At 38.5% G+C, this 72,089-nt stretch overlaps 2 protein-coding genes across 2 annotated transcripts; one reads left to right on the top strand and one right to left on the bottom strand.

The window, feature by feature from the left end:
• The first annotated feature begins 38,599 nt into the window (after positions 1–38,599).
• LOC134291998 (uncharacterized) lies at positions 38,600–39,051 on the top strand. Its single transcript, XM_062860597.1, has one exon. The coding sequence runs from the start codon at positions 38,653–38,655 to the stop codon at positions 38,995–38,997; it is 345 nt and encodes a 114-aa protein (XP_062716581.1). The 5' UTR covers positions 38,600–38,652; the 3' UTR covers positions 38,998–39,051.
• On the bottom strand, positions 38,976–54,894 carry LOC109418338 (uncharacterized). The gene is made up of 3 exons (XM_062860595.1): positions 54,250–54,894; positions 39,853–40,256; positions 38,976–39,642 (listed from the first exon to the last, which is right to left on the bottom strand). Exons 1-3 carry the CDS (start codon positions 54,510–54,512, stop codon positions 39,071–39,073), a joined length of 1,239 nt encoding a protein of 412 aa, XP_062716579.1. The 5' UTR covers positions 54,513–54,894; the 3' UTR covers positions 38,976–39,070.
• Positions 54,895–72,089: the final 17,195 nt, after the last annotated feature.

The following is a 72,089-nucleotide window of genomic DNA, read 5'->3' as shown; positions in this document are numbered from 1 at the left end:
CAATGGCAGTTCTTGAAGGAGCTCTGACATTATTTTAGTGCAACTTTTTGTTTTCTGTCTTATTACTTTCATAAAAAGTCCAGGAGTGCTATGTACAAAAAGCGAGATTTTTTTTCAACGTGTTGTACAGAACACAGCAACGCGATCACTCGAGGGTTAAGAAATTCCGTAAAAAATCAACATTCTACCTATTTTATCAATGACTTCCTTTGAAATTTGCTTTATCTGTCATTTGATTTCGTCAACATATACAACCTAAGAATTAATTTTAATGAGAAGGCAATTTCAAGGAGAAACTCACGGAGAAATATCTGACTTTTTTTTTAAACAAATGTTTAAAAAAACAATGTTTAAAAAAAAAAGTCAGATATTTCGTGAGTTTCTCCTTGAAATTGCCTTCTCATTAAAATTAATTCTTAGGTTGTATATGTTGACGAAATCAAATGACAGATAAAGCAAATTTCAAAGGAAGTCATTGATAAAATAGGTAAAATGTTGGTTTTTACGGAATTTCTTAACCCTCGAGTGATCGCGCTGCTGTGTTCTGTACAACACGTTGAAAAAATCTCGCTTTTTGTACATAGCATTAGCGTAGTGTTGACGGTGGTAGCCAACCGCGCGGACTACGAAAGGTTAAAGATTGTCTGATTTGTTTCCTGGGTACATTTTTAGCTAAATTCAGAAGAAGCATTTTATTGTGTGAAATTTCCTGAAAGTAATGCAAGGAGAATTTGTGGAATAGTATCTCACGGAATCTCTGAAGCTTTTGACGAAATTCTGAAGGTAACGTTTGAGAAAAAAAATCATAAAATAAACACTATAGCAGAAAGTACTTGCAAAATTTTTGACAGACCTCATTGAGGACTTCGTGGTGGACGAAATGTAGAGTTTCAGGGTTTTTTTTTTGGAAAATTACTAAAACTTGCTCGGTGGAACTGCTGAATTCGTTTGAATCTCTTGTTGACAGTCACTAAAACTCAATACCGTAAAATGGGGTGTTAAGGGACGGAAAAATTTTCGTCCCCATTAATTCATGGGCTCTACTTCTTACTGCTTTCAAGAAAAGCAGTCCGATCATTGTCTTGTTGCCTGCTACGCATATAGATTACAAAATTTGACGAGTTTTTGGAGAAATAGATGATATTTAACAAAATGTGCGAATTTTTGGAAAACATGAAAATGGGGTGTTAAGAAACTTAAGGGAATAAATGTAAAAGTTCTTATATTTCAAAGAAAGATAAAAATTGATTAATTGTAAACAGTGATTGAAATATTTCTCGAACATCGCCGAAAAAGATTATCATAGTCCTGAAAGTATAGGAACAGTTTCATTGTCAACTACCTTTGTATATGAGTTTTTTTTTGTTAAAGCCTCGAAATCTGAAAAAAAACGTCAATTGTACCTGAATGGCTTCAATTGGCTTCTTTAGCGGTGTTGAGATAATTCCATATTCAGAATCTGCATGCAAAACTGAGCCGAAATCCAAATTTTCATGAATTTTGGTGCCCGGGAACCTATTTAAAAATCAGCTTGAAGTTTGTATGGGAGCGATTTGTCGAATCACCCCTCGTCGCATTTTGTACTGGGCGGAGCTGTCAAGCAGTTGGCCAGCTGTCAAAAGGTGATTTTAAAAAATCTCTTCGAAATCGATTTTAGCTACCAAAATGAAGTTCTAAAAATCTGAAAAAAATCATGGTGGTTCAGAAAAAGGTACTCTTTCGTATAAAATCAAAAAATCAATACATTTTTCTTAATTTAAAAACCCAATTTTTAACAAACACATTATTCTCAGTTACTATTTAGGGTAACCAAATTGAACAGTTCAGATTGACCAACAGATTGTAAACTAAGGATGTATATTGACAGTTTTTTGTTTACATAAAAACTCTTTTATATTGAAATGTTTTATATGCAAGCATCATTAGATGGCCCAATGTGTAAACTGTGTATTCAGTGCTGATTAGGTTGTCCCAAAATTGAACATAGTCAAAAAGCTTGGGGGCTCACGCTGCAAATGATAGCTAAGGGTGTTAGAAACAAACTTTTGTATGACGGCAACTTTCAGAAATGATGTTTAGAGGTCGCCCCGAGAAGATTTTTGAAAAATGGCCATTTTTCGTAATAAATTTCAAACAAAAATTTTTTACCGTACAAAAATTGTCAAAACCCACCATTTTTATATTTTTTACAGCTTGATATAGATCCAAACTACTTGGGAAAAGTTATTAACGACATGTTTTGCAGGTAACTTTTTGATACTGAATTTTTGAATTTACTAAAATTTGTCATTTTTTTACATACTTTGCATTTTACCCATCATAAAAAGTATCTCACCCTAATGCTAATTTAAAACAATTTACATAGAAAGATAGGAAATTTTATGAGGAAAAACTTTACCGAAGACAGCATGGCGTTTTTTTTATCCGTTTTAGAGTTATTCACGATTTACTTTTTGATGAAATTTGAATTTTTAGGTATATTTTTAAAAATGTCACATAAGAACTGCCCAAAAACACATACAAAGTAAAAAATCACGTAAGCTCAACAAGTTTTGTCTTGATTGTGTTAAGGAATTATGGTGATATCATTTATTGAATGTGTGCTTCCGTTGACAAATCCATTTTCTTTGATATAGAAAGGTACCTACTAGAGAGTAACTTTATCATTAGGGACCATTCCTATTTTTCTATGGAAATTGTTTTAAATTATCATTAGGATGAGATACTTTTTATGATGGGTAAAATGCAAAGTATGTCAAAATATGACAAATTTTAGTAAATTCAAAAATTCAGTATCAAAAAGTTACCTGCAAAACATGTCGTTAATAATTTTTGGCAAATAGTTTGGATCAATATCAAGCTGTAAAAGATATAAAAATGGTGGGTACCGTCGTGCGGGGTTACTTTTGAAATGCGGGGCTACTTTGGACACTTTCGAATATGGATTTTTTGAATTCGAAATATGGTTCAAATCTGTTTGATGTCTTTGGGACTATTACGAAGCAATAGTTTTCCCTCCATTTGGTTGAAATTATTTTTCAAACAGACCGTTTATTGCTTGGCAGGACGCGAAAATACATCGAATAAATCAATAAAATATACATAACGTATCAGAACATTTGCTCTGTAAGCATTGTTTCTACAGTTCATAAATTTCAAAGGGTTGATCAATTCATTCAAAATATATCAACGTAGCATATACAATCGAATATTTGTATCGTTATACATTATAAATGACCATTTCACCCAAATAAAGGATTGATGGTCCTTTTTTTCAGGCTATTTATATAGCAATATCACGCTGCTCATAATACTAAAGGTAGCACGGAACCATCTTCAAACGCATAAATTTATTGAAATCATGTCTGATATAGTATACTACAGTATTGGTACAAAGTAGTTTTGAGCATGAGCATGAGCATGAGCATAGATGACCGCACAATTCGTAGTTGCTACTCCGTGATTGACCAGAGCAATCGAAATTGCACAAGGAACCAATGAATAGGGCTTGGGACTAGCTTACTATTCTCAATGTACACAGTTCGAGAGCTCTCAACTTTAATAAGGTCAATAACGGCGCCGGCCACGTCCTTACGGTCATCGAGGATGGGAGGGAATGTTAGTAAGACAAACGTTGTTAAAAAGACCGCGAATCGCTGCATCTCCACGTTTGTCTCAGGAAGGAATTTTTTGTTAGTAGGGTAAGGTACATTGTCAGTCCGGGAGTCACCTATGGTTGGTGATATGATTTGGCAATGGATCAATATACACAAACCGCCGTTAACAACCGACCACTTTTCGACGCAAAAACTAGCCAAAAGGAAAATTATATCGCGCGTCTCCACTCCACTAGGGAGCAGAGACCTTTAGTCTATTCCACACAGAAATACACTGAACGCGACTCACTTGTCGGCGCCCGGATTTTTTTCTCGACCGGCGAGCCCTAACTATCATTTTCCACTCTTTTGTGTTAATGCAAAAAAAAAAAAAAATTATTATCCACTAAAAGTGTATTGGGAAGTAGCGCCGACGGAAAGCGAAAAATTCGGAACCGAGTCGAGCCTCGACGCGTCCACCGCACACTTCGTCCCGTCGTCGGAGCCCCGCAGAGAAGAAAAAAAAATCGCAAAAATCTAACAAAGCAAGCGCGCGAAGCTTTGCTGCTGCCGAACTACCACACACTACTGACTGCTTGGCATCCCGTCGTCGTCGTCGGAGCCCCGCAGAGAAGAAAAAATCGCAAAAATCTAACAAAGCAAGCGCGCGAAGCTTTGCTGCTGCCGAACTACCGCACACTACTGACTGCTTGGCGTCCCGTCGTCGTCGTCGGAGCCCCGCAGAGAAGAAAAAATCGCAAAAATCTAACAAAGCAAGCGCGCGAAGCTTTGCTGCTGCCGAACTACCGCACACTACTGACTGCTTGGCGTCCCGTCGTCGTCGTCGGAGCCCCGCAGAGAAGAAAAAATCGCAAAAATCTAACAAAGCAAGCGCGCGAAGCTTTGCTGCTGCCGAACTACCACACACTACTGACTGCTTGGCATCCCGTCGTCGTCGTCGGAGCCCCGCAGAGAAGAAAAATCGCAAAAATCTAACAAAGCAAGCGCGCGAAGCTTTGCTGCTACCGAACTACCGCACACTACTGACTGCTTGGCGTCCCGTCGTCGTCGTCGGAGCCCCGCAGAGAAGAAAAAATCGCAAAAATCTAACAAAGCAAGCGCGCGAAGCTTTGCTGCTGCCGAACTACCGCACACTACTGACTGCTTGGCGTCCCGTCGTCGTCGTCGGAGCCCCGCAAAGAAGAAAAAATCGCAAAAATCTAGCAAAGCAAGCGCGCGAAGCTTTGCTGCTGCCGAACTACCGCACACTACTGATTGCTTGGCGTCCCGTCGTCGTCGTCGGAGCCCCGCAGAGAAGAAAAAATCGCAAAAATCTAACAAAGCAAGCGCGCGAAGCTTTGCTGCTGCCGAACTACCACACACTACTGACTGCTTGGCATCCCGTCGTCGTCGTCGGAGCCCCGCAGAGAAGAAAAAAAAATCGCAAAAATCTAACAAAGCAAGCGCGCGAAGCTTTGCTGCTGCCGAACTACCGCACACTACTGACTGCTTGGCGTCCCGTCGTCGTCGTCGGAGCCCCGCAGAGAAGAAAAAATCGCAAAAATCTAACAAAGCAAGCGCGCGAAGCTTTGCTGCTGCCGAACTACCGCACACTACTGACTGCTTGGCGTCCCGTCGTCGTCGTCGGAGCCCCGCAGAGAAGAAAAAATCGCAAAAATCTAACAAAGCAAGCGCGCGAAGCTTTGCTGCTACCGAACTACCACACACTACTGACTGCTTGGCATCCCGTCGTCGTCGTCGGAGCCCCGCAGAGAAGAAAAAAAAATCGCAAAAATCTAACAAAGCAAGCGCGCGAAGCTTTGCTGCTGCCGAACTACCGCACACTACTGACTGCTTGGCGTCCCGTCGTCGTCGTCGGAGCCCCGCAGAGAAGAAAAAATCGCAAAAATCTAACAAAGCAAGCGCGCGAAGCTTTGCTGCTGCCGAACTACCGCACACTACTGACTGCTTGGCGTCCCGTCGTCGTCGTCGGAGCCCCGCAGAGAAGAAAAAATCGCAAAAATCTAACAAAGCAAGCGCGCGAAGCTTTGCTGCTACCGAACTACCACACACTACTCAGTATTGGTACAAAGTAGTTTTCTAAATAAACCTGGAATTTGAAATGCAATTTTGTTTTAGATAAAAATGTCCAAAGTAGCCCCCATCTGGTTCTATATGAGATGTGTCCGATTGGTGTATGAACAACTTTTTTGTTTATTGATTGATTTAGTTCAAATTTTGCATACATCCTACATACATACTCACAATTATTATGTGTAAAAATTGTGGAAATCCATTCACTACTCTGGGATTTATAATGTCATAAAGTTGAAAAATCATGAAAAAGTGTAAAAAGAAGCCCCGCACGACGGTATTGATAATTTCTGTACGATAAAAAATTTTTGTTTGAAATTTATTACGAAAAATGGCCATTTTTCAAAAATCTTCCCGGGGCGACCTCTAAACATCATTTCTGAGAGTTGCCGTCATACAAAAGTTTGTTTCTGACACCCATAGCTATCATTTGCAGCGTGAGCCCTCAAGCTTTTTGACTATGTTCAATTTTGGGACAACCTAGTGCTGATATTTCTACTCTGAAACAACGCTGATAGGTCATATTTTAGATGTTGAGATATTTTAGCAGCCATGCGTCATCTTCACAAATACTTGCTTTTGTAAGAGTTACTGACAGTCTGGTTTACAAAATATATGGAACAAGTGAGCATATTCCACATTTTCAAAAAGCTGTCAAGTTTGAACGCCAATAATTGATAATATTTAGACAAGAAAACAGATGGAAAATCTATTTTGTGGAATACGCCTTCGTTAAAACATAACATAACACCTAAAGAGCACAAACTTCTGTAAAGAGGGGACTACAGTGGCATTGAGTATAAACATTTGATCAATTTTTTATTATATGTATCAATCTAACACCTGTTTTTAAAGATCAATATTGTATCAGTCGAATTTATCATCCATAGCAACTGTTGGAACGCTTATGACCCAAAATGAAATCGGTAATATGTTATTCAGAAAAGTTATTGTTATACAATGAATAAATTGTCTCAATACTTCGTGATACAATTAAAAAGGTTATACGAGAAATTTCATCCCCTAACACCCCACCAGTTTATGAAACTTGACTTTTTTCTCAAAAATTGTCGGTGTTCGAAAACAACCTTAGTAACATCAAATATTTTACCCTAGTTTCGTTTGAAATTAGTTGTAGAACACCTTGCGAATACTCACAATTTTTTCCTAATAATATTTCTGACCATACAAATGAATGTTTCAAGGGTAGCGAAATTGAGAAAAACCAATGCCGTTCTATTTTTGATGTATGGTGTCCAGTAAAAAGCGTTTTTTTTTATAAGTGGTAATCCTTATAGTATACCTTTCTTTCCAACACACATTTGAAGCGAATTTGGAATTTGTGAATCAGTTTTTAAACGGTTTAGCGATTTTTCAAAATAGTATGTGAAGATGAATCCCTTAACACCCCATTATACGGTACTTGTTTACCTTACTTTGATGGCTTTTTTTTTTAATTTTAATTGTCAGAAACTTTAATGCCACTATTATTCACTTTTTCACTTTTTTCATTTGTATCGAAAAATTTACCCGAGTCACGGTCGCCATGTGGTATAGAAAGAATCCTCGCTTCAAAGTTTTTAGTTTACACAAAACCTTAAGTTTTCCATTGCTTATTCTTTTTAGGTTGCCTTAAAGCCCTCATTATGTAGCCAACTAATCTATGGGTCGCATGAATCAAAATCGCATGCGAATACATTGTTTGTCTGCACGACAATTTTTTTTACCACTTTTGACGACAGATAAAAGTTGGCTAGTTGTTTGAGACTCTGGCTGGCTTTTTTCCAGAGTTCCTTCTTAGATTTCTTAGAGAGTTTTCTCCAGGACTTTCTCCCAAGATTTCTCCGGAGCACATCTCGAAGTTTCTGCAACAACAACCGCTAATATTTCTCATGAAGTTCCTCTTGTGATTTCTACTAGAGGAATTTCCGGGGATTTTTCTCGAGGATCTTTCCAGGATTCATTCTTTTTCTGTGATTTATCTTAGCAGTTCTTCGGGAGGCCTCCTACAGTTTCTACCGGAATCTCTATTATATTTAATCTTAGAATTTGTCTAGTTCCTTCTGAGCTTTTTGCCGCAATTCTTTGTGAGACTTCGTATACAGTTAGAAAAAAACACCGACTTCGGTAATGTTTTACCGAAATCTCAACCGTTAAGTTTGTTTTACAGGAAAAATTCGGTAAAGGTAGCAACTTTTACCGAAGTTCGTTATAGTTTGACAGATAAACGATAACATTTTACCGAAACTTGTTACTTTTTTACAGAATTTCCCTAAAAATCTATTACCGAACGCTCAGCGTATGAGATTTCGGTAAACATTACCGAACGCGATTAACTGTGTACAGAAGTCCTCCCGAGATTTTGAATGGAGCTCCATTCGGGAGTGTTTCCAAAATTTCTCCCGAAACTCTTACGAACATTCTCTCGCAGTTTCTCTCGAGATACTCCGGAAAAAACTCCGCGGAAACTCCTAATATAAGAAATGAGAAAAATTTCTTTCGAAATGCCCGTGAAAATTCGTGGCGGAACAATCCTAATGTAATCACGCGTGTGGCTCTGGGCGAGTTGCCGAAAAACCTGTGATTAAATCCCGGGAGCAACTCTGGCATAATTCCTGCGATTAATCCCGGAAGGAACTCCAGCAAAAATCCCGGACAATAGTTCTGTAAGAAACCTCGAAAAGATTCCAAGAAAAAATTACGGTAGAAAGTCAAGTAGGAATCTCGGAAGGAATTCATGGAAAAATGCAAGATAGAAGTCCGAATAAATCTCTAAAAGAATATCTGTAACTCGGAAAGAACTCTAGACCCACCTTCCTCAAACTATGGGTCGCGACCCACCAGAGCCCCATTACAAATACACGCGTCGGTAATGAAGTTTGAGAAAGGCTGTCCTAGGCAATCTCTAAATGAATCTTTGAAGGAATTCCAATCCCTAGAAAAGTTGTTGTGATCACAGATTAAATTTGGAGTTCACTAATATCCATAGGAATACGCAAGATTATGTAGAAGTTGCGCTTGAAAATCTTTCAATATTTGGTAGCAGTGAAGAAAATTGTCAGACAAAAGAGGCACAAAACAAGCAACAAAGAAGGTGCGACGATTAGTCTTTATCCCTACTGGTGACAGATAATGACATGATCTCGAAATTTTTTGTTGCAGACAAAACGGAAGCTGAATTTGTTGCGTACTTTTCAACTCGTGAATAATCAATTATTACTAACCCAAAGTCGAAACTGTTTGATGATAGAGCTTCACCAGAGTTGCAGTGTTTACCGACTCGAAGTTACCGTTCGTAAATCGCAATGCAAGGCTTAAAAATCTCTAAACTCGTGGTGTACGACGTTAATCCCATTATTTTCAAGTTGGGACAAACTTATGTCGCATGGGTTGTTTTGTCGCAACAAATACAGGTTGCGAAATTGTCATTATTGTTGCGCGATGGTTGAATTTTGATTCACTGACTCTGGGTGAAATTCCGGGAAAACCTTTGTTTAAATTCCGGGCACAACTCTTGCAGTAATGCTCGAAAAGTAGAAGTGGTTAATCCCGGAAACTCCAGCAAAAATCCAGCCTCGACCTTCTAAAAAGATTCCAAGGAAAAATCGCGTTAGAAAGTCAAGTAGGAATCTCGGAAGGAATTCAAGGAAAAATGCGAGGTGGAATTCCGAAGAAATCTCTAAAAAATATCTTAAGCTTGGAGAGAACTCTGGATAGATTTCCTAGATTCACCTTTCTCAAACTATGGGTCACGACCCTTCAGAGCCCCATAAGAAATACACGCGTCGGTAATGAAGTTTGAGAAAAGCTGTCCTAGACAATCCCTAAATGAATCTCTGTAGGAATTGCAATCCCTAGAAGAATTGTTGTGATCACAGATTAAATTTCGAGTTTACTAGTATCCATAGGAATGCACAATATTATATAGAAGTTGCGCTTAAACATCTTTCAATGTTTGGTAGTGTATTTAAAAAAAATCGGTTCCGGAATTGTGTCAGATATTCCTCCAGTTAGGGGTCTCCAGTTAGCCGTGGCTATGGATCGCCAATCCGGAGACGGCAGGTTCGATTCCCGTTCCGGTCGGGGAAACTTTCTCGACTCCCTGGGCACAGTGTATCATTGTACTTGCCTCACAATATACCAATTCATGCAATGGCAGGCAAAGAAAGCTAATAACTGTGGAAATGCTCAAAGAACACCAAGTTGAAACGAGGCAGACTAAGTCCCTGTGGGAACGTAGAGCCATAAAGTAGAAGAAGCAGATTCCCATCCTCACTTCCTTTATTTCTTTGTTGAGGTGACCGATGGACATTATCACGTACTCCCATTCTATATTTTCTATATCACAGTCTATATTGTTGCAAAACAAATCATCTACATGGCGACCGTGACTCGGTACAAGAACAGGAGAAATTTTCTGAAGAATAACTAACTCAGATCCTTGTCCAATACCTTGTCTTCGTATGATACCTGACTTCGTTATGCTCCAGTTATGTGTCAGTTATTCATTCCTGCTCGGGTATAATTTATTTGATACAAGTATAAAAAACTTGTGTCAAATAACTTATTTCCAGTCTCGGTCGCCATGTAGATGACTTGTTCGTAACAACATTGACTGTGATATAGATAGAACCGACACGACGCTTTAGAGTTACTAGTTGAAACAAATGCTTCCCGTAGTTCTTTCCGCGAAGATTGAGGTTATTGCATGGATTCTCTCAGAAAATGTTCCCGAAATTCTCCCTGAAATCCTTCTGAAGGATGTTGCTACCAAAATCGTCTGTGTGATTTCAGTCGGAGTTCTTCCTGTGACATCTTGAGAAAAACTGAAAAAAAAATCCCAGAGCTTTTCTTGGGATATTTCCTAGCGGTCCTCGCGGGTTTTCTCTCAGAGTACCGGCTGATATTTCTGTCGGAGTTTCGGGGTTTCTGGGATTCCTTCCGGCATTCCTCCCTGAACCGCCCGGGACATTTTGCTGCATTTCTTCTAGAGGGTCCCCCGGGATTTCTCTTGTAGTTCCTCGCAAAATTAATACAGGAGTTGTTTTTTTTTCAGGGATTCCTTCCAGAGTTCCTCCTAAGATTTCTCAGATAGTTTTTCTGTTTTTCTTCAGGCCTTACTCCCAAGATTTATCTAGAGCACATCTCGGGATTTTTGCAATAGTTTCTTCTGAAATTTTTTTAGGGCGTTCCTCCTGAGGTTTCTGACAGAGTTTTTTCTTGGATTTCTTCTCGGGATTTACTCATCTTAGATGTTTTCTTTTTAGAGACCAATGCTCGGCTAGCCATAGTCTCCCCTATTCACTCTGCTGCAAAAAAGTTAACATCGCCGTCTGCAGATCTTTTCAAACGGTGGGGGACATGGGATATTTTCGAGAAATAAGTAGTTTAACATGGTAAAAGTTTCTGAATATACCGATTAGCAACATAGTTCTTACCTATCCTTTTTCTAAAAAAATATTAGATAAAACAAACAAAAAAGAAATGAGATCTTTCAGGAAGTTCTTAGATTTTGTCCGCCGCATTCATAGTTGAGTTCACACACAGGACTCGAATCGGAAACTGTGCTATTTACTTAGCCTGAATACTAAAACACATTTAGACTCATGCTACAGTTACAGTACTCGAACTCGACTGATGCTAAACTTGAGGAAAAATATGATTTTATTGATTTCTTCATTCCGAGTTCTGAAAACTAATTTGATCTCTTTCTCTTATCAGACGATCTAATCCTTCAGATTCAAAATAGAGAGACTCGACTGTACTCTACACTGAACTGCAACATTGTAGTTCCGCGCAGCTTGCCGGTAATGCACACACAACCAATCTACGACGTTGTAATAGTCGCCTCGCCGTGACTTTGACCTTGAATGCCACTCTCGGCGGTCTCGTCGCGGTGGTGGTAAAACGTCAATCGACAAAGTCTCACCCGAGCGTGCCGCTTCCGGTTCATCCTCCTCCTATAAAGGAACGGGACGCCAAAGATCAACCCGACGACGACACCGACCTAGGTACCGCCCACCACCCACCACCCACCACCCGTTAATTGAAAACCAATGATTGTCGGCCGAGAGTAATTCCAGCACCACTAGGTACTGCTGATTGCAAGCAGAGCCCCCTTTGTTTGTCTTTCGTCGGAATTAGATCTCGTGTCGTTTTCGTCGTTGACGCCATCTATCCAGGAGATATGGAGGACGTGACAGATTAAACAAATGAATGAATTTGTTGCAAAATGGAGCAGGACAGGAACTACTGGGAAGGGAGTCACATGATGCACACGCGTCGTTAGAAGGGAATACCTATATAGGGTATTGGTTCCCTTATTAAGCATGTGGCTCCCATTTTCATCCTACAAAAAACAAAGGATTGAAGCGCTGTTTGTTTTGTTTCTTATTTTTGTATTTTTTGTTAGAAGTGAGCACCCATGAAAACAAAAAAAGAACGGAATCAATCGGTGCCGTAATCGCTTGTTTTCGAATAGGATGAATATGGGAGCATGAGATTACTGATGGCACACATACCCTACCTGTTGGAAGTGTTCTTAAATGACGCTATCAAGAACCGGTTGGTCCGGTTGGCTCGGATGGTTACTGATAGCAGATTGAAGGCTTTGGTGATAAATTTGCGTCATTAAGTGATCTTGTGAAGGATAGAGGATTTAAATTATAACGATCGTTCTGTTTATTTTATTCACAGCTGGTTGCAATTGGGATAGGGTGATTCACTTGATAAAAGTGGCGTCAAATGGCATTTCTATAAATACGTATAAGCGTAAATAGAGCCAATAGTTCATTGCAGGTAGCTTACGTCGCCATGCGACTTTCATTATGACATTGAAAGGCACATTATCAAAAGCATCCTCATAATTCAAGAAACTACCTAAACAAAAACTACGTTTGAGCAAGTTTATTGTTGAAAACGTATAAAACGTTGCATAAAAGAGTCACTGTGTTCATCCCAAATTGAGAGGCATGTTAGTTCACATAAACAGGCATGCTAGCCAGACGAACATCACAAATGTGATAATCGACAATCCGTTTTATCATTTTTGAATCATTTTTGAGAGAACGAGGTTAACCTGATAAATTTGGGACTACTTCCTTCTTCATGCAACGTACGCACCCTTCTGAATAATACCACAGAAAAACAGACGTCTCACTCTACCCACTTTCCATCGTTTCCCTTTTTAACGCACTATTCGAATATTCGAATATTCTGCTCCTATTTGGCGTTTGCACACTACCGCCATCTACTCAGTGGATTTGCGGAACACATTGTATAATTAGCATTGGGCCAATATGCTTTTGTGACGATGGTTTTAATCGCACCTTGAAGGAAGCAGAGCATTTAAAGCCCACTAAATCGATTCTATAGCTGACAATACTCGGAGCGGAAGTTAATGTTTCGTAATTATACAATAGACCAGTTTATAGCTTTTCTCAATTTGGAAGCATGTGTACCAAAAATTTTCCACACAAATTGTTCAGAAGACCGGGTAGCTTCCTTTTATGCCTTCAGTTGACTTAAAAGCCTTCGATTCAACCGAAAGACGTCTGTTACAACTTCTGCTACATAATTTCCTGAGCTCGAACCACATTTCCACTGTCCTCACGCACCGCATAGGCCCTATGCCATAGGACAAGTTTTTTTTATTTTTTATTTCTTTTTATTCGTGAATTTTAACTTAAGCTAATTCTTCACATAACATAGGACAAGCTTCCTTTGAAGATATAGATCGTTTACCACAATGGAGGGCGTGGTTGTAACAACCCCCCATGAAACTCTCTTGGAGTGTCAACGGAAGCGAGTTATTCATGAAATGTGCGGTCGCAACCAAATTAGTGCGGTTAGGTTCCCCTGTTTGTTGCGTAGGGATGCCTAGTGAATGCGCAAAGTTTGCCAAGGAACACTGAAATGTGCAAAGTGGATCAAACGAAAACTCCCCATCAGACACATGCCAATCAGTCAACTCATGACAAATTCTGTTCAAGCAGAGTTAGGTTAGGTGCAATTCTATGTTGAGTTACACATGAACTGTACTACCTAAGTATTCCATCAAGCTAAAGCCTCTCAAACTGATGTTTGAGCGGAAAGATGGAAAAGCAATATGCACCGTTGCAATATCGACGTCATTCTGAAATATAGCAAGGCCAAGGCACGACACGCGAATTCACCACTTCATGTATGATGAATAAAGAAGCAAAACTGGGTTCACAAGGTAACCTATACAGATGTTACCCGGCGAAAATGAACTTTTCGAAGTAAAGCCCAATCACAACACAAAAAATAAACATCAACGATAACTCAAATCGCTAATAACGGCGAAAACGGATAAATATGGAACTTATTCTAAGTTTTACCAGGAGATGCTCTTTAAATTTCTCCAAGAAATATTTTTGAGATTTGCCTAGGTGTTCCTCTTGAAATTTTTATAGGTTGTCTTCAGAATTTGGTGCAGGAACTCTTCCAATATTATTTCTGGTATTCATCCAATAGCCCCTTCGAAGCTCCCTTACAAATTGTTCCTGGGATTCCTCCAAGAAATTTTCAACTATTTTATGAGAAGTCTCATCTGAGATTCTTAAAAAAAATCCAGAAAACTCATCCAATAGTTTCTTCAAGAGTTCCTTGTGGGCTTTCTGCCCGGGATTTTACCCAGAGAATGTTATGAATATTCCAGAAGTTCCTTCCCGAAATCATCCAGGTATACCTTCTGCAAATACATCAGCAGTTTCTTCTGAAAATCTTTCAGCGGTTTCTCCAGGGACTCTCAGGAGTTCCTTCTGAAGATCCTCCAGGTGTTCCTTGCGGGAATCCTTCAGAAGTCCTTACAGGGATTCTTTCTGGAAATTCTCCACAAATTCCTTGTCGGAATTCTCTATTATTTCTTGTTAGGAGGAAAACTCTAGGAGTTTTCAAGTTCCTGGAGGAATCCCTTGTTCGAATTCTTAGATCCCAGAGTAAACTCCTGCAGGATATTTTGAGAATTTCTCAGGAGAAATCCAAGGCATTTCTGAAGAAATAGAGTCCACAGGGTTTACAACATCGTGGATTTGAATAGACAAAATTTGATGATGTAGTGTTAGTGTATCCTTGTAGAAAATCGGCTACTACAACGATTTTTCCAGAAATTCCGTCATGCTTTCTTTCCGAAATTTCTTTGGAAATAACTCTTGAAATTCCTGCCAGGGTTTTTTACAAGCTTTCTTCCGTATTTTTCCACGCCTTCCGGATTCCTACCAGCATTTTTCCAAGATTCGAACATTTATTTCGAGGATTTTTCCTCGAGAATCTTCCAGGATTCCGGAATGCCAATCGATTTCTTCGGGATTTTTTCACGGATATGTTTTACCAGTATTGCTCCCAGAGTTCCCGTGGGTTCCTACCAGGATTCTGATAAATCATTTATCCCGAGATCTAAACAAGAGTTTCTCGCAGGATACACCGCACATGTTATCGCGGAATTTCTGTAAGAGTTTCTTACAGGATTCCTCTTGGAGAAGTTATTTCTGGAATTTCTACTAAAGATCCTCCACGGGGTTTAAGGAGTTTTTATCAATTTTCTGCATCAATTCCTTCCGGAATTTATTCTGAAGTTTTTCCTGTTATTTCCTCAAGAAATTCCCGATAGCATTCTTCTAAAGTTCCTCTTGAGATTTCTACAGAAGTTTCAGCTGGTATAACTTCCCAAAGGTACTCGCGGTATTTCTTTTCAGATTTCTCTCGAAGTTTCTCGCGGGACTTGTCTCAGAAGATTCCTTTCGGTGTTGATCCTGGGATGTCTCTCACAGTTTTTTTTTTCGAAATTTGTCCAGGACATTCTCCTTAGATTTTTTGGAGACTCTTCTGGGATTTGTACAGCAGCTACTGCTGGTATTTCTCATGGAGTTCGTCCCGTGAGTTTTGTTTCGGATATTTTTCATGGCTTTCCTTATAGTTGATTGCCTAATTTCTTGCAGTGATCCATCTGAGGTTATATTCTTACAGATTTTCTCGGGATTATTCTCAGAGCTCTTCCCGGAATCTCTAACAGAGATTATCCCAAGATTCTGGATGTTACTTTTTGGAATGTCTTCAAAATTTGCTCCCGGAGTTCTTGCAGGATATTTTTTGAAGAGTTTTTTTTCTCGCAATGTCTCCTAACTTACCAGATTTCTTGTATTTAAGATAGTCCAGATAGAAATATCTGAAGGAATTCCGGGCAATTTTTGCGAAAATCTCCGCAAAGACTTATTAGAGCAATCTCGGGAGAAATTTCGGAGGAAATCCTGAAAGAAACTGGGAAATCTAGGAAAAAGAGTTCTTGGACTAATCCCAGGAGGAAATATTAAGGAAATTTAAGGAGAAACCCTTAAAACCTCTAAAAGGTATCTCGGGAAAAACTATGTGCGAAATCCCGTAAGGAAATCCACTTGAAATGTCTGATAACTGTCTCTGGAAGAAATCCCTGGAAGAATTTCTGCAAAAATCTCAAAAGAAACTGTTGGAAATTTATCCCGAAACCACTAAGAGAAATTGGGTCTCCAGTTAGCCTAGTGGTTAAGGCTATGGATCTCCAATCCGGAGACGGCGGGTTCGATTCCCGTTCCGGTCACGAAAATTTTCTCGACTCTCTGGGCATAGTGTATCATTGTACTTGCATCACAATACACAAATTCATGCAATGGCAGGCAAAGAAAGCCCTTCAATTAATAACTGTGGAAGTGCTCAAAGAACAACAAGTTGAAGCAAGGCAGGCCGAGTCCCAGTGGGGACGTAGAGCCATAAAGAAGAAGAAGAAGAAGAAGAAGACTAAGAGAAATTCCTGGAATAGCTTTGGAAAACTATTGAAAAATCTCCGGGAGGAATCCAGAGAGAATCTCTGGAAGAATATGCGGGGGTGTATGCTCTAGCAGAGACCCCGTACAAAAACCTCGAAATTCTGAAATTGTGGAAAATCTCGGAAGGAGCTACTTATGGAAGCGAATACGTAAAAACCTCTGGATCTAGGTACTTGGGAAAACTGGATAAAGATACTACTACACCACTATCATAGAATACAATCATAAAAGTTCATATTTAAAACTGTGTATGGAATTGATTGGTCATGTAGTCTATGGAATTACTGATCGATTTCCTTAATTTTTTTTCTTTTCCTGATTTTTTAGAGTACATATTTGCATATTATTGTAGGTGGGAATGTGAAAGCAATTGAGGGGCCCAGAATCAAAGGGGTGTAAGTGACCATTTTGTCGATTTTGAGCTGAGCATATCATAAAATTCTTCAGATTTCAAGCTTTCAGGAACTTTTTTAGGATTGTTTCTACGATGATTGGAAAAATTACAATAAATCAGAGAAAATTAGGTTGATTTTGAAGCTCCACACATTTTGTATGGGATGAAAAATTGGTCAAAAACTTTAAACCTCATTTACTCGAATGTGAGTTTTTGTCACTTACACCCCTTTGCTTCTAACCCCCTCAATTTCTTTCAATTAACCCAAAAGAACTCTAGGAAAAAATAATCGATTTTTGTATATTCGATAATTCGATTTTTGTATATTCGAAAAAGTTTTGTTAAACAGTTCTTGAAAGAATTCAGCAATTTGGTGGAATCTCTTGAATAATGAATCATACGCATTTTTCCTTAAAATTTTTAACTTTAGTTTTGATGAAATTTCTGTATAGTTTTTGAGAAGTATATTTTTTTTCAATTTACGTTTAAAATTTCCCCTGGAAAACCTGGAAAACTCAGGAAATTTTATTTTGCCTTATGAGTAGGCACCCCGTAGAAGGAATATGTTCAGGTGGAAACAACAGAAAAAACTTCCGGAGGAATTCCAAGAGTTCAACCATTTCAACAATTTCAACCATCAGAAACCTCTGATCATTAGTTAAAAGTTCAACTAGATTTTTTATAATTGATTACTAACTGGAATCTACGTGCAAACAGCATGTAGGATCTCTAGAAGATGTTTTACCGTATTTCAAGATTAATTATTGTTACAAAAATAAAAGAATCACGATACACAGAACCTTATAAATGCACAAATTCATAGCTTGATTTTGTCTAGGAAAACTAATCCTAATCGGGCATCCTGTATCGGGGTTCGATACTTGAGCTCAATAACTTAGAAATCCGTGGCAGGGAAAGATTTACATCTCTAGTACTTGACCGCTGCCCGAAATGGCCTGAAAGTTGGTAATCAAAGTGGGATGGCATTTGATGGGCCTCTATTTTTGCAGAACCCTATAAATGTGCATTAAATTTATGGAAATGTTAAAATAAAACATACAACACAAAGAACGCACGAATAATCAAACAATTATTCTGTCTAATAATTGTAACGAATATTTATACCCGTAACATTATTTGAAAGATTCTATTATGGTATACTGTTTTCACATTATTAGTTACAATGAAACACATTGATAGCCGAGTTTATGACCCACTTTAGAAGCACGATACTGATAATGGTTTCGCCAATTAGTACCAATTCAAGTGGGTCTTCCTCACTCTATTTGAGCTTCGATAGTTCCAGGCTTTTTGGGTTACCCTTCTGATCGATTGTGCTGATTCATATTCTGTATTTCTCGTCTGTACTTATACGCTGTCTGAACATTCAATTCTGTCTCTATCTTCTTGGCGAAATGTCCCAGTGAGAAAAACTCGGCTTCTCAGCTTAGTGTTGCACTTTTTTTTTTGTTAATTTGTAACGAATACTCTATTCCCCATGGATCCAAGGATATTTTCATTACGAAAAGTTCAAATATTATTACATGAAATAAGGTATACCCTAAAGGTTACTAGCTCACGATTGTTCCCGGGTACACCCGGGTGACGATCAGAACGTGATATTGGTTTGATTGATACAAGAGATAAAAGAACTGAAAATAATATCTGAAAATGTTCCTGGAACATCTGAACATTATCAAAATTTGATATTCAAAGATCAAACGAATGGCTCGCTGCTATTGGTTAGATCTTACGAAATCTAAATGTGATCTGATGATGATGTTCCAGGACTAAATTTTAGATCTTTTATCTCTTATATATCTTATATCAATCAAACCAATATCACATTTCGATCTTAATATCAAAATAAGCTATTATTGAGCTCTTTTCTTTTACCCGGGTTTTGGTATTGAATTGCACTTTTGATAGGAATCTGGGTTTGATTCAATCAAAAATTATTGTTTACGAATTTTCAAAATACGTACTATCTTTGAGTTTTGGAGACAATGTTTCATGTTGGGTGTGAATTAAGGAATAAAAATAGCTTATCCTATAGCTTGTTGATGAGTAGTTTGCGTTCCGACCAGAATTTGCCTCAAAAATGCAATGACGCTGCGTTGCAAATCCAATTAAACCAATATGCATGCGGAAATACTATTCAAATACCTTATCGAGTAACACAATCGCGAACAACAAATCTATAAATCCGCAACCTGACTCTCGTCTCCATACCCCCTTTCGAATGCATTTGCTGCGGTTTCATTGTGGAAATTCTTTCGACGTGGCCACGACGTGCCTTGAGTACCTTCTACTACATGTAGGCGCACTTGTGCTCATCCAATCCTCCCCCTGTTACATTGTTTGACTACTACCAGAGCAGCATGTACATTGTACAGTATTATTCAATTCCGCAGGTATTTTCGAAAGTGTGAGCCGTTATTACAAAGCCACTACACTCCACCGCACAGTGGCCGGAAAGCAGAGCACTCGAAATAGAAATTCTTTCGCGTGGATTTTCCTCTCTGCTTCATCCTCCCTCCACGCGGGAAGCAATTGGCGGGGAAGCGAAAGCCAACTCACGTGTTTGGCATGATTTCCTCGCCGCAATCAGTAAGGATGGGGAATTTGAATCCTCTACTGGCCCAACAGATGGCGCTGAGCTTAGTTTGTTTTTACTTTTGATGAATCATTCATTGTTCAATGCCATACTGTAGGATGTACAATACCTGTCAATTGGGGTTACCCTGAAAAGGCTGAAACTCGGAAGACTGACATTACAGAAAGTTGGATACATAGGGCTGAGTTTCGAAAGGCTGAAAATGTCAAAAGGCTGAAATGACATAAAAGCAGTTTGAAAAAGGGGAAACCTTCTTCCGATTAAGGACAAACGTCTTGAAGTCCCGCTTCAACAGTGCATCAGAATTTCAGACGCACAAATCTCAAGCAGCAAACTTCAAACAACAGTGCATTTTATTATTCTGTTCTTGCTCACTTGTAATAAGCTTAAAATAAGAAGCTCAGGTGCGCTGGTTTTGTTTACGAAGAGATTTGTGCTTTCGAAATCGTGAGTAGGTGCCAAAGTCGGCCATTGTGGCGGCCATTTTGGGATTCTAACAAGTCTGTCCTTAAAATATAACCAGTAACATTTGTTTACTTTTGGCATATGCAGTTCTCTTTTTGACTAAACACGGTCTCATAACATATGAATTTTGAAATTTTCAGTCTTTTGTAAACTCGACCTTATGTAATGATTCCATAATTTCAACCTTTCATGCTCAGTCTTGTGCAAATTCATCTTTTTTGAGATTCATCCTTATGTTAGCATCCCGTAAATTGTTCCTTACATGTGTTAATTGTACCGTAAACCGGGGTCAAATTGATCTCCGGGTCGAAATTGATCAGACGTTTTTTAGTTAGATTAAGCATACTTCGAAGAACTTCCTGTTAAGTATCGTGCTGTTGAAATCAGATACTAAACGATATTCGCAAGGAAACTATTTGGAGTAGGCTTTATCTAAAGGAAAATCATCTGATCAATTTCGACCCGGCGATCAATTTGACCCCGGTTTACGGTACCTATCTTACAGTACTGCGCGACGCAATTTTTTTACAACAATTCTAAAGTGCAGTTTTATCGCTTGCGCGTGCAGCCGCTTTATGGGGCCGATGTACTCTAGAACATGCCTGTCCCGTCGCGATCGGTACCCAAATCACTATCTGGCTGGCTGCCTAGCGAAGGAACTATTTCTCGGAAATGACTTCATTCTATATAACGACATTTATTAGCACCCTGCGGGTGGCGGGATGAGGAAAGAAGCTGGCACCTACTGGGTACAACTAGGACATGTGCGCGAGATGCGATGTTTGAAATAAAGTCACAAAGAGCCGATCGGCTGCATTAGGGGAGGGTAGCCAATAGTCAGACAGCAGGAACAATGAGGCAGATACAACTCCACGACTGTTTAAATAGAATAAAATGTCTCAAATCTACAAGATGCATTTTACGCTAACAAAAATTAGAACGGAGAAGACGGGCGTGGCCGGCAGTTGAAGTTTTCATGACTTTTCAACCCTGTCTTGTCTTTATCTGTCAACTAGCCAAAGTAGCTGCATCCCAGTTAACCCTCGCCCCCCTAAAGTGCACTAGCCTATATACCTACTTACCACCAACGAACGAGTAAACATCTGCCGGCGACTTGCCGGCCGGCATGCGATGCATTTGCAAATATAGACCTATAAACACATGTTGATGATAGGAGTAGTGGAGGTATTAGAAGCAAAATTGAATAGCGGCTAGTGCACAATTTCCCATCACATCGCGTATATGCAAGTGGGATGGGAGAGGAAAGACACAAACGGGCGTGCGCCCTCCCTGCAATTCGCATTAGAAATGATGGCCTTGAATCGGGGCAACAGTTCAGTGACTCGGTCGTCGTCCCGCTCGTGTGTTGATTTAGATTTACTTTACAGATTGTTTTGTATAGTGGAAAGGAAGGTATAGGTATGTAGATAGAAGATGACGATGATGCGCGTAACAGGTGATGCATACGACACGACACTGGGGAGACTGGGGCTGGTGGAGTAGTTTGGGACTTGCGAGAGGTGATTTGTGACCTTAGCCTCTTTTGATTTTTTATCATAGATCGTGGATATACTCCAATGCATGGTAACGTCATAAAGATATCGCTCTCTTTCTCTCATAACAAAAATTAGAAAACAACATGACCCGCCCAGACGAATTTGACAGCTTCTGGTCCGGTTCAAGGATGGAAAATGTTACAAAAATTTCATTTTATTATTTGCTAATTTCTCTGTCCCTAGTTAGAAATCGTTATCGACGACATCATTAATTTTCCTTAAAAAATCATTACCGTCTACCCCAGTTGGTTTGACCGTATCTAATTTGAACACTTTTTTAATTTGACCCCGCTAATCTGCACATGGTTCAAACGTCATTCTGCTCATGGAACGGAGTGAAACGGGACACAGAATAAAACAAAACGAAAAGGGTTATATCAGTGCGTATTTCGATGCACACAGGGTTACCAACGGGGATATATTTAAATTTGAACTTCTTGTATCCCTGTGTGCATCGAAATACGCACTGATGAAACCTTTTTTGCCGTTTTGTTTTGATTTGTGTTCCTTTCCTTTTTAGTTTGACCGATGTGCAGACGGACGGGAATTTACACCGAAAGTGGTGGAAATTAAAAATGTCAAATTCCATGAAATCTCCTATTCCTGTTGTTTTCAAATTTGCTTAAAAAGTGAAAGAAAGGTTTTCACCGTGAAGTGATCTATAAGGTATGCAGCCATATGGAAAGAGGCTCTTATTTTGAGCACTTTCCATCAGCACGAAACGCAATTTCGACATATTTAGATTCAATCATCTGCAGCTCATTTTAGAAGCTGAACCTGAAAATATGGCATATGAAAACCTTGTGCGGCGAGAGCAGTTCTCCAGGGTGTCCACTACCTAGAAAAACCTGGAAACCCGAGAATCCTAAGGGAATTTTATCTAACAGGGAAAAACTTGGAATACTCAGGGAATATCTTGAATTCTCAGGCAAGTTTTGCACCGATAAAAAATAAAATATTGGGTCGTGTGAATGAAAGGTTGCGAACTTTACTACTTGCAGATATACTCAGAAGTAGAGTCCAAAGAGTTAGTTAACTACATTACTGGCATGAATAAAAAAGTTTTCCTGGATCTAGCTGCTTTTTCCGGCAAGTCGACGATTCCGATAAAATGCTGCAAATTTCATGTGGACGTGGATTAATCTGACTGTTAAAAATGCATCTAGAAACTCCGCTACAATTTTTTTTTCCTGAAATTCCTTTGGGGTTTCTTTGTGGAACTTCTCTAGAAATACCTCTTGGAATGCCTCCCATCAGGATTTCTCCTAAGCGTAGTTTTCACGCCATTTTACAGTATTCCTTTACAAAAAATCCTCCCAGGATTCGAATGATTTTTTTCAGGATTCTTATAAATCTTCAAGGATTCCTGAATTCCGACCGATTTCTCCTGAAGTTTTCACGGGGAGCCTACATAATTTCCTTCCAGAATTGCTTCCTGAAAATGTCCTGAAAATTTCCTCATGCGTTTCGCCAAATTCTCAACAAGAATTTCTCTAACTCTTTCGCAGATTGTTTCGCAGATGTTATCACTGAGTTTCTCTCAGGATTCCTCTTGAAGATTTTCCGCGAATCCTTCCGGTGTTCCTCATGTGACTTCCCCAGAAAATTTCTATCAGAGTTGCTAGAACATCCTTATTCATGGGATTTCCAATACCTAGAGCTCCTTCAAGGATTCCTTAAGAACTTTTTCATGAATTTCCTGCAGGGGAGAAACTCGTTTTCTTTCGAAGTGAGCTTTCTTCCAGAGTTTCTCGCTGGATTCTACTGGAGCTTCAGCTGGAACATATCTAAAAATTTCATGAGGTATTTGTTTCCAAGTGTTCCAAGAGATTTCTGTCGGAGTTTGGGGACTTCTCTCAGACGATTTCTTCCGGTGTTGGTCCTGGGATATATCTCAGTGTTTTTGCCTTTCTCGTTCACCTAAGTGAACTGAAAGGCTATATGTTCGCTCAAAAAACTAATTTTCGATAGAAGGCTCGGAGGGTCAAGTCAAATATACCAATCAACTCAGTTCGATGTATTGAGATGATGTCTGTGTGTATGTATGTGTGTGTGTATGTATGTCTGTGTACAAAAAAAGTTCACTCACTCTTAAGGCACTTCCCATTTGCCGATTTTTTGGATTATTGCTCGAATCGAACCGCATTGTTTGCTATTAAAAATGACCCGAATCGGTCAAGGCGTTCCGGAGTTATGCCCATTTCAGTGATCTGGACCAGCACCGGTAGAACTGGCCACATATAAAACTGAACCAAGCCCCATCATGCGATACATCAAACTGCGGTGATTTTTGTAACCTTTAGCATGGTTGACAAATTGTGTGCGGAAATCAACACTGGAGACCGAATATTCTACGATGTCGGCCTCAAATTCAAGATGGCGGCTCCAAATTCAAGATGGCGGCCATATAATGGAGTTTTAGGCCCTAAAACCATGCAATATGGGTATATTTTGTAAGAGGAAAATGTCTGGAGTCCAAAAGTGGCGATCTGAATATCCAAAATGGTGGTCTCAAATCCAAAATGGCGGCTCCAAATTCAAGATGGCGGCTGTATAATGGAGTTTTAGGCCCTAAACCATGCAATATGGGTATATTTTGTATGGGGAAGATGTCTGGAGTCCAAAAATGGCGACCGCAATAACCAAGATGGTGGTTCAAAATCCAAGATGGTGGCTTAAAATTCAAGACGGCTGCTGTTTAAAGCAGTTTTAGACCCCAAATTCATGCAATATGGGTAAATTTGTAATGGGGGAGATGTCTGGAGTCCAAATTGGCGACCGCAATATCCAAGATGGCGGCCCAAACACCAAGGTGGCTGGTTCCAAATTCAAGCGAGCGGCAGTTAAATGGTGTTTTAAGCTCTAAATCCATGCCATATGGCATTATTAGATATAGGGGAGAAGTCTGGACTCCAAAAATGGTGACCAGAGTATCCAAGATGGCGATTAAAAATCCAAGATGGCGGCTTCAAATTCAAGATGGTGGCTGTTTAATGGAGTTTTAGGCTCTAAAACCATGCAATATGGGTATCTGATATGGCAAGGACTTCTAATGTCCAGAAATGGCGACCAAAACATCCAAGATGGCAGACTTAAATCCAAAATTGTGGCTCAAAATTCAAGATTGCGGCTTTTTCTTAAGAGTTTGAGGCTCAAACATCAAAGCTAGATAAACGATATGATTCTTGGTGCCATGTAGAAATGGATTTTTGTTGAACGTATGAAAGTGCGATATTTATCAAGATGTCACTTGAGTTTTGTTGAAATATGTTTTCGAAGGCACGAGAATGGCGCCATCACCACTAGGGTTTTTTTTTCTGAATTCACCCTGTACTTCCAACACATACTTTCACTTTTTCTCTTCTGGATTTTTTTCCCCGGAGTGGCTTCTGGGATTTTTGCAGGAGCTATTGCTGATATTTCTCATGGAGTTCTTCTGTGATTTCTTTCAGAGTTCTTCCAGGCTCGTTGGCTCCGTAGTTGTTTACCGGATTTCTTGCAGTGATTCATCTAAGATTTTTTCTACTGATTTTCTCGGGATTAGTTTTATTCTCAGAGCCAAATCCAAAGCTCTTCCCGGAATACCCACCAAAAAATATACGAAGATGCTGGATGCTTCTTTTCGGATTGTTGCTCCCGGAGTTCTTGCAGGGTTTTTTTTTCGGAATGTCTCCGATGATAACTAAAGAAATCCTGTGAAAAACTGGGACATCTTTGAGGAAGTAATCCCGGGAGGAAATATTAAGCAAATTGAAGAAAGAGTCTCTAAAACAAATCCCTGGAGGAACTACGAGCAAAATCCCGCGATGAAATCAAAGAGAGATATCGGAAAACACTGGAATAAATTCCTGGAAGAGCTCCTACAAAAATCTCGCAAAAATCAAGAGAAAAACTGTTCGAAAGCTATCCCACTAGGAGAAATTCCTGAAGGAACTTTGGATAAAATTTGGAAGGATTGGACCGAAAAACTCTGGAAGCATATTGGGAAGAATTTTGGAATCTCAATATTACTACACTACTAGCACAGAGAACAGGCATCCGATTCAGTCCAGTTTCAAAATTGTGTAAATAATTTAACGGTCATACGGTTTGTGGAATTAATTATTGGACTCCTGGATGTTTAATTTCCTGATGTTTTTAGAGTGTTTAATGTCATTTCTTTTTAAATATAACTTTTATTTTTCAATTAACTTACCGTCAAATGGGGTAACTTGCAACACTTTTCGACTTTGAAGCGATATTATTGAAAATCTAAACATTTGAACCATCCTGTAAAGCATCGTGTACGCTAATTACCCAGAGTAGAATGCTATGTAGCAATTGATTTATCAAAATATGTTGTCACCTAATCAGGAGGTGCGAAATACATGCTTGTTGCAAGTTTCCCCATCTGTGGGATAACTTGCAACACAGGACATGAGGTTAAGTTAGCTATCATTAAACAGCACGAACATTCTAGTGCTTAGTCGTATTGTAAATTTTTGATGTAATGCACGAAAAATGCATTGTTAAGATGTACACTAACTAATTGACATATATTTTTTCATGAAAGGGTTGATAGTTATTGCAAGTGAGAGTATATCGTTTAACAACAGGTCTCACGTCCCTCAAATATAAAATATATATGGATTTCGTGACATAGTACTCGTAACAAAATGTCAACAATGATAATTGTCATTTCTTGAAAAGGTAGAGTGAGTCATCTTTAAGTAGTTTTCAGTTTGAAGTGGTGTTTGACAATTTCTGCTAAAATAACATGATTGAAACACATCTATTGAACTTTGTAAATATCAGTCGTTAATTTGGGTACTCAGCTGAAATAATTTAGTCCATCTACGTTCAGAATTGATGTTGGTGATTGTTTTAAAGCGCCCATAAACTAAATTAAACTTTTAACAAGATGTAACATGAATAAAACTCCATAATATGATATTTCCTAACAATGTTTGAAAAACACGTTCAAAAAAATGTAAAAAATGAGTTGTCATTTGAAAATGAACTCGTTACGTAATCAAGAAATGATCCGTTTTGGTTTTTTCTGTCAAAAATATCGTGAAATGAAGATAAACAATAGAAGGTTTTGTCAAATTTAACTGTTGCAAGTTACCCCATAGTGGTTGACGAATATAATAATGATTTTTTACATGACTTAGTCGATAAGTTGATTAAACTTTTATCGTTTAGGTAAGCTTACTATTAGGTACCCTAACTGCAACCAAGGTCATCAGACTTATCGCACTTACCATAGGAGAGAGGTGAAACACGATTTTCATACTTGTTTTTATGGCATAAAATGAGCAAACCGTTCTAACAGTGTAGCTAAACAATAAACAAAGAAACAAATCTAGTTTTTCCACTAAATCGATCTTTGGTATACATAATCTCTATAACCAAAATAGAAGGGTATACTAGTTTTCATTATTGTTAGAAAATACTTCACATTTAGTGTATGTCATCGTGTTGCAAGTTACACCGCTGTTGCAAGTAACCCCGTTTGACGGTAACCTATTTTTGTTTTATTTTCGAGAGAGTTGGACGAATTCAGCGATACATAATTTTATAAATTAAGGTTTTTTTTTATTATCAACCTTAAAAAATCCTTCCTGGAAAAGATTTTATTTTGACTAATGAGTAGATACCATCGGGTGTATTCTCATTTCAAAACATCTCTTTTCATACTTGCTTTCACACATAACTCAAAATGCGAGCTTTTTTAATGGTGTGTGTACTCAGTACACGATGTGACTCCTTCCTGGTTAGGAATTGCATGTATAACTTGTGACGACAGTCCTGAGAAAAACATCTGACGTAATTGTTTTGCACTGTTGTTGCACTGGCTGAATAACTGCGAAACTTTTTGAATTTCACGCTGGAGAACAAAACACAAACACGCAAAAAAAATCGAAACAATCACCGGAATAACGAACGCGGGGTGTCCCACCAGCGAACAAATCTCAAAACCAAAAATAGCAGCCGAATGTCCGAGTCTTTTTGCTTTTATTTGGCAAGCTCTGTAAGCTCTGTGCATGCAAAGTCACAGCAGACTCGTTGGGTCTTCTGTCAGCGCACGAAGCACAAATCAGTAAATAAAATCAAAACAATCAACCAATGCACGAGCGTTCGAATCTGAGTTGGCTTGTTCATCAGCTGTCAAGACACCGAACGTGAAAACGTTTCTGGAGGTCTGGTAAACAATTTCAGGAAGAGTACTCAAAAGATAGTGTCAGAATTACTGAGAACCTTTTTCGGGATTTTCATAAGGATTTTATTGCTATGTCAGCTAAATTTTATTGACATAATTCAACAAAGAAATCTTAGCAATTCTTGTGCACTTCCAAAGCTTCTGGTGAGAAATTTGTAGTATTTAGTAGAGAATTTAAAATTATTTGTAAAATGAAGCAGTCCGTTTCTTTCGATCCTGATACAGAATTCCAACTAAACCGTTGGCTTTACAATCCTTGTGTTGTATCTATTTTGTTGCGAAATCACTGTAGAAATTTACAACAGGATCGTAATACTAGTTGTTTGGTGGAAATTTTAAAAGAATTTCTAATGAAATACTCTAAGAAACTTCTCTTGATGTTCTTGGGACAATTACTATTAAAATCCTTTCAAGACTTTTTTGAAATATTGCGATGAAATTTTTGGTTGAATTTGTGGGTAATTTTGATGTGAAAGTTCAACCAATTGTTGTGAACTTTAAACTAAATTGATTGAAACCCCGGAAAAATTTCGATAATTTAAAACTACCGGAAAAATCGTAAAAACCTCAAAAATTCTCGATTGATTTAAAACCAGGTCAAAAAAATGACGAAAACAAATATTGATATCTTCTTTCTGAAAAAAAAATCCGGCAAATTTCAAGGTGAAGTAATTTTAATTTCTAAGAGAATTCTCCAAGGAATTCTGACGGAATTCTTGATGGGTTTCTAAAATAAACGCATAAAGAAATTTTTGGTTTAATGTTATTTAAAAAAAATGTTGAAGCTTTTGTTGAAATGTTTGTATAATATCAAAAATATTTCTTAGAAAGCATTAGGTATGATGTATATTTTTTTGGTAATCGCTGTAAGAACTCCTTATTGAAAAGGCTACTTTGATTCTAGAGGGCCTCCTATAGTTTCTGGTGAAATTCCTCGAAGTACATCTAGTATATAATATTTTCTGTTGAAATTATATAAATGGGGGAGATCCAGGGTCTTCAAAAGCATCTAGATCTAGTTCAATCCTGGTAATTTTTTGGGAAAATCGCTATGAATTTCGGAAGAATTACTGAAATTTCAGGGGAAAAAAAATTCAAAAATGAATTCCTGGAAAAACTCCAGAAAAAAGTATCTGAAAATGTCATCCAAAACGCCTTCGAGGATTTCATATTCAAATCGCTGATGATCTAGGATCTAGAATTTCTTTGCTCCCATCATAAATTGACCTTGAATTTTCTTCACAAATCCAGTCTGTCTAGGAAACCTTCAAGAATTCCAGCAGTAACCATGGACTCTAATATTAATTCTGCCATTGATTCGTCATTTGTGTTCATATTTTGGTATAAGTTTGATCTTCGGTCGGTAAATCCTGTTTGATATTATTTTGATCTTATACTGTAATATCTTGTCGAGTTGTTATTGAGAACATCCCCGTACAAGTTGGTGATATTATTATTGATATTTTAGTTCTTGTTTCAAATAAATCAATATCAGTTTTTCGTTCTTCAGTATTTCCATTTATAATAACGGAATTTGTTATTCGTTAGATTTTTTCACCTACCCGGGGATGTCGATTAGAGTACCCTCGCGATAGGAGTACAATTTCGCTTGATCTTATCGCTCCATCAAAGACATCTCATACTAGGTATGGGTGTGTATGCGGATGATGAAAGACGCCAATTAGATTTCGTACGAATGAATCCGATGAGATGAGCCGGCATCGTCACCTAATTGATAACGCCAATGCAATTCGCAAAACCAGTGCAGCCATCTATTTAGCATGTAGTGAGAGGTGCACCTCCTCCTCCTAGGAGAATAAAGAGAAGGGCAAAGTCGCGACACACGAGATGCATTGACTTGTGTCGATTTCTGAATGTTTAATCTTTACCTACCTACAAGTGCACATTTGTAGGCTTTGGGCCTTTTTGCTCGGGATGTTCTGTTGCCAGGAGAAGCTTTCTGGGTAGGAAGTCACACAAACAATAACTGGAGGAGTAGATGCATCGGGTGATTATAAGGTTTGGTTAGGCCTCGCTGAAAAATAAGTTGCTAAATTTAGATTTGCTTTCCTTCTACCAGTCAAGGGTTATTTTAGTTTTAATATTTACGGGATATTGTTTGTTATTATATCCGTACTGCTAAGCGAACACATTTCATCTCATAAAACCATAAATACATCCAATTTCCATCCATTGAAATGAAAACAATTACATTACTCATTAGATAGTGCTTGTCAAGTGACACAAACGTACCGTACTGTTGCTGTTGTTGTAACAATCCTTTTGTAGCCTCGGCCACGTCGGACTTCTCTAAAAAAAATGAATCGGACCAAAATTTTTACCTAGAAATGTAAGTGTGCTTAAACCTGATACCATTTATGAATGTAAAATTAAACACAGAACATGAAATAGACATTAACTGACGGAGAACCGTCATAAACAACTTTTAGACGCAAATTTCTGTGCGCACAAAATTAGCCGGCCTCGTTTCGAGGCGGCAACCATTTACATTATACACGAAAGAGATAAAAATGAAAGAAACGAAAAATAATGTTAACCAAACTGGATGCCCTTAAAACATTGCTAAAATAAACAAGCACATTTAGATATACATACAACCATGCTTGGTGACACACGAATTAGTATATTCTAAGAAAACAAAAAAAAAGTAAAATGAAAACAATACCAATATGACTGAATGTTGAATGATAAATAACAGTGGAAGAGGATGTCGTAAAAAATAAGAAAATACCACAAACACACAAGAAAAGAGAAGACCCCACACATTTGAAAGTCGTCCTGATGGGACGAGGAAGAGATGGTCCGAACATTCGTTTACTTTGTTTCTATTCTGTTAAAAAAAACGGTTCGATCGATATGATGAATATAGAACATTAAAACTAAAAAAGTGCAAATTACTTTGTAAGTGTTGATTTTATATACCCCCTACCTATGGTAAGTGTTTTCGGAGAAAAAAATAAAAATTAGGAGTCTAACTAGAATTTATTTCCGTTGTTCTGAACATGTTTGCGCGCGCGAAGAAAGTTTTTCGTTTGTTTTTCCTATTTTCAAAATTAGTCATTGAGAAGATTAGCCTAGAGAGCATTAACAAGTGAGAATTTTGCCAAGCAGATTCGATTGTTTATATTTTTGTTGCATATTTTTATTTGTGACCTTATTGGTAAGCTACGTGAGTACTACGTTAAGTAAAACAAATACTTTTGAAGACACATTCGATTTTGCGCTAGAGTAACACACGAAACTGATTGTATGACCAGACCAGAAGAAGAAACTGGAAAACACTTGTGTAATTGGTGTCTGAACGAAAATTAACTGCTTTTGGTTTCAAAATGAAGACAGAATCGACAAGCTCGATGGAAATTCACGCAGTCTTTGCAAAATTAACATAAATACATATATATTCATATAAATGGATGTGCCTAATATCATATGATATATGAAATCAAGGAAAACTTTAGCTGGATGTTTGCAACTATCTTAAAACGTCTCCGAAATAATCCCTTTGTTATTATTTTGTGTTATTCTTAGTGTCTTCTGTGCAGTTAATCGACTTCAGCCCTCCTGGATAGAAATGAGAACTGTCACGGAATTTCTTGGAAAAAAAATATCATGACATTTTTCAGTTTTCACGATTTCCTGTTGGAATTTCCATAATCTGTGCATAACCGATCTATAATGCTGGTTAGCTATGGAAAATGAATGATGTCATCGAACAACATTTTCATGACATTTCCCATCCCTGCTATTGGATACTCAGCTTAATATTCTGTGAGTAAATTCAAGTTGGTAAACATTGTATCATTGTTGAAGAACTTAGAACCTTGGATGTATATACGAAACAATATTTCAGGAATTACTGAAAGAATCTTCAGAACAGTTCTTGAAAAGTTCTTCTAGAGTTCCTTGATTAATTCTTGAAGAAATTCCTGGATGATTTCTTGTTCCAATTCTTGGTTTTTTTTTTTGAAAAAATATATCAAGTGATTTCTGGAAAGGCTTTCTGGGGGAATCCGGGGAGAAATTTCTAGAGGGTTCCTTGTAATAATCCTTGAAGGAGATTTTTGCAGAACTTTGCGGTGAATCTTTTGAAATTTATTTGGAGGGATTCTTGAAAATTTCTGGAAAAATTCTTGGAAGACTATCAGAACGAACTGCCGGATTGAGCCTTTCAAAAACTGAGAAGCATGTTAGTCCCAGTTGGGACGATATGCCATGAAATAAAAGAAGCTTTCCCAAAAATTGTACCATGATCCTTTCCATGATATTTCTTATGAACCCTTGGTGCAATGCTTGCAAGAATTTCTGGGTAAATCTTTCGAGTAATTGCCGAACAATGCATTCAAAGGTTTCTGTAAGAAATAATTTGAAGAATTGCTGCGGAAATTTTTTTAAAGAATTCTTTGGATTACTTGGAAGAATACCTTGGAGTTTCCGATGAAATCTTTGGACGAGTTTGTAGTAAAATCATTGAACGAATTCTGAGCTATAAATAAAAAGAATGAGTTGAGAAATCGTTTAAAAATGCATGAAGTCTTGGAAATAATCTTTAAGGAATGTTTAGAACCAATCCTACAAAAGTCCTTGGAAGAATTCCTACAGAAACCCTTGAAAGATTTCCTGACAGAAATCCTCGGTAGATTTTCTCAAGGAATCCTGAATATTAGTAATAGAGGCCCTTAAATAAATCCTGTAGAAATGCTTGAAACAATTCCTGAAAGAATTTTGACTCATTTGTTTATGACTCATTTCATAAGCCTAATATTAGAATGTGGTGTTCGGCCTTGTGTTAGGCAAACTTGTAGATTATTGTTTTTCCTACCATTTTCACCAAGGACACCAACTATAATATTTACGGCGTAAAAGTATTAAAACCACCTACTAATACTAAACGAGCGGATTTTTCACTATCTATAAGTTTTCCGAACATCACGTTTCAATGTTATGCTCCTGAACTTACAGACAATGAGTGAAACGATTACCTTGAGGAATTACTAAGGATTTACCAAGAGATGAATCTGTAATAAAGTAATAATAATAATTGGGACCTGGGATTGAATCCCACTATTTAAAAAACTCACAAAATGTGAGTAAAACGTGAAGAATCACCTGGAAGGAATTGTGAATGAATTTCTGGAGATTTATTTTTTGCAAAATTGTCGGGCGAGTAGTCTTTGGAAGATTATCAGGAGGAATTTCTGGTTCAACCCTTACAAAAGCTGAGAAGCAGGTTAGCTCCAGTTGTGACGACATGCCAGGAAGAAAAAAAATCAAAATTCTCGTTTGACAAAACTTTTCGAAGATGGACAGATCTTAAGGACAAACGTCTTGAAATCCCGCTTCAACAGTGCATCAGAACTTCAGACGCACAAATCTCAAGAAGCAAGCTTCACACAATAGCGCCTTTTATTATTCTGTTCTTGCTCACTTACAATAAGCTTAAAATAAGACGATTATATACGCTAGTTTTGTCTATGATGAGATTTGTGCTTTCGAAATCGTGAAATAGGTGCCAAAGTTGGCCATTGTATCGGCCATTTTGGGATTCTAACAAGTCTGTCCTTAAAAGGAATTGTCGAAAAAACATTTAAATATTTTTTTAAACCATTATAAGGGAATTCTTAGAATAATTCCAAATGCATTCCATAGAAGATTTTTTAGAGGAATCCTTGAAATTTTTGGAAGCAAATCTTGAAAGAATTTCCAAACAATTGATTGAAAGAATCCGTGGAGAAATCTTCATAGAAAAACTTAAAATATTTCTTGGAGACATCCTTAAAAAAAATGCTTGATAGACAAGTCTGCGGTCGATTTTCTGGAGGAATTGTGAAAAAAAAACAGATAGAGTTCAAGATGTACTGGAGAAATTCTTGGTAGAATTTTAGGTCAAATTTTAGGAAAAAATCTTAAAGAATTGTTGAAATGCTTTCTGGCGAAATCATCAAAATAATTCCTGGAGAAATCCTCTGGACTATTGCTGAGGAATCTTCAAAAGAAATATGTAGAAGTTTTTGGAAGAATAACGTATTCTGCAAACATCTTTGAAATTCTTGGAGAGGCCTTGAAAAATAATCTGGAAGAAAGCTTGGAATAATTCCTGAAGGTACCTTCGAAAGTATTCCTGGTGGAATTCTTGAAATTACCTATGGAGGATTACCTGGCACGAACCGTGGATAAATTCCTGGAGGAACCATTGAAGTAATCCCTTAAGAAATCATGCAAGGGCATTCAATAATGACTGGAATCATCTTAATATGTGTCCCTGAAGATTTTTTTGTGAATGAAAAGTCAATATGAAATTTGTATCAGCCTTATGTAAATCCTGCAGGATTTCTAAAATGAAGCTTTGAAAGAAAGCAGAATGATGGAATTACTTACAAAATATCAGCAGAGAAATGCGGAAAATAATTCGGAGGTATTTCTTCAAAAATTCACTAAGGACTCCACTAAGGACATCGGACGGGAAACTATTAAAGTAATCCATATGTTCAATAGTTTTAGAAGATACTGGTTTTTACTAGGATTCCCGAAACTGTACTCCCAGAACTTGTTCCCAGCCAACACGAAGTCGTATATGATGTAGAATAGGATGCTAAAGTGGAGGCCATATTTATACGTACATGCTTCCATTTAACCGCGTGTAAAGTGTACGCATATCGCCTCCACTTTAGCATCCTATTCAACAACATATGCGATCGTGTGTTGGTTGGGTTGAGTGTACGCATTCTTTATTAGAAATTGCTGACGAAAAATATAGAAAAATTCTTTGAGAAAAATCGCCACAGAAAAGCTTACAAAATCCTTTAAAAAATTTTCAGAAGCATTCATAGAGAATCCCTTATAAAATTTGTATGTGTTTTCTCAAGGGAAACCTGAGAGAAATTTCTTACTAAAATTTCAAAAGAAATTATTGCCACGTGAGTTGATTGAATGATCTTTGAATGATTTTGTAGATTTTTTTACAAAATGAGTAATTTCAAAAAGATAATCATAGATAAGGTCATGTAGGAATATTTAGCAGAATTTGTTTAGGAAGAATTCCCAGGAAGATTTCCAAAAGGGAGCCCTGGAAACATGCCTGGAAGATTTTCGAAAAAGTATCCTGGAGGGATTCTTGAGAGAATTCCTGGAAAAATCCTTGGCAGAATAAGGCATTCATAGAGAATTCCATACACAAATCTTGTATTTTTACTAATGGAAACCTGAGAGAAATTTGCTATTGAAATTAAAAGATAAAACCATAGATTTATAAAACAGCGGGCGAAAAGCTGACACGTAAGACTAAATGTTCTTGCCGGAAGTTTGTGGTTCCGTGAAGAAGTTGCAGACACAGATGTCATACTCTAATCGCTCCCCATCGACACCGTTTTAACGGTCGATTCAAATATTCAGTGTATAGTCGCGGCGCTCGCGTCGTTTATGCTCTTGTTTATGCTACTGTATAACGTTTGCTCACTACACTGAAAGACGGCTTGCGGTTGAAATTACTACTCTGAGGGTTAATTTAAATACACAACACCAGTAAATTTGTGCAGACTGAGTTTCGTTTCAATTCAACAGACTAATGTTTTCAATTTTACCATGGACCCTATTTACAATTTAAAAAAGTTTCTGTTGGCAGCCGGATTCGAACCAAGAACCTTGGGATCACCAGGCTCGCACGCTACCACTCGGCTATCGAACCGGTTGATATGGGAGGAAACAAAACGCACACAAGAATCGTTTGTCAGTCCATAATCGCGTTTTACCATGATAAATTTAACCTTCCAGGACGCGCGCCATCAAGCAACCGAAACTGCACCGCGCTCGCGCTGTATACGAGGTTTTTCGGTAGTGTTGTACTTTTTACAACAGCGCGCGCGCTGAAGGGTTAAAAACATTTTTGTGCTGGTCATAGGCGCCAACTTGTGACGTAGTTGGGGGGGCGAAGCTCTCCAAAATTGGACAATATACAATTTTTTTCAGCTCAATGCACTAGTTTTCACGTGAATATGCCTAAACAAGATGAATTGCGTCGATATTTTTCGAATTTCATTGATTTTGAGAGGCTTCGCCCCCCCAACTACGTCACAAGTTGGCGCGTATGGTGCTGGTCATTAATGCAAGCCGCCTTTCAGTCAGGCTTATTCTGCGCGGCGTGTGAGGTGAGACGAGTCGAATGAGGTGACAAAAGTCGACTCGCCCCATTTGATTTACATTAATCGTCTCACGTCACGTGAGACGAAACCATCTGTCTCAACTCACACGCCGCGCAGAATAAGCCTGTTTCGTGGCTATGGTTTTAAGTAATGGAATTTACTCTGTGTTGCAGATTTCTATGAATGAATTTGTGGAAAGCAAGTTGAATCCATAAGAAATCTGGATAACCGTGCTAGAGAAATAAGAGGGGGACGTCTGAAACTACAAATATTAGGTTTTATGGTTAGGGTTTTTGAATCGCTAAAAAACTTCTAAAAAATCAAAATTGCTACTTGGGTTTTCTGCAAGCCAACCATTCCAATAAGATTCTGAAAATATCAGGTTGACGTTGATGGTTCTGGTACTTAAAAATCATCCAGACATAAGGATTTCTCCAGAAATTGCGTCAGGAATTCTTCATTAAACTCTTTTAGAGGTACCTTTTGGAATATCTTCTAGTATTTCTCACAAGATTCCTTCCGTATTTTTCACGATTTTTTTTTCTTTGTATTTCTCGTTAAATTTTCCTCAAGATTTCACCCATTCTTGAAATCAGTTTTTTAGAATCCTCCACGATTCCTGAATTACTACCGATTTCGCATGGACCTTTTCACAGGGTTCTTGCAGAATTTCTCTCAAATGTATAATTCCCAGAGTCCCTCGCTAGATACCTCTCAGCGTTCTTCCAGCGGTTTCGCCTAGAAATGTGTGGTTATTTTTCCCCGAGCTTAACCCGGTATTTGAGATTCTCCCAGGATACTTCTCAGATATTGTCACGGGATTTCTCTTGGAGTTTATTCCGGGATTCGTATTGAACTATTTTACACAATTCCTTCCGGCGTTCCTCCCGGGATTTCTCCCAAAGATTTTCGAGGAAAAGCTTTACTCCAAAGTTACTCCCGAAATGTCTACAAGAGATTATTCTTAAAATCCCTCGCGGGATTTCTCTTGATGTTTTTTTCTGAAAGAACTCTCGAAGTTTCTCCCAGAACTTCCATTTGAAGATTCCTTCCGGCGTTGCTCTCGGGATGTCTCTCAGAGTTCATCAGGACTGATCCTGGACTTTCTCTCATGGTTTCTCCCAGGGTGTCATTCAACGTTCTTTGTAGGATTTCTGCTGAAAATATTGTTGATATATTTCAAGCAGTTCTTCTCTCATAGTTGTCTCCGAGTTTTCTTGCTACGATAATCCTGAGATTTCTCTTAGAGCTTTTCCCGATATCGCTGTGTGCTTCCTAGAATTCGATCCGAGAATTATCCCGGGATTTTTGTAATGTTCCTTTCGGGTTTTAATTTCTAATAGTTACTCTCGGGATAGCCTATGAAATTCGTTGTATGAGTCCCGTTGAATCTGGGAGAATTCTGGTGGAATCTCTCGACGAACTCCGATAATAACTATAAGAAAAAAATAACGAGAAGAACTTGGCAATTTTATTTTATTTATTTATTTATTTATTTTTTTTGGCAGAAATCCTTGAAAGAAATTCTGCAGAAGTCTCACAAAAATACTGAGAGAAACTGTTGGAAAATTCATTAAGGGAAACTTCTGAAGGAACTATGGGATAATTTGGTTGGGATCTTCGGAAGGAAACCCCCTGGTAACTCTGGAAACAATGCCAGAAAAGCCTGTGAAAAACTTATGCAGAAATTCTAAAAGGAACTTTGGTAGAAATTCCAACAACTTTCAGGAATCTTGGAAGGGACTATGGGAGCAAATCCGAGAAACCCTGAATAGATCTTTGGAAAAAAGCCTGGAAAAACCCAGTTAGAACTCAGACAAACCTCCAGGAAACTTACCCAGCCAACACATGATCGCATATGATGTTGATGCTTTTATCTGAATTGAACAGCTTCTATCTTGATTCAATAGTTTTTTCTTGGAATTCCAGGATTACATCCTGCATCCCTAGAAATAACCATTTCCCCTACCGGAAACCTTTGATTGTTTCCGATAAACCTGTTGCCGGCCCCATTTCGTATTTTTTTTTTCCAAATTGTTCTTTTGAAAATGTGAGGTTCGGCTTCGATGTATTATTATCCGTGCTCCAGAAGAAGCTGCGGTCTAAAAATATACATCCCCGTACCAAGTACATAATGCCAATAAGACCGACCAAGTAACATTTAGACGACCAATTAGTCTCGTAGAGGTTTTGAGAATGCTCGATGAAGACCAGCGTTTTTGAACGACGCTTGCTAAAGACGATCTTCAGCGGTATGCAGGGGAACGGTGCGTGGCGGAGAAGGATAAACCATGAACTCGCTCTACGGCGAACCCAGCATCCAGAAGATGACCAAAGCCGGAAGGATACAGTGAGCAGAGCATGCTGCAAGAATGCCGGACAAAACCCTGCAAAGTTAGTGTTCGCTACTGAACCGGTTGGCATAAAGACTGCGATGGGCAGACCAGGTTCAGTGTGATCTGGCGAGTATTGGGAGTGACCGAGGATGTAGAACGGCAGCCACGATCCGAGTATTGTGGCGTACTATTGTTGAATATGTCTTATCTTAATTGTGATGTTAGACAAATAAATGTAGGTATATGTAATTTTTCATCGCCTGAAACATCACTGCCGGCAGTAAAAATCACTAGTTTTGGAGAAGTTTTGGGGGAGTACAAACAATCAGACATTTGAATCACTCCAATCAAGTCATCCTTGCTCACTTCACTGGTCATTTGTTTGGAAACAACACATCAACCTCAAACGCACGAAAATGTCGCTCTTGCTGAAGTCGTCTGTCAACCTTTATAAACTTCACCCGAAAACCATCCAGCAGCAAGCCGCAAGAAGCTTCCTAACGAAGAAAAAGTGTCCCCCGAAAACCGAAGAGGAATCCCAATGTGGACGTGCAGCTGGTGCGTCTGGCCGAGTCAATGAAATCGCCGCCGGTTACAAGCTGCTCAAGGACAAACAGGCCCGGTTTCAAGTCAAGGACAATCTTCCGGTGTGGCTAAAGGGAGGACCAATGGACCGCATGCTGTATGTCTCGACGGTGGGACTGTCCGTCGTTGGGTTGGGCTGTTCTCTGGCGTTCATTTCGATGATGGCATTGAAATAGTTTAAACTGGCGGTTTTTTAATAAATTAACATTTCAATAAATTAATCTTACAAATCTAATTTCGTCTTATTTACTAATCCAAATCTAGTTGCTTCGCTAAGCGCTTGATTTCGTTATCCAGCGACTTGCTCTTGAGCTCGCAGATGTAGTTGTACCGGTTCGAGCAGTCCTGTCCGGAATATCCGTAAGTGTACAACCCTCCGTTGTAGGTCAGCTTCAAACACCGACCAGTTCCGGTAATTTCCAGGGTTGGTTCGCTCTGCTTCGGGGGTTTGTTAACGATTTTGTTGCCATCCCTGTTCGTTTCTGGCAGTTCCGTGGTTGTCGATGTGGTACTCGTCCCAGCCTTGGCACCCGTGGACATCGATGTCAGATTCGTATTAGGGTTCACCGGTTTGGCGGACTGAGTCCAGATCCAAAGCAGTCCCGGGTTCAGACCACCGAGCCAGAACTCTTTGCCGCGATTCTGCTGGTTGTTGAGGATGAATGCTACCACGTCCTGGAACTCGGTACTGGTTTCAAACTCTGCCAAATGTCCACCGTAGGACTTGCACAACGTGCTGGCCGATTTCCAGTTCAAGCCTCGATCGACACCGAAGTGGTAGCAGATGTCTTGCACTCGGGTGAAGTTGTCCGGACATGATTCTGAAAAGGTGAGAAAGTTATTAGACATCTATGATTGATCTTGATTACCAGCGCCACCTAGTGACAAAACAGCAAAATGATGCATAGCGTATTGCCAGAATTCTCTTGACCTCCTGAAGAACTTTGCTTTGGGTCCCGAGATAAAGCAGCCCAAATGTGCACTTAATAACTAACGTTAACTAGCCAATACTGCTTAGGAAGGAGCCTTACCCAGCTTCTGATTGTTCCCCGCCATCAGGTAGTAGATGATCTGCTCCGCCCGTCGCAATCGGTTCTCCATGTAATCCACTCGGTACACCAGCTTCTCAATTGCGCCCAACAGATACAGATCCGTTTCCGAGACCTCACGTGGCGAGGACAGAAGTTCCGTTGGGCTGGCTCCGCCGAAGTTCTGTCGCATGGGCGTAAACGAGCTTTGTGCCGAGGGAGGTGTAAGCTGGTTTTCCGCGTATCCCGACGGACCGATGACCTTTGCTGCGGGGGTGCCCATTTCGACGGCTTCACCGATCCTTTTGTTGATGTAGAAACTGGATGCCGGGATGTACTGATGGGTTTGGCCAATTCCTACCGGCGTGGGCTGCATTACCCGGGACTGTCGGGAGGAGGTGTTGAGTCTGGAAAACGGATTGTAAAAATTAGATTTGTATTTAATTTCAACCCTTTGGAGCCGGAGGGGTCCCCCAACATAGAAACGGCTATATAAATTCACACATTTAATAAAAATTGAACACTGTCTTCGGCAAAGTTGTTGCAAATTGAGTCCTCTATTAAGAAAAAAATGGTAATATTTGTAATTGAAACTTTCAGGCTTATTCTGCGCGGCGTGTGAGGTGAGACGGACGGTTTCGTATCACGTGACGTGAGACGACTAATGCAATTCAAATGGGATCGAGTCGACTTTTGTCACCTCATTCGACTTGTCTCACCTCACATGCCGCGCAGAATAAGCCTGTTCATTGACAACCTAGAACATCCTGAACACCATTGGAGAAACGAAATAATTGACATACATATTGTTCTAGAAGCTGTATTTGGATATGGATTACGTTCGTATATATTAATAAAACCTTTTATCAAAAATATCAAAAGGTGTTTTATATTCTGAGATATTCTAGGTGTTCCATATTCCCATAGTAAAATGCTTCAAATCTACAAGAATAATTTTATGTGTTTTCGCCATAAATAATAGCATTGCATAATCTGCTGGGATCTGTGAAGCTCTTGAAATATTGAATGTCTTTTATAGACACTATGGGGATATTCCAGATCTACACTCGCAACAGTAGCCATATCTGTTATACTGAATAACGTTGCATAATCAACCACGGTTACTGGGCCAATCTGAAGTCTACTAGATATTATTATAAACCTTCGGGACCTTCAGATTCGTCCAAGCTGTCACATAATACAGTCCTTCAAATCTACAAGAATGACTTTATGTGTTTTCGCCATTAATAATAGCATTGCATAATCTGCTGGGATCCGTGCATCTCTTGAAATCTAACATGTCATTTAGAGACACTATAGGGGTACAGTGGGGATTCGCTCGTTGGGTCACGATTGCGCCCCGATTAGCGAATCGTGTTCGTTCGTTGGGGCAACTGACAACTGATCAAAATGCTGTAGACACACGCAAGTAACGAGAAATATGTCACGAAACACTCACATACCTGCACAAACGTTCTGTATATAGGAGCTGCGATGCGACGGCGGTCAGACGTCAAACTCGTTTTGACATCGATTTTGACATTGACAGTGCTTTTTAGTTGGGGTTTGCCCCAACCAGTGAACATTCAACTATCGAGACAGCCCATCTATCGAGCCGCCAACGAACGAATCGGGACTGTATTCCAGGTCAGCCAAACTATCATGGAGTTCAGAACTTCGGGTCTACACTCGTAACAACAGCCATAACGTTATATAATCAACCGCGATTACTGGACCAACCTGAAGTCCACTAGATCAGGGGTTCTCAAACTTTTTCAGCCTGCGACCCACTTTTGATTGTTATTGAACTCGGCGACCCACCAGCACATATTTTCAAAATATACGTCATTTTAGAAAATTTATGTTGACTTTTTCGATAAACCTACGTTACATAACCTTAAATCTTTAAAATTTTAAGTTTTTTTAAATCTACTGTGTACTTTTTTTGGATACGTCAAAATAAAGTAAACGTGATCAGTTTCAGTATGTTCCTTGTTTTAAGAATTCAAAATGTTTGCAAGTTTCTGTTACAAACTCAACTAGTCTGGTTCATTTTAACATAAACATCACTTTTTTTTTGGAATTTCAATAAAGAACACATAAAAATTACACAGAGTCGTTAAAAATATAATGCCAGTGAAACGCATTGGGGAACTTTAAACGTGGCCTTCAAATGAAAAGCATTTTGTATCGTGATTAATAGGGCAAAAAAAATAAATCCTTCAAACAGATCGAGTTGTAAGTACTTTTCTATATATACGGTGTTAATTTAAACCACTTTTTTTAAACCTGTTCAGCTGTTTTGATTTCTGTAAAACATCAGATTATCAAAATTCATCCAATCAGAATTTTACAGAAGTTAAACTTTATCGAAAAAAAAAACAAAAAAACAGTGAACAACAAACGTTCGTTGGTTTCTTGTCGAAATTTGTTAAACTTTTGGTATTTCAAAAATTTTCTGGAATTTTTACTGCTGAACTTGATGTGTAAATTTAACGGAAAATGCTAACTGTAAACAACATCTTTAACCCATTTTTAGAGAACGCATAAAAGTTTGAATATTATTGGGGAAACCTTATTTCTAGAAATAACTCAGGCGATTCTACAAGACAGTATATGCAAATTTGAAAATGGCCAAAAAAGGTTTTGGGATAAGGTAATTTATACATTTTTATTATGATATCGACAAAGGTTTCGCGACCCAACAAAAATCAGCCCGCGACCCACCAGTGGGTCGCGACCCATAGTTTGAGAAACGCTGCACTAGATGTTATTGTAAATCTATGGGCCAATTAGGGTCGTGCAAACTGACAGCTCTTGACAGTAACAGTAGTTATTTTCACAATGAATTGTAACATTACACATTCAACTGTAATCCCCTTGGCATATTATGAGTCACTCCAAGATACTTTTGAGATAAGTATTCCAGATCAACCAAACTACTCCGGAGACCATGGGCTCAGGTCTACACTTTTGATAATAGTTTTTGCTACTACGTTAAGTAGTGTTACATAATAATAATAGTTATTTATAAAAGGTACGAATAAAATAAAAATTTGTTAAAAATGTAATCTTGAATCATTTAAAAATTAGTTGCAGTTTTTAAGCGCAATCAATGCAACGCTAAGCAAATATTGCATATTTCGCCTTTCCGAAGAACATAAAAACACAAAGCACGACGTTTTTGACAAAATTCACAACAAATCTTAACTTGGTTGCCAATATTGTTTAATTTTCACTGTTTGTTTAAATTTCTATTATAAGACTCACACATTTATCGAAACAAAACATACGAATCCAATTTGAATTGTCCAAGCGCAACTCCAATAAAGCGTTCCTGTGCCGTTTTGGAGAAACTTCTGGATACATTTTTGGAGAAACTCCAGGAAACATTATTGAAGAAAAATGTGAAGCAACTCTAAGCGAAAGAAACTAAGCGGAGAAACTCAAATCATCCTGGAGAAAATAAACCAGAAGAAACTCAATGAGAAAGTTGTGGCGATACTGGATGGAAATTATAGGAGCATCTCCTAGAAAAATATTCTGGTGCTTAAACAACTTTAGAATAAATTCCTCGAGCAACAAAAAGAGAATTTTCAGGAGTAACTACAAACAAGATTCCAAGATCAACTGCATCAAGACACAAAAAGTTGCCTAGAAAGCCTGAAGAAAATTTGAACAATAAATTTCAAGCAACTTATGCAGCAACTTTAGAAAATAATGTTGAAGAAACTTCCGAAAACAATTGTTAAAAATCTCATTTTTGAAGAAATTTAATGATGAAGTATTTCATCAACTTTAGCAGAGACTTATAGAAAGAATTTACTTAAATTTTCAAGAAACTCTTGGAAAATTTTCGAAAAAATTCGGAAGCTATTCTAGGAGAAATTCTTAGAAACGATTAATAAAAAAATCCTGAAGTAACTTCAGGTCAGTTCCAAAGGCAAATCTAAGAGGAATTCTTGGAGGTGTTCCAAGAGAATTTTAGAAAACTAAAAGAAACTTCAAGAAATTTCTTGAAAACCTTCTGGAGCAACTCCACAAGAAATTTCAGGAGAAAATACAGCAAACCTTTTTGGAGTGATTCAAAAGAAATTCCTGTAAAAGCTGCTTGACAAGTTCTTGAAGTGGCTTCAAGACAATTCTAGGGGCAACTTCTAAATTGTTTGTTTGTATTTCAATTTGAAGCTCAAACGATTTTCTCAACCAAACTTATGAATCTACATTGAACTCCATGAAGGGCAATAGATTATAAAGTTTGACCCTTACACAAGTTCTGAACAGTTCAGATTTTTAATAAATATGCTTTAGAATTGTTCTTTTTGTTGTTTTTGTGCATCGATGTCTTATGCGGCCCGCAGATCGATCCCGAATTGCAAATTTGGCCCGCAGTATCCTCCAGCCTGGGCACCACTGATTTAGATCATCAAAATCTTTCATGGAGTACACAACTTTATGTCTACACTTGCAATGCTAGCCTGCTACACTGAATTTATGTAACGAGTTGCAAAAAGTTGATTTTTTTCAGCACGAGTCGTACATTTATCCAACGAGGCTTGCCGAATTGGATAAATACGAAGAGTGCTGAAAAATCGAGTTTTGAAACGAGTTCCATACAAAATTTTATGCTATGTTTTTTTTCATAATGCAACCCATTTGAGTTGCATAATGTTCATAATGCAACTGAAATGAGTTGCATTATGAACATTATACAACTTTTTTTCATTATGCAACTCATTTCAGTTGCATAATGAACCAGTTCGGAAAAATTAGCCATTATGATACCAAAATGAGTTATATAAAATTTAAATTATGATGCTGAATTGCATAAAACATTTACTAATATTCTTCAATGACTAGTAGACTTTTATGGCACTCATTTTTTTTTTTTTTAATTTACATTCTTTGTAGTCATTGTGGATGATTGTTGATTCAGTTGTATTATAATATTTGTAATTGCTAAATAAATGAATTAGATACAATCAATACATTACCAACCATAGGTTGCATAACTCAAAACAGCAAGAAACGATATTATTACGAAATTATAGACTCCATGTTCCCAGCCTTTCGGTTCAGAAAGGGGTATGGGCGCGTTCTGCCAACTTGGTCGAGGCAGATTTCTTGTGAGAACAAGTTGCATACGGACATTCAAAAGTGCCTGAATGGAAGATGTTGCTTGTGATCACTTGAAGATCGGATGGAACATCATTATTTTTTTTAGAATATTCGCGTTCGTCTATTTGTTGCTCTTCGTGTTCGTATATTTTAAATTTAATCTTCAACTGAGTTTGATAAACGCTGTTAGCCAGCAGGGATGATCTTCTCATCTGTATCCGCGAACCATTCTGTATGGCTGTCGTGAAAGTATCACCAAAAGCGCTACTAACATTTCTTTTATATTTTCATGTATCTGAGTATTATGAGTGATAGCAGTGAGAAATGGAAGTAATGCAGTACGACGGTGGTGCGATGCTGGTTAAAATTATCGCTGGAGATCAGCAATGTCTAAGCCGTGCTCCGAAGTGTTAGGAACGGAAGCATGCATAAAGCACAATTCTACAAAATCCCGGGAAAAAAGTTGAAAGATCTTATTTCATGTGGAAATCCAGCGGTAGACAAGATGTGGATATGGAAGGATGTTCTTTGGAATATTGGAAGGACATTGTTAATGACAGAGCCGAATTTAAGAAGGTGACGAAGTGATTGTAGCAGGAGATGGTGAAGTTGGACTACGAAGACGATTTGCTAGAAACCACAGACAGCAAAATGACATAGGCTTATCGTACCTATTTCGATGGGGATGGGGATGGCGATGAGGAAGAAGCAGCATTCTAAGAACATAACCAAAATTTAACCATAACTATACCTCCCGAGCAGAAGGGAATAGCAACAGCATATTATATTGTGTTATTTTGGAAAAATAACTGAGTAACGGAAAGAGTTATTTTCATGTTATTTACATAACATATCCTGTTCTAAACTTGTCTGTCATAAGCGGCAAAATAACAAAAATTATAACAAAAAAAATTTCGTGGAAGACCTGTTTAATAACATGTTTTGTTAGTTTCAATAACAACTTAATAACAGCGATTTTTTTAAATATTTCAATAACAAATTTTGATATGAATAAGATATTGATAACAATCTGAAAACAAAATTTGCTTTTTTTTTCTGTTGCGGATAGGACCTCCTCCAAAGTCCCATATGAATTTAATGGAATACGCAACAATAGCATCTATTGTTAAATGTTTCATTCATAATTGGGACGCTATTGTTGTCGCAAGCGATTTATTATCGAAAACAGAGAGAAACAATAGTTTTCGTTTATTTTCCAAACAACTTAAGATGAAAAACTACCGACGTTTAGAAGCCCTTTATTAGGTGGTTCATTGTTTATAAGATTAATTTACATTATTACCTCATTGATTGACACATTTATCCAAGTGAATCTAAGTGGGAACGATGCAGTGAATTCAATGAAAATAAAATGTCTAAAAATAATAATCAATAGAGTTCTTCTTCTTGATGACTTATTTTTTTTACATTTTTGTCGAAAAGTGTTGTTCGTCCTTGAATTCCACCAGTTTATCCAAAACGTATCATAAAATGGCTACCACTCTATTACACTCTCTATATTCATATTCATACTTAACTGAAATTGGGACAAAAAAAACAGGTATACTTTTCAAAGTGCTTATAAAACAAAAGGCTGATAAGTTGGCTTTGTCACAGTTAAAACGTAATGTCAGAAAGAAGAGGAACTGATGACAAAATAATATTTTCTCTTACAGTTCCTCACGGAATGATGTGAACAACGAAAATCTCGAATGGTGTAGTTTTGATTGCAAAGCTAGTTATGTTGTAATATTAATGATCAAATGTTTGTACAGTCTCAATGACACAATAATAACTGAACTTGTGCTACAACAAAACATGTTATTGAAATGTAATTTAAAGAAAATATACCAAGAGCACGATCATAGCAAAATAAGATTGCCCAACAGAACATGTTATGGAACGGTGATGACTTAATAAGTTAATGATAACAAACCGAGATATAAAAACAGGTTTTGTGATTCCGTTGTTATTATTTTGATATTTTCCTCTGCTCGGGCTGCCACAAAAAAAACAACGTTAATCTTGTGGATGCTATCGACTGGTAATTTTGTACTTGGGGGTTTTCGGTGCAGTCTCCGGTGCAGTCAAAACGACATATATTTTCGATGCCCGACGTTTCGATGGACTATGCCATCTTTCTCAAAGGTTTGAAATGTCGTTCTTTGTCTGGTGGTATGAATTGCACATGAATTATAGTCAAATTTTGGACGGACTTCATCAATTTCTATTTTTGTAAGAAAAAACTGGGAAGTTTTGTATGGCGGGTCGATCAGAGTAGTCCCGCAGACTTTAGGATCTAAACTCCAAAACAGTTTGGATGGCCTAGGATATCCAGAAAAAATATTTTGCATCTTATCATATCATATATCGTTTCTACTATGTTCTAAAAAATTATAGTGGAGCTTCATCCATATTATAAATATTCATCAATAAGGTATTGTCCATTTAGAATCCGGACGCAGACAATCACTCATATCTCAGAGGTGGAATAACAAATAGAAAAGTTTGAGCCCTCAAAACAAGGTTAATTTATTTCAGTTTCATGGAAAAATATCATTTAAATTACTTAATTCAATTTTTCATACCGTCGATAGGGGTGACAATGGGTCTGGGAGTGAGATTGGGTCAAAACGGAGAAACATAAAATTTGAAATAGCTCATCAACTATGGCTAATTTATATTGAAAACTTTATATTATTTTAAAGAGGAGATGTTTTTACACGTCATGATGCAGAAAAAGTTGTTTTGCAATAATCGTTTTTGTTCAAATTGTGGCTAAACTTATATGATGAAACTACTAGTAAATCACTCTGAAAAAATTTCTCCTTCGCAATGTTTTACACAAGCACCTAACCATAAATTTTCTTATTAGTAGTTAGCTGTAGGTATTACCTGGTTGATGCAACGAAAAAGTGGGCTGTCAATGCACTTTTTATATAAAAATTCAATATTTTCGACCTTCTGTCTAAATATTAAAAATGGGGGTGAGATTGGGTCAAGCAAGTTATCGAGTGCACATAACCTTAACTAAAAATTCAACTTGTTATCCAATCCCCATTTGATGTGAAAGTGATGCCATGTTTACCGTATCTTCATAAAATTGCGCTTTTTTTCAAAAATATGTCGCAGAAGTGTCAAGCGAGTGTGTTCATACGTTTAGTGCCTAAAATCATTTATAACAATGAACATGGATATGTACAGCTCTTCTAATCATCATCTTACGTTTAGTGTACTGCAATATCGTAAGCTCACAAAATAGATTTAAAAACGTCCTTCTTCTCCACTCATTTTTGAAATTTTAAGGAAATATCCTGAAACTACCAGACAGTAGTAGGATTTAGGAAATACAGGGGCTATAAAACCGGTAACATAGTACAATGTCGGAAAGTGAATGAACATCGAATTTTGGTTGGTCAAACATTTCTCATGCAATCTTCCAATGCGTCCCTCCCTCATTGTAATCCCCCCTCCTCTCATGGAGGTTGAAACTTTAAATGAGGATGATTATGGTGCCTAAAAATGGCGATGCAACATACAAACGTTATTTTATCAAATTTCAACATTTTTTTTTCGGTTGTACTAGCCCTTTTAGGTGGATTCATCTTTTAAAATTACAAAAGTTTTTTTTAGTCATGGTTATATTGTTTTTTAAGTAGGCTTACTAGATATGATCAATAAAATTAACTTATATTCATAGATAGGCGATTTCGAATACGTTGACCCATTCTTACCCCCTCTAAGGGGTGAGATTGGGTCAATTTTCAATCATTTGTAGTTTAGTAGGCAATTCATATAATATAATACTTTCTTGCTAAACTATCAATACCACATAGAAGAGTATACATACCAAATAAAAAGTTATTCTGACTTCAATTGCATTTGTTATTTAACAAACAATCTCTGAGTATCCTTTTTTGACCCATTCTCACCCCCAACGACGGTACCTTTTCTCATTTTTTCCATGATAGCTTTCTTAAAATTCTGCACAATGGTAGTAAATTTTAGCAACAACCCCTTCGGCGTATTTATCTCACAATCAAGTAATCTCTGTAGAATTCTGAGATCCTCCACCAGTCTGATAAGGATTGCAAAGAAACTTTGCCAAACATTTCTCTTCTTGCGAAATTAAGGGCAATTCAGTGAATTCCAAAGAGGTGAAATTTGAGTGTTTTTTCGCTTATAAACACTATCCATCCGTGATGATACCACTGAACTTCTCCGGCTGTCGGGACAGCTCGCCAAAGTAGCTCAAACCTCTACAGATCCCTCGTGTGCATTTTTGAAAAGCAGCACGCGATTCTTGAGAATAGTCTCCTTGTACACATTTGGTGGCATTATCGTGATTTTAGGAGACGATGCCCAGAGCTCGCCAAATCTTGGAATTTGATGCAGATTTATCCATGAACACAAACTTCTATCTTCCGAGGACACTTCCTCATGGCATGGTTAATAACATCTGAGCACATCACACATAATGGTTTTGGAGATATTAACATTTTTCGCTACTGTCGCACCTGACCACGCCAAATTTTCAACGTGTTGTGCAAGATTTTTCTCCTTCTCTTGTCTTCAATCTGAAATAACTTTTCATTCGTTGCCAGAATTCTATAGCGATGCGTAAGCTAGAGATTCGCAACCACACGACAATACTGGTCCATTAAAAGATATTTATTAGCACTGCACACTAAGCTGAGAAGCAGGCTGATACAGGCCAGCAGGCAGACCCTGCTTTTACGATTGTCCAGCACGTGGAGTACCTGGCAATAACAGCGAAAATCAACAACTTTAATATTGTATAACACTTCGTATATCTATGGTGTTGTATAACACATCCAATAACCAACTGCTTCTGCAGAAATACAAGCAATTACAACTGGACCTTCTAGATTTCAACTTTGACAGGATCAACGTGTCTTCTGCACAGTGCACATGCAATCGGAAATCTAACAGGTCTGCGAACAAAGACTACACGAAACATTCAGCCTAACTGCTTCACGTAAACCCCCAACTGGCATTCCCGAAGCCTCCTCTACAATTGCCTTGTTCGTGACAGACTCTCCAGATAAAATTCAGGCTTTTGTGCGCGGCGTGTAAGGTGAGATGAGTCGAATGGTGTGACAAAAGTCGAATCGCCCCATTTGATTTACATTAGTCGTCTCACGTCACACGCCGCGCAGAATAAGCCTGATTATTAAGGCATGGACGTCGACAGCAAAAGCTTTCTCTGATCACGAAGTCATCTTCGCGTAAGAAAACCAACTCCGCAGAAACAGACCTTCAGAAACTTACGTAGAGTAGATCAACTTTACCACGCAACTTCAGCCACCAGGACAATCTCAAGCAACTTCTGCGCACAATCACGACAGCAGCATGCAGCGGAACAATAGTGCCTACCGGCGCGGCGGCGGTTCAAGTTCAGGCGCACTGATAAAGCTGACGGAGTAATCTACGAAATAGTAATCCACGCAACTGGAACGGATAGCATTCCTATAATATTCATCAAAATGCGATGCCCATTCATTCTTCCTCTCCCGGTAAATTTATATAACGCCATCATAGACAGACGCGCTTTCCAGCTGGATAAAAGAAAGCAATCGTTACACCAACACCGAAGGTAACCAGTCCGAGCGAACCATAAGACTTCAGGTCGATAAGCTTTCTTCCACCGGTTTTGAAAGTACTGGAGAAGATTCGTCTTCACCAGATCACCAAGTATCTTCAAACAGCAGATTGTGCATGAAATATACAGCAACTTCGATGGCAACAGCTGCATGGTACTCGTAGAGTTCTGCTTAGCCTTCAAGTGTGTAAGATACACGAAGCTCTTGCAGAAACTCTAAACTGAATTTCGATTTGAATTTTTGTATAGAGCTAGGCACAGTAGTATCTAACTATATACAAAAATTCAAATCAATCGGTTTGAAATTCACTTAGTTATAGCGCCAAGTGCCCAAAATAGGTACACCTGCCCAAATGGTACAAGACCCTTGTTACCGCAACCACTGTGCGGTGCAACAAATAGTCATATGTGTGAAGCAGACGGCTTATTCATGCGCACCGATACACCTTAGACAGATAGCCTGTGGGTAATATCAATAGAAACAGCCAGTTTGTACAGAGTCAGTTATTGCTATTCAATCAGTCAGAGTTTGTTGAATACGTACTAGGTACTCCTAGTTTTGTAAAAAAAAAACTCTGTAGTAAAGAGTTTAAATAATAATATTGATTGTAGCGCATGTTTGATAAGTTGATAGTACACAGAAATGTAAGTCGATTTATTCTTTTATACTTGTAAAATCTATTTATAATTAAATATTCTTGCAGCTTTGAAGCTGCACAGTTTGGCAACTAAAAGACTGTGTTTTTCTTCTCGCTTGCGCCAACAACCCTATTTATGAGATATAAAGGTATGCGCGGATGGTGTGATAAAATTGAAACAAGGCTATACCAGGTTTCTGGGACACTTCGGTTAACGTCAATGAAAAGATCGTGGGTAAAGGCCAACATATCTAAATATCATGGTAAGATATTCCCGCAAATGTCAATAACCAGATACACTAACATATCTGCGTTAGTTATGAAAAGTTTGTGATTTTACTCTAGAATGTCATTATTTCTGCAAAATTTGTAAAGATTTATTAGTTTGAACGTTTCTAAATGCTGTAAAACTATGTTTAGAATAAATTAAAGAAATGTTGTCATTGATTATCAAATGGCGATATTTTCTGATTAATTGCATGGATGTCACTTTTTATCTAGTGAGATGCCTTTTAATAATTGCTTCTATGATGTGAGAGCCTAATTTCTCATAAAAGTTTGCTAAATAGTGATGCGCCCATACAAATCTACACAAATTTCATAACTATTATTTGTTTTTTTTTCCTTTTCTCACTAATACATGAATAATAGTTGGAGTATATTACCTTGGTATTTAGATACGTTGGGTAAAGGCAGCGTCACCACTAGATGCATAAATTAGGATTTTTTTTAGTTCCTGAAATTTTCTGAACGACGAGAAAGATGTAAATAGATGTAAATAGATCTGAGAGTGGCATTTGGTCGAGTGTAGCGGTGCGGAACAACGTCAATAACAAACGAAAAGAACACGAAACACATAATCAGAGTGGTTACACATATGAAGCGGATCAGATATGGGCAATCTAATGGAGGAAAGGAATTCGAGCAAAGTGGAGTGGACGCCCGAATAAAAAATACAGTAGAAAAACCGAATGTTGTATTGTAACATTACTATTTAGAACCATATTGTTACAATAAACACCACTGTAAAAATAAAAAATACAAAAACAATAAGATGTAATGTTAGACACCATACAGTGAATTGTAAATGAGATTTTTACAATATACTATAGGGGTTGTTAAGTATCGTAACAATATAAAAAAATATTTTTCTCCGTATATATTTTTTTACAAAACCATACATTTTATTGTAAATAAATTGTTCGAAATACTGATACGTGGGCTTTAATATACCGTACATTGTATGGTACACGTATGGTTTCAAACAATAAAATGTACCGTAAATATATTGTTTTTAATTGTAATTTCACTACTGGTTATAAATTTAATCATGGTTTTGGAATGGTTCTCTTTTGTTATGTTGTATTGTTTTACATTAGATAAACCATATAATGTTGTATTATCTCGTCATGTTCCTTTGATAATGGCAGTTCTAGCCAAACTAACCTAAATTCGTCTAAGTCTGAGTAGCCTCTGATTGCATTAACAGTTGAAGCTTAAGCTCCCATGTCCCACCAGCCAGATAACCGGGTTTTGGAAACTAAGCATTATTTGTGGCAACACTTTGAGCGGCATGATGGAACTATGCCTAGCGCGCTAAGTGTTATTAGACCACAAATGTAGTTGCATGAAGTGGGTGACGAGGTACAAGGTGCTTAACCATTATTGCAATATTGAGGCTCCAATTTGACTGAACTATGAAATGTGTACATAACAACTCATGAAAAAACTGTCAAGTTCGATTCAACTATAAGTTAGGTTAAAAAGCGAAGACGAACTTATTTCAGAAGTCGTTTCAGTGTCCAGTCCAGTCCTTATGTTAAAAATGTCAAAGATAAATCGCATTTAATTCGGTTGTTGTACAAGGCAATTGCACATGAGAGAAGAAGAGAAAGAATAGTGTTGAACTCATCCACTGATTTACGGTAATCTGGCCTGCGTCTTTCCGGGTTGACCTACATTCGTATTCCTCTTATCGCACTCTACATACCTAGCCAACCATATCTCTTGGATATGCAGTCCTTAGGACACCTGGTTTACCACTTTATTTAAACATTTTATTGACTTTAAATAGATGTTTCAACTTATTCACTTTTTTCTCTTTCATTTCCTTTGCAACAAAAATGTCACGGACATCAACAAAACAAAGCACGGAAAAAATCATAAACTGACTAAAAAATTAAAAATGCACGGAAAAAGATTGTTTCGGAATAGTGAATAGTTCAAACGTAAGAAAAACAGTATAATATATTGTTACATAAAGATCGGATGTAAATGTATAATAGCTACCAATGTGCAAAGCTTTTAGTGAACCATTCCATTACAATACACTATATTGTAGCTGGTACACTGTATGGTACAGGAATGGTTTTCACCAAATACCCTATGGTTAGTTTTTATCCGGGCGTGTCCAAAGGATTGAATGGAACCGAAGCTTCCCGGGGACGACTCTACAGGCACAATACTTGGGCACGATCTACCCAACAATTGCAGGCACCGGATATACTGCTTCTTTTGTCAAGCCTGGGACAGAACACTTCAACCGTACATTCTCCAACACCTTCAATACGGACAGATGAAGTGTGCAAGAACTTCCTGGTTATCGGCACACACACAACGATAGAAAAGAAGAGCCTGCTGGTCTACGGGATGCAACAATGGAACCAGTTATTCCCGGAAATTAAGAAACGAATAACATTCAACGCTTTCAAACGTGCAGTAAAATCTCTTTACGATTGAATGATCGAATGAAAACTATAGCTAATAGATTAAACTTCCAATGTAGCTACTTAGTCCTAGTTTTTCTCTCTTTCACCTGATTTATAGTTTGAATAACTGCCAGGCTTAAGTATGATTACTACGTACTACGATACTATAAACTACTTTGTCCTAGTGGGGACGTTACACCAAGAAGAAGAAGAATAATTATCGAACCATCCCATTTAATTAAAAATTCAAACATACTTCATGTTTATATCCGTTTATGCCGAATTGCACGCAGTCAACTGCCCCAAAACTTACCCAAGAGTGTACTCCTCCAGCAGCGACGACCACATGCCGTCCGGGTCCGGTTCGGTCCACTGTGCCGGGCTGAGCTTAACAAAGGATTTCCTACCACCTTTTTCCACCACATAAATCCCATCGACGACGGTTGCAACCAACAGCTGCAGCGTGACAATCCAAACCGCCATCCACAGTACCAGTCCGCAGTTTAACCTCATTTTGCGCACCACGCCACAACTACCGCCTCCGCCGCCACCACCACCACCACCGCTCGCCCTCATATTTCCGCGTAAGGCTTAACCGATCGAAAAAATTTCTCTTCGTCGATTTGTGCACAAGTCCGCTGCTGAGTCTAAACCTCTCCCTCGGCTGTTGTCGTTGTCTGCACTACCTAAAGAAAGCTCTCCAACGACGGCCTGCGAGAGCTTAGTCAGTCGGTCAGGTTTTCTACACTGTTAATACCAACTGCCTGATCGAACAAGAAGTCAGCCTTCAGCCCGGGGTTATGTTGTTCGTCACCGATATTCAATATTTAAATATTATCTCATCGCACTTTTCCCTTCATGTCACTTTCATTTGCTGCCAGCGAACGGAGTCACAAGCTTAGCCTTAGCGCCACTTCTGCTGCTGATGTTGCTATTAACTCACTTCGATTCGATTCGATACGCGCGCGGTTGCGATTATCAGACTTCAGGGCTGGAAGCGAGTCACTGATTTGAGATTTGTTTGGGAAAGCTCTTTTGGCAATTTCTTTGAAAATTGATTCATCAATTTTTTTTGGATTTTTTTCCAAAAACTTTTTTGACATTCTTTTTTTTGTAAATTGATTTGACTGGAATTATGTTTTCAGTTTATTTAGGTATAGTTTGATAGTTTTAATGGAATTCCTTGGGAAACTTTCCAACTCCCTTGGAAACTTCTCAGGCAATTCCTTTTGAAATTTCTTTGGCAATCTCTTGGGCAATTTTTCAGACAGATATTGCTTTAGAAATATCTTTCAGAATTTCTCCAGCATTTTTTTAGAAATCGTCAATTGCCAGTGCCTTCAACAGTTGAGTAATTCTCGCTGAGACCGGCCCACTATTTACACCTTGTCTTCAAACATGTTTAAGGTGGCGATTTTCTGGAAGTCCTCGCTAAAAAAATCAGGAAAATGCAATTTGGTTACTCAAATTGTTAGAGCCACAACAATTTTTGCAGACCCAGATTTTGGCCAAATGGTGGCTTATTTAAACCATTATAACTCGAAAGTTTTTCCTAAAACCACCTCAAAACAAATTGTTGTTGAAACGAGGAAAGATAGAGTTACTATTAACAATAATAAAAAAAAAATGGGTCGGCCATATTGATTTTGGCCGCCATCTTGGATTTTTATTCCAAAACATTTTTTTTACCATGATGGCAAACATCCATTTTCAATTTTTTTGCATCAATTGAAAGCTGAGACATGTATACATAACACAACAAAAAATTAAAGATGTCTTTTTCTTCTTTCAAAAGTTATCTGTCGTTTTGTAAACCATGCCTCTTTTGCGCACTGGGCCCGGTTACATAAATGAAGCGTTATTTCGCAGTGTTTACGAACACGAATTTAAAATCTGAACCCACTAATTCCCGAATAATCTCATCAAATTCAGATATTCATTAGTATTTCCAAATAATCACAATATCAGGGATTGGCGGCATGCACCGTGCGGTGTGAAAAAAGCGTGTGCTTCACACAATCGCAAGTGCTCGTCTCCCGTTTTGCCGAGAGACAAGAGACGTATGAGTGAGAGCTTTCGTAATTGTGCGAGAGACAATCGCAGCACTATAGCTCTACGGCGCAGGGAAGTAATGCACGGTGCTTGGGACTGCGCTTGTCTCCAAACAGAAAAAATCAATTAATAAATTAATTGAAGAGTTTGTGTTTTCGGCAAAGTTGTTAAGCTTGTCAAGGGTTGACAAGTGATTGGTCGTTTGATTCGAAATTTATCCAATTGTGCGTAGTATCAAGCCAAGTGCAAAGCACGGAGACAAGCACCGAGAGAGTGCATACGACAGAGCGTGAGAGACAGGAGAGCTCCAGCGCGCGGCAAAGTAAGCGAGCAACACACAACCGATTGCGCGTACTCGTCTCCTTCTAGTTTGTTGTGCTGTCTCGTAGCAGAGCGTGCGGCACGCAAAGAGTTTTGAGTCGCACCCTATCCCTGCACAATATTCGATGAATATTCTAAAAGTCTTCAAGAATCCTCAAGCATGCTCAGTGAACACAAGTATTCATCTGAATTTCCAGTTATCGTAAATCCGAGGAATACTCTAAAATTCTTGAAGAATCTCGAATAAGCTCAGCAAACTCAGATATTCATTAGAATTCCTAAATAATCACAAAATATCGAGGAATACTCTCCAACTCTTCAAGAATGCTCGAGAATGCTAAGGGAACTCATCTGATATTCATCTGAATTCTTCAGTTATAAAAACTCTATAAATACTCTAAAATTCTTCAAGAATCCTCGAGCAAGCTCAGCAGGCTCAAATATTCATTAAAATTCCTATATACCCAGGTAACCACTAAGCATTTGAATAAGCCGTGTATCAGCCCGTATCACGCATTTCAACTGCTTGCTGCCCTACATAAGCAGTTCGAATGCATAGCTGCCTTGAGTTAGCATAAGCTGTGCTGCTCAAAAGCATTCGGCTGTTAATTAGCATTTCAACTGCTTGAAGTGGTTTCACTTGGGAGCATACAGAATGCTTTTCAACTGCTCTTTAAATGCTAGGAGCAAAAAGGTTGAGAGATATGTTACGCATTTGGCAATACATTTTGTCTCTCTCTTACAAAGCCTATGCTTCTGTTTACAAATTTGTGTATCTTATTTGTTTCTTCATTTTCCCCTACTCATCCAAAAGCACCAAAGAAAACATTACTGCAGCTGGATTGGATTGGGAACTTGTCCATCAAAAAATCACCAATTATTTATCATTTCGTCGGAAAATATGTGCCGAATAGGTGGATGCTTTGGTGGATCATAGGATTGTTTGAAAGAGGGAAGAAACAATCTTATTCCACAGATATTTAAAAGGATCGTAATGCTCTACCACAATGAAATATCTCAATGAAAACAAGTTTTGGATGTTGAATCTGAAGCTGTTATCGAATCATTCTTTATATTGGCGACTAAATCAACGCACGCCACCGGGACAGCTTTAGCATCGTGGATCAGGAGCAACAGAATCCGAAGCAGATATGATTAATCAATCTCCGGATCGTAAGTTCAAACCTACATCACTACAAAAATCAGCAAAAAAGTACCACCTAGCACCGGCTGGAATATGGAAGGACGATGAAGCGGGGAAGCAGGCTGAGAGAACGAGAAGCAGACGTCAATCTATTTTTGTTTTTTTTTTTGCTCGACGAGGCGTTACGCTTCTTTGACATTTCGTCACGACGTTCCTGAAGGGATAGCACTAAGACAGCCCGTTATTTTGCCAAAACCTGCTGTGAGGTAGCACTATAGGCGCATATACGGCTAATTAGCATTAAACGCCTTGTCGTAAAGGCTACTATAATGCTGAAGGAATGCTATTTTAAATGCTTACTGGTTACTTGGGTAATCACAAACAATCGAAGAATATTCTCAAATTCTTCAAGAATCCTCGAATACGCTCTGCAAACTCAGATATTCTTTAGCATTCCTAAATAATCACAAAAAATCGAGAAATATTCCCAAATTCTTCAAGAATCCTACGTAAAATCGAGGAATACTCTAAAATTCTTCAAGAATCTCGAATAAGCTCAGCAAACTCAGATATTCATTAGAATTCCTAAATAATCACAAAATATCGAGGAATACTCTCCAACATACTGGAAAAACTTGTAATTAGAAGGTACGAAATGTTGCTAATTGGCAAATTGAGAGATGAAATTTGTGAAAAAAATCACATTCTGCCGTTCTGGTGGGATTCGAACCCACGACTCCGTATTCGCTAGACCGGCGCTTTAAACAACTAAGCCACAGAACAGGTAATGGTTCTGGGGAATAGAAAACCAAACTGACACCGAAGCCGCACCGTGAACACTCCTATTTCACAAACTCATCTCTCTTTTCGGCTTAGATGCCAATCCACAACACACTCCTGTTTGTGCCCACTGACTACAAGTGCGAGCGAATTATTTATATGAAGCCGAGACTTACTCTCGCACTCCGCATACCTAGCCACCAGGCAGTTTGCTTTGCTGATGTCTAATTAGTATGCGTCGTTTTTTCACAAATTTCATCTCACAATTTGCCAATTAGCAACATTTCGTGCCTTCTAATTACAAGTTTTTCTAGTATGTTTCAGACATACCAGCAAAATCTGGTAAAATGCAAGTAAAATGGGCAATATGCATCATAATACTCTCCAACTCTTCAAGAATCCTCGAGAAAGCTATTTAAGTGAACTCAGTTATTCATCTGAATTCTTCAGTTATCATAAAAACTCTATAAACACTCCAAAATTCTTCAAGAATCCTCGAGCAAGCTCAGCAGGCTCAAATATGTTTTCAAGAATTCCTTCTGCGATTTCTTCAACACTTCCTCCTGGAATTTCTTCAGGAACTCCTCTTGAAAATTCTTCAGGAATTCCTCCTGCGATTTCTACAGGAATTCTTTCTGGAATTCCTCCAGAGATTCCACCGGAAATTCCTGCAGGAATTTCTCTGGAATTCCTCTAGATATACCTTCAAGAACTCCTCCAGGAATTTCTCCAGGGGTTCCCCAGGAAATCCTTCAGAGATTACTCCGGGAATTCCCGCAACGATTCCGGCAGGAATATCTCCGGGAATTCCTCCAGAGATACCCTCCAGGAACTCATCTTTCGTAAGTAACGACCACCGAACAAACTGCGCCAAATTTGGGCCTATAAATCGCATAATAAATTAATTGACTCTATGAAAGCCTCACTAATAAAGAAATAACAATAATAAATTGACTCTCCCATGCAGGGATGCCAGATGATTTTTAGAAAAATCTGAATCATTCTTTCCAATAATTTGTATCCCAAACAAAATTTTAATGAAAAATCTGTATCTCATACAAAAATAAAATGGCCCCTCAAGCTTAAAAATCTGTATTTTATATAAAACGAAATCTGTACGGATGCTCAAAAATCTGTATAATACAGATAAATTTGTATGTATTGTAAAGTCGTGTATCTCGGATCTCCGAATGAATAACACGTTCGTGTACGCTCGGTGATAGTCAGAATTCAACTGCTTTATTTTGGTTTCTGTTTTCAACGTTAGTGTACATTAATAAGGTATATTATCACAAGGTCTATGTAACAAGAGGTATGCTGAAATCAAGATACATAATAATCAAGATTTATATAAAACATTATTGCACCGATACTACATTCCTCCCTTTCTTCGGTTTATTCAACATGACGTACTTCAAAATCTTTCAAATATAACGGTTTCTTAGATTCTCTTCGGGGCCTTAACTTCTTGTTATCTGATCCAGGCGTCGCGATCCACGGTGTGCTGCCTGTTCCGTGGATTTCAACATTGGTGTCACCAGAACGCGATTCATCAGTCTCCGAGTTTACAGTTGCCTCATTTCGCCTAGGTTCGCCACAGCTTAAGCTTCTTTGTTGTTCCGAACTGTCGTCTGCTGCTGTGACTAGTTTCTTCACGTGTGCCACATTCCTATGAACGGTTCTCCCCGATTGTGTCGACTGCAGTGTACAATCGGAGCCCCTGCGACCAATGACTTTATATTCTTCGGAATCGAATGTCGTCGAAAGATTATTGTCCTTTTGAACTCGTTTCAAAACAACTGTATCACCTACAGCGAGATCATCCACCTTTGCCATTCGCCGCTCATCCGCGTACTCCGCTTCCTTCATTTTCTTCACGTGATCACGATCCTGAACCTCCTCGAGTACCGTATTTCCCTTAAGCATGAGGCCAGGTAGTTTATCCTTCAGTCTCCTTCCAAACATCAACGAAGATGGTGCCACACCTGTCGTTGAATGAGGTGTCGAGTTGTGCATCAGCACAAAATTTCTGAGTTCCCACTTCCAATCCGAGTCTGCTGTCTCTTGGCTGATTTTCAAACGCTTACCGATTGATCGATTTATCCTCTCGACCTCGCCGTTTGCCTGTGGCCAGTACGGAGTAGTTCTCCTATGTTCGATGCCAAATTTATTGCAGAATTCCAGTAGTTCACTACTTATGAACTGAGGGCCATTGTCAGTTTTGATAGACTCCGGCATTCCGAAACGACAGAAGGTCTCGTGCAACGCCTTTATCGTCAAGCTAGCAGTAATCTGTTTCATGATGATTATTTCGGTAAATCGACTGAAATAGTCAATGACAACGAGAAGATTATGTCCAGATGGAAGAGGTCCGACGAAATCGATTGCCAGATCAGCCCAGGCTTTTTCAGGCATCTTGGTTCGACTTAATGGTTCCGGATGATCAGGAGTGGAAACCAACGTACATGCTTTGCACCGCTTTACGAATTCTTCAACCTGCTTATCTAACTGAGGCCACCAAACTTTTTGTCTCAGCCTCCTTTTCATCGCAACCATCCCTGGATGTGATTCGTGAGCGATTTCAAGTGTCTGTCTTTTTAATGATTCTGGAATAACCAATCTGTCACCCCTCAGCAATAAATTCTGTACCACACATAGCTCAGATGCAAATACTTTAAAGGCCTTAACCGATTCAGGCCAAATTCCGTTTTCCAGACTTTCAATAACTTGTTGCAAAATCTCATCTTTTAATGTTTCATCCGATACTTTTTGAACAGTAATGGCATCAGGGACATCGGCCACTGCCAATTGATAGATGCAACTCTCATCCTTGAAAGTGAGCTCTGTCGGTTTAGACACGGACAGTCGGGACAGAACATCCGCCAAATTGTTAGATCCTGGTTCATAAATCACGTCATAATCAAAAGTCTGCAGTCGCAGCACCCATCTCTCGATTCGCGCACATGGCTTAGTTCGTTCCTTGAACAGGAAATGCAGAGGTTTACAGTCGGTGATCAGCTTGAACTTCTTTCCCAGCAAGTAGAGTTGAAATTTTTCAACGCCCCAGACTAGAGCTAATGCTTCTCTTTCTGTTTGGAAGTATTTCCGTTCAGTGTCTGTCAATGCTTTGCTTGCGAAGGCAATGATTCTCTTCTGACCAGATTGGTCCTGTTGAAGGAGAACAGCTCCCAATCCCACCGGACTAGCATCAGTTACCACAATGCAGTGATCATCTGGGTCATAGTAGCCTAGAGATTTTGAGGTGCAAATCGCTGTTTTGATCTCCTCAAAAGCTTTCGAGTGCTCATCTTGCCAATCAAATTTTTCTCCAGTACGCAACAAACTCCGTAGAACTTCCGTTTTATCCGCCAAATAGGGAATGAATCGTCCGACATACGTAACCAAACCCAAAAAACTCCGCAGCTCGGATACGTTTACCGGTGTTCTGAACGATGCTATGGCAGCTACCTTGCTTTCCATTGGTCGTATACCCTCACTAGATAGCTCATGACCTACGAACTCAATTCGAGATACATTGAACCAGTGTCGCGAAGCATCAGCGTACAAGTCACAAGAAAGCTGATAAGCACCAAGCTTGTGTCACCCTGTCTCTGCGGTTTCTGATTTGCTCTCTCTACAGTCGCTAACACCAGAAAAGACAGAATCCCATCATAGTCACCCGGTCACCCTTGTTTTGCTACAATCATCCTGACTTGGATACGGCTCATGTGAGTGTCATGACTCTCTCCGTCGCCTCAAGCAGATGCACGCGCAACAGCATGTAAAACTATGCTTGTGTATTATCACAAGCACGGTACTACGTCATAAATCCTATTCGTTTTGCATAGCTCAGTTTAAACGCACACATTGAGCGCACCACGCAGTTCGCCCTGGCTACGGCAAACGCTCTCACTTCGCCCGTTATGCATCATTGCTCAGAGAGATTGATTTTCTCGCAACCCGCCTGAAGCATACTCAGCAACTGCTATCGCTGCAAAGCTGCGAAGGGGGGAACCCACAACATGTTTGTCATTCCAGGCGTGACACGCTAGCTGGTTCGTATCACCTTGGGAACGGTGACTCCAGAAAGCGGTTCAAGTGATTGTCTCGTGATGGTCGCGATTATTCGCAAGACTGCATTGAACACACATTTTTCCTCGTTCAACAGGATGCCGTATTCTTGAATACGCTCCATTAGCCGAGCCAACCTCTCATCGTGTTCTTTTTGTGTTCGCCCCGAAACCATCACATCGTCAAGATAAACGACAACTCCTTCTAATCCAGCAACAATCGACTCCATCACTTTCTGAAATAACTCGGGAGCGCAGCTTATTCCGAACATAAGACGTTTAAATCTGAACAGGCCCTGTTTCGCAATGAAAGTAGTGACTTCCCTTGAACGCTCAGCTATTTCCACTTGATGATACGCCTCCCTGACATCTAGCTTCGAAAAACGAATAGCTCCATTTATTCCGCCGAAGAGTTCCTCAACTATTGGCAGAGGATGAGTCTCTCGTAGAACAGCTTTATTGACTCTGCGCATATCAACACACAATCGAATCTCTCCATTATCCTTGAGAATCGGCACTATGGGGGACACCCAAGCTGATGGCTGGTCAACTTTCTCAATGATATCTCGATCCAGCAGGCTTTGAAGTTTTTCCGAAATTTTTGATTCCAAAGCAAATGGCGCACGTCTGTAAGGTTGTTGGACTGGTTTCACATTGGGATCAATAGGAATTTCCACCAATACTCCTTTGATCTTAGGAAATATTTCGCACGGTTGGACAGATCCTACGTTGTATCCAATTTTCAGCACCTTAAGCCTTTTCGCTGTCTCGTCTCCTATTTGTTTTGCCCTCGGGACGGAAACGAGATTGCGGATGAACGAACTGACGACGCGAATCTCCCGCGATACCAGAAGAACGATATCCTGAGGGTTGTTGTGAAATCTTCCGAGAAAACCTGTTTTGAGGATTGACCTGGTTGACCGTTTCCATCTGAGTTGTCCCTTTTTCCTTTTGGCCCATCTCCTTGCATTGAAGTTCCACATCCTCCATTGTCTTACCAATCACGACAATTTCCTCCAAAGCGCGGTCCCTTTCCAAGATTTTCTTCCGTAGAGCGGATGAAAGACATTTTTCAGCTATCTGATCTATGATCATACTATCCGCCACTGGAGTCCCTTCGAGATCGAAATCAAAACTTTACATTGGCTGACGAGGTGAAAACAAAGAGCGTGGCAATTTCGGTAGCGATCAATTTCACATTCAATCTTAGTGGAAAAAGCAATTGTAGGTTTTGTTTGGTTGGAGAAGTGTTTGAAAACTGCAGTAGGGTGCCTGTACCAGTTATGGAAACATTTGTTAATTTGGGTTCCACTTCGCACTATTTGCAAGCATTCCTTATAGGATTGGCCATAACTGGTACACTATGGCGAAATATGGGGCAAGGAAGCCGAAAAGTTAAGGAAAATGATTTATTTCTATCATAATTTGAGCAATTTGAGAAGTTTGAATTATTGCAACCATCTTTTGCGAACGTGATCTGTTGTTCACGATTTTTTTTTTCTTGTTGAGTTGCATCATTAAAGGTTGAAACTCAACTATGACGAATTTAAGGTACTATAGCCATAACTGGTACACTGAGCCTAATTAAAATACAATAGAAACTTTTCTGACCTTGTAAGGGGAAATGAGTCGAAATTGGAGTTATCTAAAATGTTGAGCTATTGTTTGGAATAATACACATAATCTATTTAAAATCATGTTGATATTGATGATAATGACCTGAGATGTTTATTGCTGCTATAGAGGTGACAGTTGATTTAATTCTGAATGATCGGGAGTGAAATGAGTTGTGAACTGGATTCACTCGCCATGGTTATGAAATGCTTATGTGGAACATTATAATAATTTGATGTGAAATGAGTCGAGAACTGGATTCATATCACAGGGTGGCCACCGAACCGGGAAAAACGGGAAAACCGGGAAAAAGACGGGAATTCGGAACGACCGGGAAAAAAGCGGGAAAAAGTCGGGAATTTGGATTGATTACCGGGAAAATTGTTGTTAAGAGTAACTTGATGTGCATATTTGAATGTTTACACCTCATCGAAAATCTGCAAAATCAAAGCCATACCAAAATTCTCCTGGGATACTTCTACGAAATTCCAAGGAATTCGCCTGTGCAATCACTTGGAATTTCCTTAAAACAGAACTTGGGATTCTCCAAGAAGTTTCTTCTAGAATTCCTCTAGGTTTTTGTACCGCTTGATTATCTCTTGGAATTCGATGAGATTTTTTCGAGGAAAGAGTTTCTTACATCTGAGATTTTTACAAAAGTTTATTTTTGGATTAACCCGTGTCCTTTCTTAATTTTTTTTTATTAAAGATAAGAAAATCATAACCACTAAACTGGTACAACCTATTGCAATTTATTAAAGAATTCCTTTTAAGATTCATCAAGATTTTCCTTCCGCAATTGTAACAGGTGTTGCTCCAATCTTCAAAATTTCCTACGGGAATTCTTCCCAGATTACTTTTTTTGGAATCCCTCCAGAAAAATTTTCCTTTTCTTCCTGGAGCTTCCTCTGGGGTTTCCCTAGAATTTTCTTCTGAAATTCCTCCGAAAGCTTTTTTAGAAATCAATCGGGAGTTCTTTCTGGGATTCATGACAGAGTTTCTTCTGGTATTTCTCCAGGATATCATTCTGTTACTCATCCATCTCCACGAGTTCTTTGCAAGATTTCTGCAGGAGTGCCTCTTGAAACTTTGATTTTGAAAACTTCCAAGAGGTTTTGCTGAATTTTATCTTTATTTTATATTTGCTTTTGAAATTTCTCCAGTATTTCTTACTGCGTTTCCTTTAAGAGTTCTTCTTGGGCACCCTTCAGGAGTTTGTTCAAAGATACCTCCAGGAGTTGCTTATGAAAGTTGCTTTTGGAGTTGCTCCAGGAGTTGCTTTTGGGCATCCTTCAGAAGCTCCCTCTGCAAATCACCCAGGAGTTCCTTCTGGATAATCTCCCAAAATTTCTTACAAAAACTTTACGATAGGTATTTCTGGAAATACTCCAGAATCCTGAAAATCAAACTACTGCGGGAGTTTTGTAATCGAGAACTCTTCCAAGAGTTCCTTGGGAAACCTTCTAGGCATGTGGGAGATTCTTTTGGGAATCCTTCAGGAGTTCCAGCAGAAATCCCTAGATCGAATTCATTATCCCAGACCAAAAGTTCTATTTTCTAATTGCCAACAGACTGACTAAAATCCTAAATTCCCTAAAGGAACCTCTTCCAGAATAAATCCATTAACCCTCGAGCGATCGCGCTGTTGTGTTTTGTACAACACGTTGAAAAAATCTCGCTTTTTGTGTTCAGTATTAGCGTGGTGCTGGCGGTGGTGGCCAACCGCGCTAGTTATGGACGGTTAAGGAATCCACAAAAGATATACAAGGTGGAATCGCTAACAGAAGTTACTGAAGAAATCTAAGATAGTATTTTCGAAGTAATCGAAAGATGAAATCTCGGACAAAACTTTGTAAGAATCTCCAGATGTAAGTTTTTGGTGGAATACTCAGTTGGACATCCTGGAGGAATCCCCGGAAAAAACACCAATGAAGTTGCGTTAGGGCACCTACGCTAATGAATAAAATTAAAAAAAAAATGGTTCGATTATCCTCCATGTCCCGGATAATCGAGCGCGACCTTTGCTGATTTTATATGCAGATCTTACCTATTATAGATCTGTCATTGTTAGCTAAGTACAAGAAAATAATGAGTGAGGGAAGGCTTGAATTATGCACTATTTGGAGCTGAATGAAAATATGTTGTAAGTAATTGAGTAGCATACGCCTTTTATGTTATGATTGGTAGTTACTTCCATGTTTTCCATAGATGCATTACATCAAGAATAATATTTAACTATAAATATCTAGTACATAGTATTCACAGGATTGCAAGTGCATTTCTACATGGTACTTATCATCCATATGATACGAATATTGGGCGTTACCTACTAAAAAAATGTGCATTTTAAAAACCGGGAAAATGTCAGAAATCGTACCGGGAAAACCGGGAAAAAGACGGGAATTTCAAAACTGATATTTAGTGGCCACCCTGATATCATTTACTGCTGCTAAACAAACGCAAATATTGTTTGGTTGAAGCGAGGTTTGCAATTATACAGTCAAACCTCCATGAGTCGGTGTTCTTTAACTCGATATCGACTCATGGAGGTAAATTTTTCGATACTGGAAAATAATTTCTGGGTTACTATGATGGGTAAAAAAAAAGCTTCCCAAAGGATTTTTGTTCCACTACTCGATATTTCCTGGAGACGATGGTCCCTTGAGTATCGACTCATGGAGGTTTTACTCTAGCTGAAATGAGTTGCGTTACAAGTGAAATGAGTTGAGAACTTAATTCACTAGGTTGATCTAGAATGAGGATGATAACATATGAGGGGGAGTGAAATGAGTTGTGAACTGGATTCACTCCGTGGGGTTGGAAAAAATGTTGAAGTCAAAGTTGTTGTTGAGTATTTTAATCTGATGTGAAATGAGTCGAGAACTGGATTCACATCATTTATACCGAAATAGAATAGTTTCAAATTGAAAAGTGAAATTAGTAGAGCACTGCGCTTATTTGAAAACGTAAGGCAAGAGATGGAGTTAGTAGATTGCTTGTTTTGTTTGTACCTGCATTAGTATTATCAAGTAAAACTTGGTATTTTTTTTTTAACATGTACGCGGCTGTAGTTATATGTGTTTGGTATGATGTGACATGTGATATTTTTATATGATTTCATTGCTGTTGCTGAGTAAAAATAGAAGGTTTGGAAGTGTCTTCGTTCATGTTTTCGTTCACAATGTACTTACTTTTGGACAAATCTTGTAGCAATTGTTTATTTCGTTTGGTTTTGGATCGTCGTCAATTATTTGTTGTTGTTTTTTAGGAACTGAGAGCAGGGGGGCAGCGAAAGCCAAAATCCCCGTAGCTCACAACAAAAACACGTCCAAAATTGTTTGTGCTGTAAATCGATGCATTACACAATTTCTTACTGATTTATTTGCTATCTTCGCGTTGTCGTGTAATTTCGAACGATTGCACGCTAAAATTTTGATAACCTTTTGCTAGTTTTACACGTTTTACTTAAGTAATAACTTATGGTAATGACTAATTCGCAAATGTCGTTCACATCCCAGATCTGTCAGAGTGCCCAAAAGTGTCAATTTCCCAAACATGTCAAATTCATGTGGACTACGGCTCATCTATTCGTGGTTGACGTCCGCGCTGCCCCGCTGACTGAGAGTTTAAACTATTTTTGTTCTTTACAATAGAGCCATAAAAATGCACTTTAGAAAATATAAAAAGAAAACACTAAAAAAAAACCAAAAGTAAACATGAACACTTCTGAACAAGCACTCATTTTGAAATATTTCCAAAGCAGATGGATTCCTTCAGACCAATCAAACCGTTTGATACGAAGACAGATCAGTCTCAACTCGCGACTGAATGGAGAAAATGGAAGCGCAGTTTGGAGTATTACTTAGCTGCAAGTGGCATTACCGGTCAACGCGAGAAGAGAAATCAACTCCTGCATCTTGGAGGGCCCGACCTCCAGGATATCTTCGATAATTTACCAGGTGTTCATGATGTTCCCCATGTTGCACCTGATCCGCCATTCTACGACGTGGCAATTTCGAAACTTGAAGCACATTTTCAGCCGTGTCGCAGACGCACATATGAGAGGCATGTCTTCCGTCAAATCGCACAGCAACCTGGAGAACGATTTGGAGACTTCGTGATGAAGCTGCGGGTTCAGGCAAGTGCTGTGATAGCCTCATTGGTAAAGGCGACTGAAAATTTACGATGGCAGGATTGGTGGTTCTAATCCCATCCTCGTCGCCAATGTAAAGTCGTGTATCTCGGATCTCCGAATGAATAACACGTTCGTGTACGCTCGGTGATAGTCAGAATTCAACTGCTTTATTTTGGTTTCTGTTTTCAACGTTAGTGTACATTAATAAGGTATATTATCACAAGGTCTATGTAACAAGAGGTATGCTGAAATCAAGATACATAATAATCAAGATTTATATAAAACATTATTGCACCGATACTACATGTATGGCTCCAGGAATACCCCCAGGTAATATTTTTCTATAATAAATGTAATTCATAATTATTATGCTAGGAAATGAGGATCCCTCATCAATTAATCCAGGGATTTCTTCAGCCATTTATTCTGGGATTCCTCCCAGAATTCCTACAGGAGTTCATCTAGGGATATCTGCAAGATTTTTTCCAATGATTCCTCCAGGAATTTCTCCAGTGATTCGTCTTGGAATTTCACCACGGATTGCTCCAGGTATTTCTCCAGAATTTGAACTAGGAATTCACCCAGGGATTCTTCCAGGAATTTATGGATCAATTTCTAAAGGGGTTCCTCGAAGAATCCCTAAAAGAATTCCTAGAGAAAATCTTGGAGAAATTCCTTCAAGAATTTATCCAGGCTTTCTTTCTAGAACTCCTCCAATTATTTTTTGAAGAATTCATGCAGGAATGCTTCCACGAGCTCCTTTAAAAATTTCTCCAGGCACGTCTCCATGAATACCTCCAGGAATTGCTCCAGAAATTCCTCCAAGAATCCCTTCAGAAATTCATCCAGGAATCTATTTAGACATTTCTGCAGGAATTCCTCCAGGGATTTCTCCAGGAATTCCTCTTGAGATTTTTCTTGGAATTCCTCCAGGAATTCTTCAAGGGGTTACTCCAGGGACTCCTCCAAGAGCTCCTTCAGAAATTCCTCCGGGAATTGTTCCAGAAATTTCTTCAAGAATTCCTTCAGGAATTCATCCAAGATTTATTTCAGACATTTTTACAGGAATTCCTCCAGAGATTTCTCCAGGAATTCCATCTGAGATTCTTCTTGAAATTTTTCCGGGAATTCTTCAAGGGGTTACTCCAGGCACTCCTCCAAGGATTCCTTCAGGAATACCTCCAGGCATTCCTGCAGGTATTCCTCAAGGAATTCCACAAGGATATTTTTCATAATGTTCTCAATGAATTCCTCTAGTAATTGTTCCAGCAATTCATCCAGGAATTCCTCTAGGGATCCCACCACGGATTTATTCAGAAGTTTCTCCAGGGATTCTTCCAGGGATTTCTTCAGGATTTCTTATATAGATTACTAAAGGGATTCTTCTAGGAATTCCACCATGGATTTCTTCTAAAATTCCTCCATTCCTGGAGATTAAATTATTATAATCTCTCGGAATAAAATTATTCAGGGTTTTCTTCAGAAATTTCAAAAATGCTTTCATCATCTTTTGCATGGTGGCACCTAAGAATTTGTTCAGAGATGCTTCCAGGAATTCTTGGAGGTTCTATTCTAAATAACTTCAAGGATTTCTAGAGATATTACTCCAGCGATTAGTATTGGAATTCTGTAAGATAATTTTACAGCGATGCATACATGAGGCAGGAAATACCCCAAGAGGCAGAACTCCAAAAATAATTTTCCAATTTTCTCCGAGAGCTTCCTTAGGAATTCATCCACGGATTTGTTCAGGAATTCATTCCTGATCTCTTTGAAATATACAGCTGCAGCTTCTGCAAAGAAATTCCTTCAGAAATTCGTTATGCGATTCATGAGATTCTTTTTTTCCAAGTTATCCATCTTGGAGTTTTTTCCAGGGATATTTTGAGGGTGTTCCTTTAGAAAGTGCATCAGAAGTTCTTTTGAAAACTTCATAAGGGGTTCCTTCAGGAATTCCCCTGGAAATGCCTCGATGGCTTCCTTCAAAAATTGTTTTAGGACTCATCTTAGTATTCCTTCTGGAATTTCATCAGGAATTTTCTTCTAAATTGGGTGAATGGATTTCTCTAGCAATTTTCCTCGGATTTTTTCCAAAAAGTTACCTAAAAAAATTCCAGAGATTCCTTCGGCAATCCTCTTCCGGAGGCTATATCTTGTGCTATATCAATAAATTGTTTTGTGGTGCACCCATAATAACACCAAATTATAACTCATGGCATACTTACTTTTATATATTTACCTTAATCTCATACTTCCCTTTCTGACTTCATTTTTTATAAAAATGTCTCGCTTTTTCGATGATCACGATGAGCGGATGATTCTCTGGTGATATATATAACAAATCCCTTAGCAATGACAACATTTTTGGTGGATTCATGCAGGGAACCTTTACTAACTAGCTCTTATTTTACCATGACAGGAAATAATTCATCACACATCTAGTCTGCAATCGGCCGAAGCATTACAATGACCTTTTTATGGAGTTTGCTACAAACTTTGAAATTTAGTCAACTGAGTACACGCCAAGATAGGCATCTACCAAAAAATAAGGAATACTTTAGAAAGCTTTGAGGAAAGGTCTGGCGAATGGGCAAGACCTTTCCTCAAAGCTTTCTAAAGTATTCCTTATTTTTTGGTAGATGCCTATCTTGGCGTGTACTCAGTTGACTAAATTTCAAAGTTTGTAGCAAACTCCATAAAAAGGTCATTGTAATGCTTCGGCCGATTGCAGACTAGATGTGTGATGAATTATTTCCTGTCATGGTAAAATAAGAGCTAGTTAGTAAAGGTTCCCTGATTTCAGCGCCCCTTCACTGGAACATCCACATGGATGAATTCCTGGGAAAGATATTTCCGAAAGTATCGCCTAAAAAATTTCAGAAACAATTAAAAAATCTCTATATATAAAAATGCAGTGGCATACGTGGGACCGCGCATAACTTGCGAACGGATGGTCCGATTTGGGTCGTTTGAGTTCTGTTCTGTTAGTTTTCACCCAAGGAAGGTTTATGAGACAAAAACATGAAAATTGAGAGTTTTTTTTTGAAAATTGGGTTTTCGTGCATTTTTAACGGGGACTTGGACTTGACTAGGGACTTGAAAAGTCAAAAAACGCAGTAGGCAAGACAAAGTTGCCGGGTACAGCTAGTAATTTATAAAATAATAACAAAATTCTGAATGAATTCCTGAAAGAAGTTTAAAAAAACAGGAATATTTTAAGAATGCATAGATGTATTTTCTGAACAAGCTGAAGAAATATCTGGAAACCCCGGGTGCAATACTTAACAAAACCTCTTGAGATATTTTTGGAAAAAAAAATCCTAGAGAAATTCCTCAATAATAATACTAAACATTTTTTTTTAAGAATTCCTTGAGGAATTCCTAGATGTACGCTTGAAGGAAACCCTGGAGGAATTTCTGAGAAAATACCCGGTGGAATTTCTGATGAAATTTCTGTGTGAATTTCTGCAGAAATCTCTGCAAGAATATCTTCCAGCGTTTCCGTAAGAATATAAGGATTCTTACGGAAACGCTGGAAGATATCCATGCAGAGATTTCTGCAGAAATTCACACAGAAATTTCATCAGAAATTCCACCGGGTATTTTCTCAGAGAGAATCTAAAAAAATCTGAAGAAATTCGTTAATGAATTTCTGGAACAATTTTTTTGAATGTTTTTTCGAAAGAAATTCTTGAAGTATTTTGTAAAGGGATCTATGCATGATTTTTGGAAAATTGTCTTGAGGAGTTTCTTTAGACCTGGATATTTTTTAAAAGTAAATCTACGAGGAGTTTCCAAAGGAGACTCTGAAAGGATTTCTTAAAGAATCCCTAGATTTTCTCAAGAACTCTGGGAGGAAAATCTTGAGATATTTGTGAAGAAATCATTAGTCGATTTTATAATAAAAGTCACGGGATTTTATCTAAAAGAATCCAACGAAAAAATTGGGAAGAACCCGTAGGGCAGTTTCTACAGGAATCCCTGCACTGCAGAGAATTCCCAAAGATCTCACATTTTTTTAAGAATCCCTGAAGGAA

The sequence above is a fragment of the Aedes albopictus genome, chromosome 3 (genome assembly GCF_035046485.1).
Source record: "Aedes albopictus strain Foshan chromosome 3, AalbF5, whole genome shotgun sequence".
NCBI classification, from domain to species: Eukaryota; Metazoa; Arthropoda; class Insecta; order Diptera; family Culicidae; genus Aedes; species Aedes albopictus.
The sequence above is the reverse complement of the archived record's forward strand: the minus strand, read 5'-3'. Positions and strand labels throughout refer to the sequence as shown.

What these genes read in the sequence shown, in the direction of transcription:
- LOC134291998 (XM_062860597.1), top strand. Translation starts at nt 38,653, where the DNA reads ATGTCGCTCTTGCTGAAGTCGTCTGTCAACCTTTATAAACTTCACCCG.
- LOC109418338 (XM_062860595.1), bottom strand. Translation starts at nt 54,512, where the DNA reads ATGAGGGCGAGCGGTGGTGGTGGTGGTGGCGGCGGAGGCGGTAGTTGT. An exon ending in CTGGAGGAGTACACTCTTGG is followed by an intron (nt 40,257 to 54,249) that starts GTAAGTTTTGGG and finishes TCCGTTTTCCAG; the next exon opens with ACTCAACACCTCCTCCCGAC. An exon ending in GGGGAACAATCAGAAGCTGG is followed by an intron (nt 39,643 to 39,852) that starts GTAAGGCTCCTT and finishes TCACCTTTTCAG; the next exon opens with AATCATGTCCGGACAACTTC.